The 69,959-nt window shown below is 45.1% G+C and overlaps 2 protein-coding genes across 2 annotated transcripts; one reads left to right on the forward strand and one right to left on the reverse strand.

Moving 5' to 3' along the window:
* The first annotated feature begins 15,815 nt into the window (after nt 1-15,815).
* LOC104372691 (endonuclease domain-containing 1 protein) lies at nt 15,816-18,873 on the forward strand. The gene is made up of 2 exons (XM_009978447.2): nt 15,816-16,100; nt 18,328-18,873. Exons 1-2 carry the CDS (start codon nt 15,816-15,818, stop codon nt 18,871-18,873), a joined length of 831 nt encoding a protein of 276 aa, XP_009976749.1.
* A 9,248-nt stretch (nt 18,874-28,121) lies between these two features.
* Nucleotides 28,122-46,603, reverse strand: LOC104372692 (interleukin-2 receptor subunit alpha). The gene is made up of 7 exons (XM_086610357.1): nt 46,528-46,603; nt 33,752-33,937; nt 33,408-33,530; nt 32,889-33,116; nt 30,328-30,379; nt 29,353-29,415; nt 28,122-28,317 (listed from the first exon to the last, which is right to left on the reverse strand). The coding sequence occupies exons 1-6, from the start codon at nt 46,586-46,588 to the stop codon at nt 29,373-29,375; spliced, it is 693 nt and encodes a 230-aa protein (XP_086466483.1). The 5' UTR covers nt 46,589-46,603; the 3' UTR covers nt 28,122-28,317; nt 29,353-29,372.
* Between the last annotated feature and the right edge of the window lie 23,356 nt (nt 46,604-69,959).

The following is a 69,959-nucleotide window of genomic DNA, read 5'->3' on the forward strand; positions in this document are numbered from 1 at the left end:
GCCCAGGCATGCCGTGGAGCCTACAATAGGGAAGTTTTTGTGAGTAGCTGGACAGGCAGCTGCCAGGAGTGGATTGAACCTTTCCGGAGGCTGGTGATGACCTAAAAATCTCTTTTCCATGTCCATCTGCTGTTCTGTTTGGGCCACTTACAAGGTCCCACGTTTCGAACGTTGGTCAGATCAAGGTAGGGCAGCTGCAGCGGAGGATTTAAGAGTCCCTGTCAAAGCTGCGATCGAAGCTCAGGAAATCCTGGCTCCTCTTCCTGCAGCCGGCGGGGTGTTTTTCATAACAGCAGAGACAAGTCAAAGGAGGACCAGGGCTGACATTTCTCCTAAAGAATTTCCCCTGTGTTTGCAAGTTAAGTGCACACCGTCATGTTTTGCCAGCGAAACCCAGTTGCAACTCAGCTCTTGCTGACTTGGGCAAGAAAGACCTTGGACCTTGGTTCAAAGGGAAATGGCTTTTCTGCTTTGGGGGTAAGGATCCAAGACGGCTGGATGAAGCCACGGTGCTGCGGTATCGTGACTGCCGCGCACGTGGAAGTGCCGCAGCACGCGGTATCTGAACGCTATCTGGCACACGCCGCACACAACCCCCTTTCCTGTGTCGGGGTTGATGACACTCAGCAGGGCAGCTTTGCTTCTCCTAAAAAAATTTTAAAAAATGTCCCGGTTCTGCTCTCCCTTTTGCAGAGGTGGTGGTGGCTCCCGGGCAAAGTCCCTTCCCCGGCGAGGTGTCTCAGTGCCATGCAGAGAGCGGTGCGGCGGGCAGGCTGTTTTCCTCTTCCCACGTGACGTCTTCGGAGTGCCCTGGATGGGATGAAGCAAAATGCACGTGTGAAAAATAGTTGTTTTTTTCAGAAAGTAAAATCTGGTTGCTGATGTAGATCGCCGAGAGCCTGGTAGCTTTCGGGCTGGGAAGGTGGGACTTTCACACTGGGTTTTGTTCAAACAACATGGTCAGGGAACAAAAAAGTCCAGTTTTTAATACCTTGTGTCTGTGTGTGTTTTGCACTTGAACATCACTGGGCAGAAGGTAGATAAAGAAATTCTCCATATTGGCTTTTTTTTTTTTTTTTTTTGTTTATCAGTAACGTTATCTCACTTTATTGCAATTAATTGCAATAATGAAATCCAAAAATATTGATTGCAATGTTTGTAACTTGCATTGAAATTCGTCTTCTACTAGAAAGTGAGTCCATGACTGGTAGAGACACCAATAAAGCTATGAGGTTTTACCTGCCATTAGTAAATGTTATTTACTTATCTCCGGGGACAGATTGTTCCCACAGGCCAATTTGTTTGGATGACTGAGAACAAACAACATGCAGCCTTTTAAAGGCTACCTAGATGAGCTGCCTGAATGGATCTTAAATGAAAATAATTTGGAGCACGAAGGAGTCGTTTGAGAGTAAATAACATCTTTAAGTCCGTTCCTCTATTTTCTCTTCCGAACGTTTGAGTGATTTCCAAGAGCAAAAATAAAAGTTCAATATACGGCATGACACTCAGGGAAGGAATCTCGAATGAGCAGAAGACTTCGTGTTATAAGCACCGACAAACAATACTCAAATAGCTGGAGGGCACTTGTGATCTTTAGGAGAGATCAGCTCTGTAATGGAATAATCTGCCTGAACAGTTGCCCCAGGTTACAATAAAGAGGGGTGTTACCTGTTTTAATCCTGCAGAAAAATTATGTTTTGAAAGGTTCATGTTAAAGAAATACATGGATTTTAATGGCTAGTTTGTGCCACTAACCCCGGTGTGCTTTCCAAATAAAGCATCCATCGGTGTCCACGGGGAATATCCAGGAGCAACTGTGAGAGTGATGCTAAAAGAGAGAGTCATGTTGTCAGTGTCGTGTTTCCTGTAGCACACCTCCCAGGATACCGTGTTGGGGCTGGTGGTAACAGCTCTGCATTTATCAGAAACTTTTCTTACCGCTGAAAAAACTGAAAAGTATCAGTCGATGCATTTTGTGCTGATTTCTGTGATTTAGGTCTGCGGCTGACTTAAAAACAAGAACCAGGACATAGAAACCAAACTCTAAACCTGGTATCTTCTACCTTCTTATTGCTCCAGCTTTACCCGCATTGACCTGTATTTTGGTTTTATTTTGAATAACTCTCAAGACCTTGTTCCTCATGCCCATGGTTTTATAAAGATTTGCCTTTTGACATTTGAGATTGAACTTGACTCCATGATGACTCCTTCCCCCTCACCTCTTTTGGGTGCTGAGGCACTCTCTGTAACCATAGGAAGGTGGGTTTTTTAACAGACTTCTAGGTTTTTGCAGAAATAGTAGTTCAAGGAGAAAAAAAAGAGATGTAGGTGGCAAATTTCAGGTCAGCCTCCTCATTCATTGCTCCTGCGGGGTCAGTGTCCACATACTGAGGATGAGAGACACAGATTGGCTCCTGCTGAAGCTACACTTCACAACTTTTGAAGCCCAGATAAGGACAAAAAGATCATCATGGAGAGACTGAGGCTGGAAGAGAGCTCTGGAGAGCCCAAAATTCTGCTCGCAGCAGACCTAACATCAGTGCTAGACCAGGTTGCTCAAGGTCATCTCCATCCCGAGTTTCATGGTGTTGCCAAGTGTTGACATGGGTTGAGCAAGCCCACCACTTTGCATCCAGTACCTCCACCACGAGTTTGATCTGCTTCTCATTTAGGGTTCCTCACTCCCCAGTGCCACTGGTGGCGTTTGCTCTTGCTTTGCCCAGGCATAACAATCTGTACTGAGAACTGCTGAATCTGACTTTTTCTACCAAGGCAACCTAGAGATCTGGTGAGGGCAACAAGGTATGGCCCAACCCTGAAGATTAAACGTGTATAAACACCAAAAAAACCCTCCAAATATTTGTTGCTAATGGGATCTACCTCTTATCAGCCAGCCTGGATTTCAGACGCATCTCTTTTAAAACAGTTTTGCTGGGCTGGTTTCCTCACTGGTGTCAGCAGATACTTCTGCTTTTGCTTTTCAAGAGTGAAACAGCCTCTGGTTAGACCCATATGGTGGACTGCAGGTCAGGTGCTGTTGCAGCTTGCCTAGACACATGGCTGCTGCTGCCCAATGCTTCTCTACCCACATCAGCTACCTTCTCAGCCCCAGCAAATATGCCTCGCTGAGAGATGGGTCCTGGCAGTCGGTCCTTGCTGTGAATTTCGTGTTCTAGGGAAGCGCCTTCATCTTGGGAAAGGCATCAAAGAGCCAACTGAGGTGAGGTCTGAGCTGGCTGCATGCAGGTTTCTGCATTTCCCTGCTGGGTTCATGTCTGCCTCTGTTTGAGGAAAATCTTTGTTCATCACTGAAGAATTTGCCTGTTGTTACGGCTCATTTTCTCACTCTGCTCAGGTTGGACCGGCAGACTTGTCAGCCCTCTGTGTTCCCATTCCTCTCTTTCCTACTTGGAAAGACGAGTGCTGCCCATATACAACCCTTTCAAAACCATGTCGGTGCAGAAACCCACAAAACAAAGGAAATGCTGAGTTTAGCTTGCCACAGTTCATGACTCACCGTATCTTGTTGACATACTCCTGGAAATACCCATTTCAGATTTCCCCACTTGCTTATTATGGGCACGGGTATATATTTATAGTAAACTTCTTCTCTGCATGCTATAAGCTAAAATATTTCACTCTAAGTGAAAATGAGCATTGAATTCTGCATCCGTAGAGTCAAAACTCAGGATTTTCTCACACATCCTATTGGCAATGGCCATGTTCCAAGAAGTGGTATCTCCAGCAGAAACCCAGGCCACAAAGGAGACATCATGGGTCCTCTTGGGTTGTGTTCAGCCCTCCGAGGTTATCTATTTGGGTTGAAAGGAGAGTGTTACAGGGTGAGGCTGCATCACAAGGGGAAGAGTCAGCTTAGAGAGGGCACAAGCTGACTCTTGACGTGCTCCATTGCATCCATGAGCTAGCTCTCATCTAGCAGGAGGTCTGACTCAGAGCAAGTCACCTGCGCAAACAGCTTTTGACTTCACTTCTACAGCACCCCAAATTTGCATCTAGCTCATAGCTAGTTTAGCATGAGCTCATCTTCACAATGGATGATTTTCTGGTGCTAAGAGCTATTTTGGGCTTGAGTAACATGCAGAGCACTACTCTAAACCCAGCCAACCCTGCCAAGAAGTAAGAAAAAAAAAAAATCTCTAGTCCTCATCCTCTGTTGGCTTCTCCAATCACATCAAACGACTGGATCTAAGAACATTAAGACTGAATTGCATGAAGTTCATCCTTCCCTCCTATTCCTTGCTAGACCAATTGTTTTTCTGTAGTGCTCTCAAGAGAGCATCCTGCCACAGGAGAAAGGTGCTCCGAGTGCAGCACCTCCTCTTAGAGAGTTACGAAACTCTCCTGAAATTCCTGCTGGATTGACATGCCAAGGTCATGAGAATGACTGAGGAGGGGCTGTTAGCATCAGAGGTCTGTCCTTAAGGAAGAGGCTTTGAAAAAGGACAGCTTTTGTATTTTTGTGTTATGCTTTGGCTAAGTAATATAAAATAGACATCACGCATATAGAGATGGCAACATGAAGTGGGACTCATCTTGCGTGATCTTAGAGGTGTAAATCAGAGCTTGTCACCTTGGGGTCCCTTATAGTCATCAGAGGGAAATAAGCACTTTTATGGTATAATTCACTTCATCTGCCTGGTGTGAACTGTGCCCTGGAAACGTGTATTCATCTTTTATAGACTCTAAAGGGAGTGCTGAGAACTGGCTCTTCAACAGGACAAATCCTGCTTAGCCATCAACAGATCTCCAGAAGCACAGGTAGGATTCTGAGTCATTTTGACGGGGTGAGCTAGGAGGGGGTTATTGCAATCGTTTGTCTGTGTTAGTCTGGCTTCAAGGGCCAGTTTCGTGTGAATACAGCTTAATTATGAAATGTTCCTGGCCAGGATTTTGAGTCCTGGCTGGTTTTTTCACCCACACATCATGGTGCAGCACTGGGGCTCTGTATCTGAGCACTGTCTCTCCATTCCCATGGGTCCTCAGCTTATATTCTGGGTGCAAATTTTGAGTAGCAGGTTGTAGAGAGCAGATTTTGTTGATTTTAGATTTAGTCATGATCTTTAACATATGCATCCTTGAAATGCTCTTGGAAAACATTAATTTCGTATGTCTCAGGCAATCAAAATAGGGTCTCACGCTGACCTCCCACCATATGCACTCAACTTAAGTGGTTGGCTCGGGCTCGTTGTCCATGGTAAGAAAAACCATCATCCTGCAGTTGGGAACAGCAAGCTGTTTGCTTTTGCTCTTTTAAACACAGATCCTAACTTAAACTTAGTAGAATGGACTCCTAAGATCAACCTCCTAGTGGCATTTTAGCACTTAATACCCAGTGGTTTTATCACCTTCCCAACAGCTAAGTGTCTGAATCCTTTTGTCACAAATATGTTCAGGAATCAATGAGCAAGATTTATGAATGAAGGATATGTTTACTTAGAAGTCTGGATTTTTCAGGAATGGCAATAAAGTCACAAATAGATGAAATGACAAAACACATAGTTAAGATTATACTTAACAGGAAATGAGGTCTCTCTTGGCAGCTTTAGCATCTCCAAGGGCTTTCTCTTAAATCATGACTTCTGTCTCTTAACAGAAGATGATGCTTGATTTCAGCAGGATCTGCCACCCTCCTACGACGCAGCATTGTCACATCTTTTCTGGCTACAAGCAGTGAGCACTGAAGAACTAGAGTTGACATCTTCAGAGATGAAGTGAAGATCAGGGTTGCCCGTCGTGGGCAGCTGGCCCTTCCTGCCATGCCATATCCATGGGCTTCAGAGGATGCCAAGTCCAGCAGAGAAGACCTAAAGCACAACCCCTGAGCAAAGGGGCTGCTCCTTCTAATTAGCAACAAGGCTCTTCCTCTGGAGTTTGGCCTGACATATTTCAGCTCACAATCAACAAGCTAATTTCCATATAGAGTGAGCCAGCAGCCTAACTGGAAATCTTCATGTTGACGTAACTGCTAATTACCCTGAGCTTAATTAATGTGCAGTAACACAACCTGTGTCTACTGCAGAGAGGACCAACCTGGGGCTCCCGAGCGGTCCAAGCGTGGTTCTCACAGTGGGGTGATTTTGCGTGGCTAGCAGAGGAGCTGGGTTGGTGCAGACACCATTGGGTGTCATCAGTCCCTCCTTGTAGGGGAAGATGAGCTGATGGGGTCCCATCTGGTTGGCATCTATCCCCCAGAGAAGTCTGAACCAAGGATCTGGAAACGTGCCCTCCTCTTGGCTTTCTGAGGTATGTGGTGTGTTTTCTGTGGCTTTGGGCTGTAGAAAGACTTTGATGTACAACTCTCAGGACCAGGGAATTTTGCTATGTACTGCCTCATTATGGTTTTCCAAATGATATCTGAGTGTGTCCCCACAAGGTGGAGAGGGAGAAGATGGGAGGTGCATCTGCCATAGGGTCATAGAATTGTTAGTTTGAAACATCAGCCGGAGGATTCTAATTCAACGTCCTGCTTGAAGCGGAAGCACTGTCACCTCTAGACAGGTTTAGCCGTGGTTTCACCTAGCTAAACCTTGAGTCACCTACACAATTCATCATCTGTCATTTCCCAACCTGTCACAGGGCTGTACTTCCTGCCTAGAGGCAGTTTTTATCCTGCTGTCCAACCTGCACATCCCAAGCCACAGTCTGTCTGCTGCCCTTTGTTATAGTGTCTGGCTCTACCACAAAGAGCTTGACTTCATTGTCTTTGCCTCTCTGAGGAGATGTGGGCAGCTATTGGGCTGCCCTGCAGCCTCCCCTTTGCCAGACTCAACAAGCCTGAATCCTTCAACCTATTTTCCTAAGACGTGTGCCTCAAGCCTCTGAGCATCTTGATAGCATATCTCAGAGCAACTCCAAACCAGTCGTGTCTCCACAGGATTTGGGAGTCCGCATACATGGTGGTAAAATCCTGGCCCCTTAATATACAAATGTCTTCTGAGAAGAGAAATCAAAAGAAGCTTAATAAACAGGTTGTGTTAATAAGTAAATATATTTAATCCTCTTAAAAATATATCTGTGTGAAACCACAGCATGAATTAGTTTCCATACAGACCGACCTGTTCATGAAATCAAAGCACAGTTGTGAGTGTTGCTATAGCTTATGAAGAAATGTGCTTTTATCACGGTGCGGTGGAAGGAAGGAAATCCCACACATTCAGGCTCCAGAGTTGCTTTAATATCTTCGGACACCTGAGGAACAACTGCAGGGTGTGAGATATTTTCCAGTCCAACCTACTACCCCAGGGCCCTTTGATTTTCCTTGCCGTCAACAAGACCAGCAGTCAACCAGAGCAGTGCATCGGCTCGATGCTGCTGCTCTTCTCCGGGTGAAGTTTGTGCCTTGCTGGAGGTGAGTGAGCTGCTGCCCATAAATGTGAGCAAAACCTGCAGTGGAGGCAACGGCGTGTGCTCCAAGCTTGCAAGAAAAGTGCATTTGCTCACCGAATTGCCTTGACAGGCTGTGCTGAAGGCTGGGGTTGGCTATTTCAGGTATAGCAACGAAGCTGCCGTGCTGCTGAATTGAACAAGGAAGCCCTTCAGGGGAGAAGCAAACTGGAGGGATGGAAGAAAGGGGTCTCATGAGTCCCAGAAAATGAAAAATTACAGATCCCACATCTGTCTAGACCTCCCCTTTGGTGCTAATCTTTCATGACCCAGGCCATAGGAGGAGGCATTGCTAGGAAGATCTAGTCAGAAGTCATCCATGGTTACTGACCCGAATGTGTGTGGTCCCTCCTTTCCTCTCGTGAGCATACACCTCCTCCATCCTTGAACTCCCAGCCCTGACCTCGCTGGCAGGATTTCCCCATCGATTCAACACTCGCCTGTTTTAGTGCAGCACCACGAATTCAGAAAGAAGCCATGACCCTGAGTCACGGGGTTGAGCTTCTTGCACTTGGAGCAAACAATTTTTTTTCCATAGGGGAACCCCATCTGTCTGACATAACCTCCACTGCATCTGCAACCGCTTCCAGTCCACACAAGATGTTAAGACGCAGAAGTTCTCAGCTCATTTTCATACCACAGTGCAAGAACCGAGCTTCTTCCTGGGTATGTGGGAAAGAGCTGCTTCAAAACCTGGAGACGTGACCCCAGTCGTGGTGTGACTTGGCCTGAAATGCTTTTCCAGATATACTCGGAGTCACCAAGAGAGGGAGTGGCTTTATTGCACAAGCCTTTAAGTGTCTAAAAGACATCTGTGACCAAGCTATGAGCTTAGGCTGCCTTCATACTCAACACAGAAATAAATGCTTTAATTTGAACTATTTTACCCAGTTTTACATTTTGCATTTGCTTAATTTGGGCTAATATGAACTCATCCCTGGAGACACTTTCTTCTTTCCATTGACTATAAAGGGCAGGTTTGGAAATCCATTTTTCAAATGCCTGAGTTGAGATGAATGAATCCCATATTTAGAGATCTGGGGCATGGACATCTCTCGTTATTTCTTCCTTTATAAGGTTTTTCTATAAGATTCTTTAAGATTTCCTGTGTCGTAAGATAGATACAAACGCAGCACTCTTATTTTCCTTCTACGTCAATATTACATCACTGCTTCTGCTGTCTGCATTTTACCTTTGCTCCCAGGCAAATATTTTGCTTTTCCATTGCTGCCATCCCTTCATCCATCAACACCCAGTCCACAGAAGTGCTGGCACACATCTGTGGCGAGGGGTTTCGGTTACTGCCTAACCCTCCCCGCCGGGCCCCGTGCTGCTGCCTGAGAATCAGAAAGTGAAAATAACAGTCTGATTTTTGGTCTCCAAAGCTCAACGAAATTGAAAGAGTGAAAGTAACCACAGGCAACTCGACAGCTCTCGGCTGGTGAGTGTTTGTAGCAGGGTGATGCTACGTTGGTGGCGAGGAGGAGACCCCACTGTCACCTGAGTGTTACCTGCTCTGCATGCCCAGGGAGGGTGGCACTCAGTCTGGTGGAGTTAATATAACTAAAGTTACCCAAATCACATGCCAGCTTTGTCAGCTGAACTGTAATGTACCAAAACCACTGCTTGATCCTTATGGGGAAAGGATGGATTGAACACATTCGTCTCCAAAATGCAAGGATTGCCTACGTCAGCGTTTAGCATGTTGTGTAGAATAGCTCAAGGTAAATAGTGTCAAACTAATCATATACACCTGATCTCCTTGGAGGCATTAGGCAACCTAGTAAATCTTCTACATCCTTACCTTTTGCCTGAATTTTCTCCATAAATGTGATACCTTTAACATGGCTGTGGATAAAGGTTCTATTGTTTGCATGGGAGATGGTCCATGTTCCTTAATGGAGAGCTGTATGGCAGAGCTGCTCTGAGACTACTCCTGGGACACTGTGGGGTGGGGACAGAAAAAGCAGCTGCTACCTCTGCTGGGCACCTCAAATATTTGGTCTGGGTCAGTTTTTCAAACCTCATTTGAAGCTCATGCTTGTTTGGACACCTGGCAAGGGTGAACATAGTTGGCATAGCAGTAAGATGAGATGTTTGTGTCTCAGCATCCTGGTTGTTGCAAAAGAGTGTGCTGGCCCTGGGGTGTCTACACTCCCTCTCTGCCCTCGCTCACATCAGCAGGGTACCTCCCAAAACCAGAGGTGACACACAAGTCAGTGAGGGTGTGATGTCCAGCGCCCAGACATCTTTGCGTCCTGCTTGTGGCCATAGGATTCCAGGATCTTTGCTGCCCTCTAAGGAGGACAGCCCGGAACAGCATACGTCTCATCGATTCACATGTCCAAGAGATGTTTCTCTTCCTTCCATTTCGTTTTCTGATGTCCATTTGGCTTCTGCTGCTGTGATTTACTCCTTCCTCAAGACCTGCACTGCTCAATCTATTTAGCATCTCTTTGGCTATTCATTTGTTTCTTCCATGGGGACCAAAGATTCAAGAGAAGGCTTTGGCATTACCTCCTTTTCTGCAGTAGAAATACTGTCCTCCTCTGATGCTGCTGGTTCAAAATCCTCTTTTTCCTGCACTGCAGTCACAAGAGGTATTTGCATTTCCCTGCATTTGGATGACTACATCGTAGCTTGCCCTGCTTTTTTGCTGTCATTAGCATTGGATAGAAAGAAAACTGAGGTAGATATGAGGAGGACACCCTGATGGAGAAGCCAGATCTTGACTTCGATACGCTTTCCCTCGAAAAGTGCTGCAAGTCCTGTTTCTTTTGAGCTGTGACATGGAAAATTATTGGAAGTACTTAATCTATGAATCTTTGAGCTGCCAACTGGAAGAAGACCGGAGGATCTAAAAGGATTTTTCCTTCTCTGACCTTTACAATTTGAAGAAATAGGTTTGTCTTACAGGACAGACCACACAAGAGCCAGCCTGCAGGAGAGCTCATTCAGCATCACTTGCACCACCTACCCATCCAGAAAGTGCACAGCTCTGGGCAACACGTAGACACTGCCTACACTGACATGGGAGGCAGAATAGTGCCAGTTATTAAGCACTAGAGCAAAATTTTTACAAAAATCTGTGAAATACAGAAGCATGGCCTCATAGACCTCAGGAGCAGGACAAGAGATTTACGGCTTCTTCTGTTATTTCTGGTTATAACACCAACTTATTACAATATTCCTGAACTGTTTATATTTTAGACACATTATATTTTTTGAATACACTCAGGAAAGTTTGCCCAGATCAGTTAAAACTGTGGAGAAGGGGAAAAGTTTGGTTTCATTCCCACTGCTCATTTGTTCACAGCCAAACTGGACTCATTTTCCTCCATGTCCAAAAGAAAGGTGCCCACGTAAGGATTTTAAACGTTTTCACTGGTCCACTGCAAGAGTTAACCCAGGTTAGCTTTTCTTGATGCCAATTACATGGAAAAACTTTTCACCATCCAAGGCTGGCTTGCTGCAGATTGATCTGCGTGGGATTTCACCATCAGGCCTTTTGAAATCTTAAACTATGTTTCCATTGTGGTTTTGATATCACAGCTGGGTATTGATTGTGTTACCTAAGCTGGTATCTGCTTTGGCTGCTTACTCTTTCGCTGTGGACGTTTTAAGTCCTTTTTGAAGAAAGAAGAAACTTGGTGTTGACTGCCTGTCCTCTTCCTTTCTTTGTATATAATGACTTTTTGTGAGCAGCAGCACTCCAACCACGACCTGATGCTTTACTGTGTTAAAAACGGAGGACCATCAAGCTCAGAATCTTCTTCTTCAGAAATGTCCATCAAATGAAATACTGTCTTAAACTAGAATCCCAGAATCCCATTGCTCCAATACCTCAAGAACTGCTTCCAACAGCCAAGCTCTTGCACTGACAAAATGTAGCAGGATCAGTCCCGGAGGGCAAGGACAGAGCTCAAGGAGTAAAATCCAGTGTGAAGAGCTGGTTCACATTGATGCTTTGCCTGGGCTACAGGAGGGAGCATTTGCTAGATCAGAGAAATCGAACCCTCAGGGTTGAGAGACATACAGGGTAAAACATGCAGCATGTGGCCTGGGGACTAGATGCCTGTATAGAAATGAAAAATTCAGGATAAAATAGTCGTGCTCCCTGCAGCTTTTAACCAAAATTTGTACAAACTATTGCCAGACCCCTTTAACTCTGCTCCAATGTGCAGCTCAGGACAAGGGACCCTTCTCAGAATCTCTGACTTTTGTCATACCCATTTTGGTGATTCTTGGTCATAATCATTAACAATCTGTAGTCCCATTTCCACCCCACTAATAATGTAGAAAACCAGCGTCTTTCCTCTGGCTGTCCTTAGAGAGACCGTAGGAGCCAACCCTTCTCGTTCCCTCTGCCATCCAAGGTCAAGAAAGCACAACCTACCAAACCTTGATCTCTGTATCCATACCCCTAGATCCCTTTTATCTGTCCCTAAGGGGAGAAACCTTCTCTCCACCAAGCCTCCTTTCTGGGCAGATTGGTTTTGTATTTGAACACAGGCTCAGCAGTGGCTGTAAAGCAGCAAGCAGACACCAAGGTGTGTCCCCAGGATCTGTAGGATGGCATTAATAAGTGCAGTTACAAAGCCTTTACAGTCAGGCAAGGGAAAATGGGAAAATGCGTACTCTGACCATATTAATTCTATGCTGAGAAGCTGGAGAAGAGCAGACTATGAACATCTGTGTGTACTCAGAGACAGGCTGGTTGGTCTAATGCCACCAGAGATGGTCTGCCAGGAACAGAAACGCGTATAGCTGCTGCGGCAGCTCCCCGTGGGGAATGAGGAAACGGAACGGGAAATCATCGGACAGAGTTATCTGCTTCTGGCATGTGATGCTGCAAGTCAGCAAACTTGGGAGAAATTCTTAGGAAATAGTAAACAGCAATTGTCACCCCATTTCTGGGCAGGCATGAATGACTCTACCCTAAATAACAATGATAGGAACCCTCTCTTTTCTGGGAGTTTCTGTTTTATGGAAAGGGGCAGATTTGTGACCGGATATATATTGCAGTGGGACTCTTGAGGGAACAAACGACTGTTTCTCTAGGGGGAAGAGTGAAGCGACGGTTCAGCTGCTTGTTCTGAGACTCTGCTTCAAGGTAAGTTCTTGCTCCTTTCTCGCCATTGACTGAAATATTTATTTTAAAGTGTTTCCTTAATCTTCAGAATAAATACAGCAGAGAAAGGGTGGGCTGCAGTTGTTGAGCTCTAACATTCACCCCTCCAAGGAGAAAATTAGAGTTTATGCATGCACTGTATTTTGCAGCTCTTTATATTTAATATTGAGAAGGGCAAAGACAGAAGGAATGACTTGGGAAAGCATAGAAAAGTAAAGATCTGGAGAGTATGAGAGAGCCACTTGCAGGCAGAAGAGGCTGGAAGAAGTTGGGAAGTTGCCACCACACAAGCTAATCCCTGGTCTTTGAAAAAAAAAATAAAATCAGGTGGGCTTCAGGAAAAAATTCACTTTTGGTGATGCTTGGATCAAAACCTCAAAAAAAATGAATGCTATTCCCAAAAGGAATCAACTACTCCACTACGAACTGGCATTCCCAGAAGCTGATCCCGCAGATCCCATTAGATCTGAAGCCCTCAGCAGTGCTGGCAACGTGTCACCCATCTGGAAAAGTCACCAAAAGCTGGTGGGACTCTCTGAAGTGGTGGCAGTGTTCCTGCCCCTGCTGCTCATCTGCTGCCCCAGCCAAATGTTGGACCTGGCCAAGGATGCTTCGAGGAAACAGTATGGCAAGCCCTGGGAACAGATGCACAAGGAGATGCCTGACGGCGAACTGAGATGTCTCATTGCAGGAAAACGGACTCTGTCTTATTTTTTTTTAAATTATTCGTCTCGATGATTGGAATTTCTCCTGCCTGTCTTAGACATTCTTGGAGAATGAATTATTCCCTAGGCTCCAGCAAGCTCTTGGGTAGTTAAGAGCCAGTCATCAGGTTGCATCTGAATGCCCCTGCCTGCAGCACAGGAGTCTGACAAAGGTTGTGCAAGATGCACTGAAGATGCTGGGTGCAGGGTCCCCTCCTGATCTAAGGGTGGGTAGTGCAGCCAGGCACTGCTTTGCACCTGATCTGGCAACTTCATTTGTCTTAGGAGTTACTGCCTGTCCATTCCAGCATGCAGCAAGCAGCTGGGAGTTGGGTTTGTACCCTCTTCCATGTGCAATGCTGGGACAGGGTAGGTTCAAGGGCTTATTTTGGCTCACTGACAGAGTTTGGCTCACAGCTGCAGGGAAGACTTGATGCAAGGTTATCAGAAATGCCATAAAACACTTTGCATAATGAAGTTTCAGCTGCCAAGTCACCTGGAAAATTCACATCGAGCTGTTGAATAAGAGGTGGGGGGGAGCTTGCTGGGTACCATAACTCTGGCCATGACCTTGCAAAAGACCTCTGGAAAAACACAAATCCTGGCTCCACCCCTGGGCAACCTTCCTCGAAAGCCTATTTGAGAAATCTAACAAAACAGAGTTAGGTAGGACTCTGCCTTCCCGGAGATATAAACCACCCCAATTTCAGACTGTAGCAGAGGCATTGGAAAATCTGCTGCAACTTTGGGGCTGCAAGCAGAGTCCTGTGCATAAAAATACCATTTCTGTGCCACTCTCTCACACGGTAAGTTGGTTTCTATATATCTGAAATGAAGTTAGTTAGATGTATTTTAAACTTGGAGAGGGGGCAGTGCGAAAGAAGGACCTTTCCGTAACTTTTCTGCCTGAGCTGGGGCAGGTACTGTCACGATCTGGAGAGTGCTGTAATTAAAGTCACTTCTGGTGGTTCACTCTTCTCAGCTTTCTGCTCACCACATTCCTGATCCAGCACTAGTAAGGAGATGGAGACATCTGACCCAGATGTCTTGGGTCAGAGCAAGGGCATCTCTAGCTCGACATCCTGAACCCAACGGAAGTTAATCCATGAGGGTCAGGGAAAATAATTAAGAAAAGGGCAAATGTGCAAGGTGACTTTCCAAGTCTCCAGCAGTGCTCAGCTCAGACACGTTCCCAGCTTTCTTTCCCATGAATCTTTTTAGGTCCTTGTCCTGCCTGCCTTATTTAAAATGCTGATTGTTTTAAAACCTCTCCATCGAATGCCTAGCAAGGAAAATGGAAATATCACTGCTATCCCAAAGCCTGCGGTGCATCTGAAAGGAGATAAAGCACTCGGCATTGCTGCCAGCATCACAGGGGATTTTTGAGCAGTTTTCTCCAAACAGAAAGATCTTGCTGACTGCTGAAAATCATGTCAACATCTGAGTAAGACAAAATAGGACCTGTTTCTGTTCGAGAAATCGAAATCCCTGCACCAGCACCTTTTACTGTAGAGGAAAAAAACAATCAGCAAAGCTAAAGATGTGGATCAGCAGGAATGCTGTGCAACCATGGGAAGAGCTGCCCCCTCAATATTCTGTATTGCTACAGCAGCAGCCAGGGTGCTGATGAGATAGAAACATCATCCCCATGCTCATTGCTACCATCTGCTTGGGCTCTTCTCTGTCTGTAAGTTCGTTGTCCAGGGTTGGACACCCCAAAATGCAAGCTGAGCAGGAGGACACACATTTCCCAATGTCAGCTGTCTGACAGCCAGGACCTCAAGCTGGACAACTTTGGGTTAAACATCTGACTTGACTTTAGGGGAGATTAATCTTGCTGCGAACACGGAGGAGCTATGGAAGAGCTGCATGTCTGTGTGAACTTGGATGGGGACAGAGAAATGTAGGAAGAACAGCATCACTGTTATTTCCCTTTCAAATCCCCCATAAGACCAAAGCCCAGCTCAGCATTGCAGGTGGCTGAGCAGAGTGTGTGCCCAGCTGCACGTTCTCTGCTGTGGGAAGGTCCTCAGAGCAGAAGGGGGCGAGGTGGTGTACTGAAATAGGGGCTTCTAGCCCCTGGGTTGCTCCAGGCTTTTTTCTCCAGTGGCAATCAAAAAAAAAAAAATCAAAACAAACAAAACCCAAGGCAAAACTGCTGGCATCCAGGGCTCTGCCTTCCCACTGAGCTGTTAGCTGACATAGGTAGGCTGGAAAAGGTGGCTTTGCTCTGACATTGTGCCTCAGTTCCAAGAAAACTTTGCTGTGTGAGCTGATTAGACCATGGGGTGGGTTTGGATCACTCCTCAGAGGGGCTGACTTCTCCCACTGCTGCCTCCTCTAGGCACCTCAAACCTGTTTTATATTTCACCCTTATTCCCCTGTTGATTTTTCCATACCCAGGAGGACAGAAGTTGTTCTCTCCTTGGTCTCTCATAGTCCCCTCCTCTGACAGCCGTGTCCTACAAGCATGAAAATGACTCCAGGCCATGATGAGCTTTCTCCAAGTTGAGTATCTCCCTGCATTTTCCCTCCAGGTGAGCAAGAGCCCTTCACTTGAAATCCTCCCCGCGATGCTGTTGCTGCTGCTGCTGCAGATCTCGGCGAGCTGCCTCTGGCTGGGACGCAGCGAGGTGGTGACATCCTTTGAAAGTTCATGCCCTCAGTTTTTCTTCCGGGAAACCCCCCCAAACGAAGCCCTGGAGCCGGAGAGCCCAGCCTGGATCTGCCAGCGTTACAAGAACCAGTATTACTTTGCCACCCTGTACGACAGGAACAGGCGTATTCCCGTGTACTCGGCTTACCTCTACCAGCCTGCAGCTGGCAGCAGACCTAAAACGTGGCGGGTTGAGCCCCAGGTGAGTGTCCTCTCTTGCAGAGCATCACCCTCCAGTCCTTACAAGATGAACTGCAGCATTTGACCAAATACTTTTTTTTTTCCTCCCACCTCCATACTCATGCAAATGGACTCACTGGATGGGACTTGTCTCATCTAACTTCAAACACCTTCACCACACGATTCCTCTGATGTGTTTGAGACATCAGCAGGAGGATGAGATGAGTCACAGCCTAAAAGTGCCTGTTTTTCTGCATCAACCTTACAGGAACATTAAGTCAAATTATATTACATTAATTCACATTACATTAAGTCAAATGACCCCCCCTCCCTGTCCCGTGCTGTGGTGGGAGACCAAACAATGGGGAAAAGCCATCCACCAGCAGCTACATTTGAGGAACCTACTGTGCTGGGCTCTGATCTCCACTTCACCCTGAGCTGTATTGCACTCTTAACATAGCTTATTCGCTCCAGTTAAGAGCAAATTTGGCTTTTTAAGTGGCATAAGAGAAGTGCAGAGAAACTCCAAATTAGGTGAGATGACCCAGTGAAAAAGTCTAGGCACAGGCACTCAGCAACGAGAGGGTTAGATTTACACTGGGTGGATTTATTGAGTGACGTTTCAGGCAGTGAAAAGCGAGTAGGACCAGTATCAGTCAACTCAGAAGTTCATGATCTCCATCCACCTGCAGTTGCCCCTTACCATCATTGCCCCAGGCTTGGTTCAGGAGGACCCACCCGACACACAGATCTCTACAAACTACAGAGCCCTCCCAAATGTCCTTCTGACAAACTTCAGACCTTCAGTAAAAAAGACCAAGCAAATTATGGGGCAGAAGAAGAGAAAATTCAGGTCATGGCTAAGGACACAGTAGCAGTAGGGAATTTAGGTGAAAATGAGCCACAGAAGAAAGCCATATGCCCTGTTCCAGAGGAAGGCTAAATGTGTTTCCCTAAATATGGAAAGATAGGTGTTATAGTTATGAAAAAAAGCATTTGCATTGTTACTCATAGGAGTGCAACCAACTAATTTGGTGTTGCACCACTGCAGCCTCCACATTTAGAGGGGACAAAAACTCTGTTTTCCTCCTGGAGCACGGAACCAGGCCATCTGTGAAATCTGTGGTTTCCTTAACCTTCTTCAGAGGTCTTTTTGCAGTATTTAGGTTTCCCAGGTCTCTTTGGGGACCTCCTTTAAGAGGCTGATCATTTCTAACTTATTTTCAGTGATGCTGCAGTAGGAACACATCTGTGCTCCCTGGCACGGATCAGCTCTGAGACACATTATTAGCACTGCAGTAGCAGATCCCACTTGCATTGAGGTATTTTTGCTTACCAAGAGAAAAAGCTTCATCCTTGCAACAAACTAGAGCCCTCCCAAGGAAACCTCACCTCTAGGATTGGTTTCCAAACACATCTCCCTGTGTATGGGGTTGGAGGAGGCAAACACTGGTGTTTCAGGAGGGTGATACACCTGCAGCAAACACACATACTTCTTCCTGAGTGAGGGACAAAGCAGGAGAAGAGCAGAAGGGACTGAGTCCTCTTTACCTCCTCCTGGTAGCCCTCTGGCTCTTCTGCTCATCCTCTTCCCATCCTGGTCTCTTTCAAGGACTCCTTAAGACACCCAACCTTCAAAGAGGATATCTGTGCACTCGTTTTCCCTAAGCTTGTGAAGCACCAGGGTGTTGACAGGTTGGATTAAAAAAAGCATGAAAACCTTTCACAGAGACTGAGAGAGCTTTTGTGGAAATGGGGCTGAAAGGAGCACAGGCCAGGGCTGATGATAGCGTGATTAGATGCAGGTGATGAAGGCTGGATGTGATTAATGAGGGTGGGAGGAACTGGGGAGAGCTCTGGGCAGATGTGGGATGTGGAGACGGGAGGAAAGGGAACCAGATGTGACAGGGCAGATGTCTCACCGAAGTCACCTTTCAAACCTGGGAGTGGAAAATGCTCATTGTCTCATGCGTCCTCCTACACTCTCACCCCAGGCTGCAGGCTGGATTTCAAAGGTCACAAGTCAAATCGAGAGCAGTCAGCTTCTGAGCTTTTTTGCTTTTTTTAAAAAAAAAATCTGTGCTTGTCAAGCAGGGGCAGCTTTATCATTTCTCTCTGGTTCATGCATTTTCATACACTGAGATGACAAAAACGGGTGCTCAGAACTCAGAAACTTCTTCTCCAGGGAAACCCGACCCATTACTCTCATCTCTAATATTAACACCTTTTCCTCTTCTTCACCTGTCAAGCTGATGGGTCCAACTTATCCCAAAACTATGGAAAGAGAGTGGACCCTCTTAAATTATTTCAACGTCAGCTTAGAGCAACTCAGCAAGAGCCAGGCTATCCTCCAAGACTACAAGAACCTGACGGGTTTGAACCGTGGCCATTTAAACCCCAGCGGCCATCACCCCGACTCCAGCAGCAGGACAGCTACCTTCACCCTCACCAACATAGTGCCCCAGGATGAGAAACTCAACGGCGGCGCCTGGAAGAACTACGAGCAGCAAACGATGATCACGAGGACCCAGGGCTGCAACACCACCTACGTCGTTGTGGGCACCGTGCCTGGGAACAACTATATCGCCAAGGGGAGAGTTAATAAACCCAGCTACATCTGGTCGAGTGCCTGCTGTGAGGTGGACACCAACCACAGGAAGGCTTGGGCGGTCATTGCCGAGAACGACAAGAATGAGGTCCAACTCCTCACGCTGGGGGAGCTGGAGGACGTGTTGACCCAGCTCTACGGGAGGGACCAGGTTTCTCTGTTTGACAGTGACTGTCCCCGGGAATAAGCCCCACTTCACATCCCAGGTGTAAAAGGCTCAGGAGCTTTCACCATGTGTCCTGTGCAGCATCCATCCTGCTTCCTTCTCTAGTGGTTCTCTAGCTCTGTCTCCCAGAGCACTTCCTCCTCTGATAAAAGGGAGAAAGAAGTCAGCAGACCCTCCACCTGATTTCCTTTGCTGCCCACCCTTGGAAGGAACTCTTAGGAAGGAGTCCTTGCCTTGGCCACTCTGGAGGGGCAGGCTGGATAACAGCCCATGAGCAAGGAAATCAGCTTCTCATTGAGACTAGAAGGGCTTTGCCTTTTTTTCCCTTTTTCTCCATGTCCATATACAGATCATAATTCCTTCCTCTCCTCATTAAATATCACTGATAGTGTGCTGCTGACTTGTCCCTCAGCTCCTTATGAAGAGTGTAAGACTAAGGTGGCTCAGCTTGCCCAGAGAGGTTGTGGAGTCTCCATTGCTGGAGACTCAACACCCAACTGGACATGGTCCTGGACAACCTACTCTAGCTGACCCTGCTTGAGCAAGAGTCTGGACTAGAGGATCTTGAGAGGTCCCTACAACCTCAATGATTCAGTGATTCTGCGATTCATCCTGGGACAAGGAAAGCAAAGAGCCCAAGGAGTGCTGAAAGCTTGTAAGTATTACCCTGCAAATACATTCTGACCAACGGAGCCAATGACTACAGCAAAGGATAAAGGGAGAGAAGGTGGAAAGAAGAAATACAACTAAGCATAGGAGGAACATCCCAGCTCTCTTGAGGTCTGTACATAAACAAAACAAGGAGCAGGAACATCTAACCACTGGGCTGCCTAACCCTGAGCTTACATGGAGACTGTGTTTATCTAGATTTTCTAGCAGGCTTTTGTTTGCTTGTTTTTGGAACCTGCACCTTGAGAGCAGGAGCTGAGGGATTAGACAACCAGGCTCAGGGGTCAAACATACAGCAAGCTGTGACTAGTCAAAGATAAATTTCCGTGATACACTGGGTGGGTAATGTCATTCTCTGCCTCTGAACCTTTTCTGCAGATTTATGTATAACTGATTTTGTGAAATATATTCAATGGATGTAAAAGATCAATGCATGCCGTATCGTTTAGTTTCTGAGTAGTTTACAATATTAATTATTTGCTCATGTGCTGGATTGTAGGGTCACCTTACCTATAAATCAGTTTGTTTCCCACTGAAATTTCCACTGCTAGTAATGTCCTTGTACCTACAGTATCCTTGCAGAAGGTAGACTGTCCAAATCCAATCTGAAGATGCCATAACACCTGCAATAGTGTCACCGTCAGACTCCAGTTACTTTTCCTATGAATGTGCATGAACAAAGTGGATCACAGTGCAGACAGCTCATACAAACTGTCTCACTTATACCAGCTTGAGCTACCAGCTCAAGAGATACCAGCTTGAGCCTGAACTTCTCAGCTCAGGAGCTGTTCATCAGTCTACTGGATCTCATCACTTACCCAGGGCAAACCTCTTTGGAGGCTGCACAGACACGTGGGGTGGGGTTCAGGTGCAGAGTCAGACACCTACATGCAGGCGTCTCCATGTGTGCTGGGTGTCTGAGCTCTGATTGCAGCCATCAGAGATCCAGGCATGGCTCAACTTCTTAAATGGAGGCATTCTGGGCCACCTGAGATGCCTTGGTGTGTGTGAGACGTCCCAATGGGCTGGGTGATCTGCTACAGGATCCTTGGGGACACCATACGGGTCAGCAGCCAGAGGCCAAGCAAATTCCCCAAGGGCATCTCCAGTGGCTCTGGACACCTGAGCGTAGGCAACCAGGTCCCACTGCAGACCACTGGGCAGTGCCCAGTATCATCATGGACTTCTGCTCCTGCTGTCTCCAGCTGCCATGGTGAGAGCAGCAACAGCAGTCACTTGTGCCAGCTGTGTGGCTCATGAGGTAGGAGAATATTTTGCTTTTTAGGAGGACAAGGTAGGAATATCACTCACATCTCTCTTTTCTGGATAGCCCTTGCAGTCTCAGGTCTGACAGATTTTTGCTTCTCGGTTCAAATACTGACACAGGCCACTGATGGGGTGAAACCATCAATGCTATTTCAAGTTGAGGGACCTCTGCAGACACCTCTGGGATTGCTCATAGGGCTCAGGCACCTTCTTATGCCCACTCATTTTCACCACTGCCCATCCCATGCCCCATCACCTCCAGTTTCCAGGCTCTGCTGGAATTCCCCACCCCTGTGAGTCAACTCTCCATCAGTTCCCTGGACTCTCCCCTAGACCTTTTCTCCTGGCAGTACCCAGAAATGCTCTCCTCTCCACAGCAAGTGTGTAAAATACCTAGGAAGTCAAAAAAAGAAATTAATCACCTTGGAGACTGCCTTCCAGCAGATATCTCACACAGCATCCTGGCTTGGAGCTGAGCAGAGGGCTACCCCAGCCCCATGGTCCTCAGATCCAGGAGCATCCTTCCAGGCAGCTTTCATTCATGGTTTACTCTGGTTTCTGTTGCCCCTGGCTATGAACAGGGAATAGGGATACAGCCCTTTGGTGAGCCCGGAGCCACTCCATGCATCACGTGTGTGCCCCCGGTGAGGTGGGAAGCTCCTGTGCCCACTGGGAAGATACAGCTGCACTGAGACGAGAAGGTAATTTCGCAGTTTGGTCTCTGTCTGTCTTTGGGGGGAGAGCTCTGGGCACTAGCGGGTTGCTGGGATTTTAGACACAAAAGAAAAATTATTTTGCCCAGGAGCTGTGAGGGGATGCTGGGAGATAACCCCATTAGCCCTATTGGTCTTTGCGTCGCCCGCTGGGCGTGTTCGAATGGGGATGCAGCTCGCAGAGGGCCCTGCAAGCATCTAAGCTCACTTGGCTGCAGAGGATTGGACCGTGCAGTTTGCTCAGCCCTTTTCCAAAACCACCAATGGTTCAAACTCCTTGAACTGAAAAACGTTTTGTCACATCCTGTCCCCCAAAAAAAGAAGGAAACAGGAAAATCAAGAGGGTGGCATCATCTGGCTTCTGCTAAAGGAAGCAGCTGAGCAAAACTCCTTTGATGCATCCAGATTTTGAGCAGCTATAACATTTTGCAAAAGTAAATACAATATGCTTATTTGTAAAGCTCTCCAGGAGCATCTCTGGCTGCCACATGGGGAAGGCAGGCTGGGAGCATCTTACTGGGACTTTGCCATCTCCTGGGCAAAGGAGATGCCATCTCCATCTGCTGGGTTGGACATTGAAGCTACTGGATTTGCCTATCATCTCTTTCATGTAGGCAGCAAATGTGTGTGGTTCTCCATGAAACACCTGCTCTTTGTGGCACTATCACACTGGTTGTCCAGGGGGAGGGCACGTCTCTTAATCTCACCCTGCAGGGACAGGCTTTTTCCTGGGAAATGAGTTTTAAAGCCATGAGAGTCCTTCCTGAGTCTCACAGGAGGTCCCACTGGGAATTTCCCATCTTCCTTTAAATGTGGATCTATAAAAAGGAAAACAAAATATCATTCCACTAATCTAACTGCTTTATCTTGCCCGGAGCTATTAGAAGAGAGGAATGTTCACTTTATTGAGAAACAAACAACATCTCCATTTTCACATGTTAGTATCGTTGCTGCAAGGTCACCAAATAATCTGGAAAGCCTGCAGACTTGAAAAACAATTCTCCCTATTGATTCTTCATCCAAATATGTGAAATATTATTGTTGGCCAGTTAAATGGAGGAACAATGAATCATGGATCTTTGTATGTCTACAGCATCTTCTGTCCAATCTTTAGTGCCTTGCCTTGAATCAAAGGGCTAAAAATCATGGTCAGCAACTCCCACAGCAAAAACCAGCGTGGGATAAACAGAACAGCCCTGAGTATATGAAGTAAAGGTTTGCGACAGCAGAAGGCTGAAAGAGTTGGGGCTGTTCAGCCTGGAGAAGAGGAGGCTCCGGGGTGACCTTATAGCGGTCTTCCAGTACCTCAAGGGGGCCTACAAGAAAGATGGGGAGAGGCTGTTCAGGAGGGCCTGTTGTGATAGGACAAGGGGTAATGGTTTTAAAATAGAGGGAGGTAGATTCAGGTTGGATATTAGGAAAAAATTTTTTACCATGAGAGTTGTAGAACACTGGAACAGGTTGCCCAGAGAGGTGGTGGATGCTCCATCCCTGGAGACGTTCAAGGCCAGGTTGGACGAGGCCCTGAGCAACCTGATCTAGTTGGAGATATCCCTGTTCCTTGCAGGGGGGTTGGACTAGATGACCTTTGAAGGTCCCTTCCAGCCCTAACCATTCTATGATTGTATGATTCTATGATTCTAAGGGTCTGTGGAGAGCTTATAAAAGGGGAATGGCACCATCAAAACCACTAGGTCATTGAGTGTGTTTGCATAGAGGTGGCAAATGAGTAGATGGGGAAGAGGAAAATCTTCTGCCAGATCAGCTGTAGACTGGGCTTGGAGGAAACCTTCAGCAGGAAGGGAAATGGAGATCATGAAAACCTTCAGTTTTGTTATTTTCTTCTATCTGCCTTAAATCAGAACTTTACCGAGGGCTGAAGGAGTTTGAGCAGCATGAAAACACTACAAATTGGAGGAGAGAGAAACCTTTGGTTTCGAGTAGAGCGAGCTGGAAAACAGGGCTACTCGTGCACAGGAAATTCTGTCATTTCAAAATGTGGTTTCAGTCTGAATCAGAACAAAACCCTAAGAGTTTCCAAATTCCCCTTCAAACGGAAATTCTGAGAATTTCGGTCTGGAAACGCTGAAGCAGAGTGTTTCTGATACCCACCTCCCGTCCCAGACCTGCCGAGCGTCATCAACTTTCTCGTCAGCTCGCATCGGTGCCGCCACCGGCTTCCCTGAGGAGGTGGCAGGTTTCCTGGGGACACCTACGGTGACATCTCCTCGGGAGCCTCTCCGAGGATCAGCGGGCTCTGAGCATTTCTCTGACAGCCCTCGGCGCTGCTGGACTTCTTGGGTGTTGCACAGCTGGGTCCTGGTACCCAGCCTGGGCGTGCAGCTGGTGCATCAGGTGGTGGAAGGGGCTGTGTTAGGAAGAGATGGGGGAAGGTGGAGGCTGTTGACAGAGTAGAAGACCCGCTTGCATTTCTTGCAAAAGGCCCAAACCATTTATGCAGCAGCATTGCCAGAGCCCAAGCCCTGGAGAAGCGCCGCTCTGCCCCACAGCTTTAAAAATTAAATCTAGTTGGGGAAGATCTTCCCTTAATTTCTTCTGCAGAAACATTGGAGGAGAAAGCAGGGAATTAGAGAGCTGGAAATGACTGGTGGAACTGATGCTTGCTGGAGTCTTGAAGTCTTTGCTCACGTGCCTCTACGTTCCCCAGGTGAGCACATATTTGCCCTGCCACGCTGTTATTCCTATAGAAAAAGTAAAAATTAATCTAGAAAATGTGTAGGCAGCTGCAGCGTTAAGGCTGTCACCAGGAGGCACATCTGTACGTGTCGCTGCTCCTCACGCTCTCTCTCAGCCTTGCCTTGTATCTACTGTCTAAATTGTCTAAGGCACGGGCCAGTTTTGGCCACTGAACAGTCCCTGGGCATAAGCTCCCGACCTATTACTGTTTTTCATTTGTCATTGCAACAAAAAAACATGTTTGAATTTAAACTTCAGATTTTTTTTTTTTTCCTTAGGGTGGCAGGAAATGTTTTTATCAGGTGCCGTGGTTTAGCCGGGCCGGCAACTAAACACCACACAGCTGCTCGTTCACCCTCCCCCACCCCTGGGGAATGGGGAAGAGAATTAAAGGGGAAAAGGGAAGGAGACTCATGGGTTGAAATAAGAACAATTTAATAATAATAATATAAAAGTTAAAGTAATAATGATAATAATATATGAATATATGTGAGTGTAATGACAATAATACATACAAACAAGTGATGCACAGTATAATTGCTCACCACCATCCCATCCCAGCAAACCATCCCAAAACAGTTAAGTCCCGACACCATAATCCCAAATGAGTGAGAGGCACGAAAAGAAAGCAAGAGAGAGATAGAACTCCGAGATTCCAAGAGTGAGAGCCCCTGGAAGAGCAAGAGCTCTTCCTGGTCAACTCTCATCTATATTCTGGGCATGACGTTGCATGATATGGAATACTCCATTGGCCAGTTTGGCTCTCAATCCTAAGTCTAAGTTTAAATCATAAGGGGAGTTGTGGACCCTTTGTCGCAGCCATGCTCCCTCCCCAGCCTGTTGTGATCCTGCACACTGGAAAAAAACATGGGAAGCTGGAAAGTCCTTGATGTCTCAGCACCAACTACAAACATCAATGCACCATCGACATTCTTCTTATAGTGAATCCCAGACTAAAACCAAAACACAGAGCTCTTCTAGCTGCTAAAAAGAAAAAAAAACATAACTCTGTCCCAGTCAAAACCAGGACATACGGTTTCTTCAGCGATGCATTTACAGAGGTGAGTGGTAGATTCTGCAGGTCTTGATGACTTCTGGGGCAGGGATCCGCCTTGCTTTTTGGGGCATCTTACAGTAGATGTTTACACGTGAGGTTAGTTCTGCAGGCTGGGCATAAACAAATCATGCTACTTGGCTTCCAGTTATCAGTGCAGAGGAGGACAGACTTCCCATAGGTCCTGTGTTGTAGCTTCCAGCCGTATGTAGATGCCTCTGATGCCGTTGGATGTCTCAGATCATTCCAGATATCTATCTTTAGGCAACCAGATCAATCTGTAGGTGTTTCCATGTGAGCTGCTGTCTGAGTTCCCAGTAGAGTCAATGGAGATCTAGTTGATGCTGTCCATGGAGTCTGGAAAAATATTCCACCTGGGTAGACACCTGCATTTGATAGCCAAGTCTTTCTAGACTCCTCTTATTGCCACAGTGATGGGACCAGCTCACATGGAGACATCCATACAAAGGCACATACAATGATGCATTGCAACGTGCAAACTGACTCTTATGCTGCAGACTTCTGGAAAAACACATTTTCTCACACTTGAGTTCCTGGCTATGGTACAGCAGTATGTGTATTTCTACTTCTTGGGGAGGGTTAGGGCTAAGGGAGCTCCACTGACCTTAGACCGTACAAATCTGTTGATCACTCCAATTATCTGTTTTGGAGACATTGTGGACAGAGATCTCTTTGCCAAAATATTTTTAGTCTTCTCCTGCATTTTAAAAATTAGATGTGATAGTGCACGTGTGAAATGACCTTTAGCACAGGTCTCTAAAATAAACCTTCCTGTGACACATTGCCATTTGTCATACCTTTTGTTAAAACAAGAGGGAAACAGAAAATAAATCTTGTGTTTTTCAAAGTTTAGATCAACAGCAAGAAGTACAAGTTGCCTTTCAAACATCCAGAACAATTTATTGATATAGTTTATTAGTTGGTCCATGCTGAGAAAATCAAAGTCTACAAAACAAAATTATCAACCACCACATCTCATGTAAAACAAGTGAGAGCAGCCATGGAGAAAGCACAACAGGGACGGTGTCCCTTTGGCCACAGCCTCTTCCAGTGGTGGTGTTTTGTTCCCAGGATGAGTCCTGCTGGTCTCCATGTGCTCTCTGCGTGTTGTGTTGAAGGATCAAGCCTCAGGTGCAAACATTTCCCCAGAGGGCCAACAAGCCCTACCAACAGGTAAGGTACAGCTTAACTGAGAGTTACAGCTTCCTGATAAAGTACATACAGATGCTGGAGGTGACCTGGGTTCAGAATCTCTGGTAGACATTAATCCCATAATAGTGGTCCAGTCTGTAACTGATTATTGCTTACAGGTTCCTTACCAGCAGTCTGTCTCCCTTAATTTCCAAGAAACAAAGACAAAATGTGGAGAGAGAGCCCCTCAGCCAAGCCAGCTGGGGAAAAGAGGAAGAACCACCGGAGCAGTTGGAGACATATGATTCTGGTTATGTTATCTGCATAAAAATGTACATGCTAGGAGCAGATGAAATATTATCATTCTCCAGTGAAATGCTCTGAGCAGGACAAGCCATGCCAGCCTAACTGCAGCGCTTAACAGGTATGGTCAGCAACAAGGACCACAGGAAGCTGACCAGCTTAGTACCACCACTTGCTGCCTTCCGAGCAGCTGACAGGTGTGAAAACCTATCATCTGTTGCATAAATACAGATTGTTGTTTGCTCCCGTATGAAATAACAGCATGTAACAGGCCATTACATATCCATCTTTATAAAGATACGTAGTACAAGTCAGTCCTATTCCAACAGGAATAAAAGAGCCGTGGAAAATATAAATATCAAGGCTATGGAGTGAGAATAACTCAACAGGAATACAAAACGGTAAATCAATGACACATACACTCTATCATAAAATGGGAGACTACACTAGCATCTCGTGCTTCCTGAATTATAAGAAAGGGATTAATCCCATTTTGCTTTTGACATATGCCACGTAAGCATCTACAGCCCATCTGGTCCATCTGGACATCATTTAGAGTCAATGCAGAGAAACAGGTGTCTTTAGACCCTGAGTCATTTGGCCTGTGTGTGTATATTCATGTGTGTTATAAAAAAATAAATAAATATGCACATATAGACATATATGTAGGCAATAGGGTGAGATGAAATGCTCTCTAAAGGGACGTGTTCCTCTCCATTCTCTGACATAGATGCTTGCATTTTGTCCAGGTTGAACATGGCTAAAAAGTCGCAGAAGGCTGTTCAAACTTCACCAGTTCCCAATAACATGAGGACATGTCAAGTGTTGTGTATGCTTGGGTCTGTCCTCAGATGCCTTCCTGCTAGGTTCTTTGGTGCTCTGAAGCTACGAAATGAGCTTTCAAGTGAATCAGCTGCCACATTCTGCAGCATCCTTCTCTGAGCTGGAGGAATAACGTAGTAACTCTTGTGGAAGGGGCTAGTCCAAAATAATTGGGAAGAGGAGAACGATAATGAGTGCATGTGTATGCTGAACCATTAAGGGAATCCAGTATGATTTTCGGCTTATGTGCAGAGAGTAAATAGATTTAATTTCCTTTTCCAAGCAGAGCAGTGTGAGGAGGAGAAAAGTGTGACTGTGTTTGGCCAGTCTGGGTAGGCAAGGGACAGGGGGACATCAGGTGTCCAGCGTCTCTCTTTGCAGGGAAGGTGGTGTGTGGGCTGCAGTGATGGTGCCATCATCTAACATGCTTGGGCAAGCGGTCCGTACGTACGCCTGGTTGCTTGGGAGAGGCTGCAGTTACATTAGCAATACATCTGCTATATGGTAGGAGGAGAAGTGTTTCTGGAAGCAGGCAGGGCTCTTTCCCCGTCTGTCAATGATGGGATGCACTCCCTCCCCCAGTACTCTGTAGGTGTAAAGTCACTCTGTCTCCATAAGAATTAAGCCGTAATATTTTCTGCCACCTTCACATGTTGGATTTGAGTGTCCAGGTTTCCTTCTCATTTGCCATTGCTGGTCGAGTTGCTGGTGCAATCTGGTTTCTTCTGTGGCAAGGCACTGATTTAATGAGTTCGGATCTGAACACCGCAATTCCCTGAGAAGTCTTCTCTACAGCAGGAAAAAGACTTTACTATAGCTGGGAAGAGGCAGGTTTTCTGTGGCTTCTGCTGTATTTACTATAAGAAACCACGCAGTCCTTTTTGCTGAAGACACCAGTTAGGTTCTCAGTTGCTATTTAATCTCGTATCAGCTATTTAATCACTTATTCCACCAAAGGGCCTGTGAAATGTAGAATATTTTTGACGTTTTTTACCTATTATATTCTCAGAAATCCCACAATGGCCCAGGCAACCTGCACTTCAGTCGACCATCTTCACTAAAACATGTTTCAAAGCATTGTCTGCGCTTTCTACGGCTTTAGCCTGTCAACTGGCAAAAAAAAAGCACTGCTGATGTGGTTTCACAAGGTCCTCGTCCTTTTCTGCCCGTTCAGCAGAGAACTAGAGCCCATCAGTAGTTAGTAAGGAACACGAAGATGAGGATTAGCAAAGAGAGAGGAGAAAAGGAGAACTCCCAAGTGTCAAATAGGGACATCTTAGATTAACTAGGCTGGGGAGCCTGTGAGGAGGAACAGCCTTTGTGCATCTCGGTGTCCTAACAGAAACAGCGAGAAGGCTAGACTAAAATAAGTCTGAAGTACAAAGTTGTCGTGACACGATTGAGAAATCAGGGGGATGAAGGAAGAAGAGTTGCGTGGTCGTGGTGGCAGATGCTCCACCAGACTTCCCACAGGTTGGCCGGAGAGAAAAAGACTGACTGCGTAATCTATCTGAAACCAACATATTTGCATAATTGACCTTAATTTCCCCCTTTTCCACCCGTTATTTGAACTGCCATTCTCAGTTCCACAATGGCTGGGGCAAAGCGTGCTTTTTGATTTCAAAAGCTCTGATTCCTCCTTTTCTTGCACCAGTATTTAACAGCTGAACCAGACAACCCCAAATCCAGGGTCATTCATTGAATACCACAGAAGGCATTCAGAAATCTAAGCAGTGCAATAGTGAGATGGCTGATCCAGTTGATAGCTCCTCCATTTATTTTTTTTTTTTAGATTTCACATTTTCCTGGTTCCTTCCCACTTACCGTATTCTCTGCTTGGTGAGTCACACAAAGACAGCAGGAATTACAAGCAGAACAAAAAGATAGCTGTTAAAACAGAAAATCATCATGGTTAGCACCTGGTTTTAGCTGTAATTATTGCAATTACTCCAACTGGGAGAAACAGGCAAGACCTGGGACAGGGGCTTATCTTGCCCCTATGCCCAGAGGCACTAGTTCTTCCCTGCTGCCCCACTGCTTTGCTCCCCAGGGCAAACAAGACCCAGCCAGAAAGGACCTGAGCAACTAGAGAGCAACCACAGTCCAATAACCAGGGACTACTGATGCTGTGGTCTCTGGCATAGTTTGCAACACTCCTCCTTCCCTTTCTTTATCTCACTCCATTATTCCTCCTTATTATAATGTGCGCTACAGTCAGCAGACTGCAGCTGGAATCAAGAGTCCTTGTACAAAGTCTTGAGCACATGCACAGTAAGACACAATTTCTATTTTAGCAGCTAATGATTGAATGGAAGATGGGGAGGAGGGGGAAGAAAATCCCTTCAGACTGATCTAAAGGCATCAGTTTAGCTGTGAGGAAATATTTTATTTGCCCATCCTTTTTTCACTCCCTTGAAAGTGTGAAACACACATCATTTAACTATTTACATTTTTCCTGTTTTATTCCAGTTGAAATTATTCACTGAATTCACAGAAAGTCTCAGAGAAAGAATCTGAAAATTGCTTCATTTAAAATTTACACTTTTGGTCGACCTATTTTCTTTTACATCCCTTATGAGTCTTTGGAAATCTCTTTATAAAAAGCTTAAGTGCTTCAACAGTCTCTGTTTACCTTTTATTTACTGACTTCTCACCCGATACACGGACACAGATGTGTCTCACAGTATATTTATTAGCTCTTACGACAGAGATGGATCTCTTTGGCAGAACAGCAAATTGAAAGGTGGAGTAACTGCTCTGGAGGATGGGGCGAAGTCTGAGTCCAATTAACAAAATGGCATACCTGTCACTGGCAGTATCACAGATGAGGAAAAGGATGGATGACTCGAACCTACAAAAGGAGAGAAATTCTTGGGTTTGTATTGATTTGCTCTTCTGGTGAAGAGCATCAAAGCAGTGAGGAGGACAGAGTCAGGCTAGATCTGACAGCTCTCCCTCTTTACAGAAGACTGAATAATTGCCATGTTTGTCTCTTGGCCATCAATAGATGTTTCCAGCCTGGATATCAACATATGTGCTGATCTGATATCTGCCAATGATGGGCATGAAGTGAACTGTATCTTCCAGGGAATGTGATCCAGCTAAGATCTTTATTTCATTTGAGATTGGGAAAGATGACTTTCAAGATGCCAAGCTAGGATTTGGATACATGGCTTCAAACAGAAATTCTTTTTCCCTAGAAATGTAACCCAAAACTTTCGTGGTGCAAGAAATTCATTGAATATCTCCCATATCCTGAAGAGGAAGCTCTGAGCTTGAGCCAGTATGAGGTTTTTAACAAGAGGTCTTGTAAGAGTGGTCTCTTGATAAATCTCTTTGTGCTGAACGCTGAGGGAAGAACTGAGAGAGTGGAGGATATTCCTTATCTAGCCCCATTAAAGACATGACATCATAACAAAGAGGAAGGCAACACTTTGGAGGAAGAAGTATTTGGTGCACCAGTCAGTGTAATTTGTAATTTAATTGGTGTAATTTCTAATTACAAAGACCTGACCTTGCTCGGGTTTGAGTGTACTTTTGCAGGAAACTGGAATTATTGTTCTGTTGAATTAAAGGCCAAGATGGCCTATTTCATCACCCAGTCTCATGCTTTTCATAATCCTAATTTTAAAATTTCAAATATTTGTAATCTCTGGCTATTCAATAGGTTATATCAGTTTCTAGGACTGGTATGTCGATGGGTTACTTCCATCAGAGTAGGAAGTTCCTTCATCCCAATAGTACCAAATGGAATTATCAATGTTAAAAAAAAAGATTGTCCAGGGGGATGAGGAAAGACCAAACAACAAATTGTAACTGCTGTACCTGCAACACTCTGAACCAGGCACCACAGGGAAACAGGCAAATCTTTGAAGAAGGGGAGAAAGTCCTGGGTTAATGCTGAAATAGTGTGACCAGTGAGAAAGGCGATTCATTCCTATAGTCAGAGCAGCAATGAGAGGCAACGATGGCCAAGTGTCTCCTGAGAGGTTGCTCTGCAGGCAAAGGGGCCTGCCCAAACCATCCTGCTCTACCATATGGCCTGGTACAGGTCACAAGGGCTGGCATTCATCTTACCTACCGTTACGTAGATGTGGCATCTGACAAAGTCATCTGGGCTTTGCTATAGTCACTGGGGAGAAACAAGCCTTTAAAGGTGCAATTCATCTCACGCTAAAATAGACGTGAAATGGGGCAGCTAACACAGCACCATCAACACCTGTTCCCCTCTGTCAGTTATAAAGACAGTCCAGCTCAGATGTGGGCATCTCTGCAGTAGACACCTACAGTTTTGCAAGACTGATTTCCCCTTAGAGGGCCAAGTCCTGGTGAAAACTGTTTTTTTCTGCTCTCTGTTGATAGGAAAAGTCCTCTCGTGTCGACCTTGCATTGGCTCCCACCTCTTTAAAATTCAGCCCACCGCACTCCCCTGCCTCGGAGGAGGTTGGGAGGGTAATGAAAACCTAAGGACTGCAGAAGTAGTGGACAGCTGGATCCTTCCATCTTCAATAGCTCTGCCTGGCAACCAGAGAGAGCCCCAGACCCTCAGTGCTATCACAGACGCTTGGGGAAGGGACTCTGTTTTGTCTCTTCATACTAAACTCATGCACTGTAGAGTTAGGAGAGATGCCATCAGAAAAGATTGGCAATTTGGGTGCAGTAGAGGCCATGAAAATCTTTTGATTTTTTGTATTAGCATATCTAAAGGTAAACAAGCAAGAGGCAGGGGTTCTGCAGCCTCACTTAAGAGCCCTGCTGGCTCCCTGAGCAGTGAAACTCAAGATGCCAGACCACAATAGTGCATGTCCGGCTCAATCTGGGTCCATAAAGACTGAAGTGAAATATTGGTGAGCTTCTTGCTGTCTCTTTGTTCAAAACAGCAGAACTGAGCCACATTACTCAGGTTTAGCTATGGATTAGCTAAACTCTGGATCCTAAAACCCTGAGCAATCATGAGGGATGCTTAGATATACCTTTTGGAGTACCTTACTATGAAGTGACAAGAGATGATCTATAGCTGTCAGGAGGAAGAAGAAAGAGAAAAGCTCATTCTACTATTTTCTTCCCAGTATATAACAGTGTGGATCTATCTGCTCTCAAATTCCTGCAATTTTGCAGTTAGTATGAAAGGACACCTAAGACAAAGTAAGATGCAACTATGTCCTCCCCAGAGATGTCATCTCCATCAGTGAGAGATGACGTCTCCTTCAGTGTCGGAGCCCTGAGGTCCCTGATCCCTCCATCCCGAATCCCAAGCAAGTTGTTCCCTAGGACTGATGTGTTGATGTGCTGAGCTGGGGGGTCTGGACCTTGCATGAACAGGTCATGACACCAATGTGATGCCAAATCAACCATCTTACCTGGCTCAACAGTCTGTGGCAGCCACTCATCACTGCCATTGGTGCATCGCATGTCAAGGGAGGTCCAAATGATTTTGCCATTCACCTTCTTGCACACGCGGGTGCCAGAGGTGGGGAGTCGCTTATCGTAACCGCTCTGGCACTTGAAATGTAATACTTGTCCCACGTAATACTGTTTGTTCGGGCTTAAAGAGGCATGTGGAATAATCTTGGGAGGACCACAAAAATCTGTGGGATCACAAGGCAGCACACGGTTAAAGCAGAAGATTTTACCTACTGCTTTTGTTCTTGAAACAGCACGATTTCTATTCTTACAAAATATAGACAAGCAGGATATACCAAGCCTTCCTAATTCTCCTAATACTCCTTCACTTACACCATATCACCTGTTCAGCCAAGACATTATAGCAATTGTTTCTTTCTCTCTGTCAAAATAATTAAAAATTACCCATCATTCTTTTCTGCTTCCATGGAAATCAGTGGGAGAAGTGTTACAGTAATGAATGGGCTCTTACTTACCTTTATGGTCAAACTCTGAAAGATTTTCTCTTTTCTGGGGTGCAGGACTCTGTGTTTTTCTTTCTGGCTTCTGTGTAAAAACTAAGTCCATCTTGGGAGCCATTGACAACAAAATTTTCTCATCTGTGGGAGAAGTTGTATTTGCTGAATTACAGCAGGCTGAAGAGCATTGCAAAGCCAGAGCACCCAAGCTTTTAGAGGCAGGATAGAATTGCTGCAAGTTCTAATTTGCAAAGATAAGCACAAAAGATCACTTGTTAGAGCAATGCCCAGATGTGTCTTATACTGACTAACTCACTGGAAAAACACTCTACGAGTGTAGAAAAAGGACAATAGTCACTTACCGATGCATTCAAATTCCTTGTAGATCCAAGAAGCAACCTGGTGTTTACTCTGACACCGAATTCCTGAGTACTGGCCACTTCTTCTCATGTAGCCGTCGTCACATTCGTAAGACAATCTGGTCCCCAGTGGATACATTTCAGCAGTAACATCAGCAAATTCAGTCTTTGGAAGAGTCGGGCATATTTCTGCAAGCAGAAAGCCTGAGAATCAGGACAGCCTGTGCATCCACCTTATTCACCCAGGACTTCCCACATCTTTCTGTCTTCTCGATACCAGATCATGCCCAGAACATCACGAGGTAAGCCTAGTTCTGTTCCCAGCCACAGTGCCAAAATCAGAGGTGAGAGATGAAACTGGATGTCATGAAGGGAACGTGAGTGTAGCAAAGTTTTTTTCCTTTGATTGTCTCTAAGCCAAGGAGAGGCTCTGAGCATCCGGCAAAACAAGTTATTTTATGTGAACATTTTTTATTTTAATTTTAGAACAATCCTGCCTTCCAAAGCCTTCTTCACATTGGAGTTAACTGTTGTTATTGATTTTATAAGTATAGATTTGTTCAGGATGCAGAAAAATCCCGCGGGAGCATCTCCACCAAGTGACATGAAGCCTGTATTTGTCTACACTTTTGTAGTTAGGAGAGGCTGGTTCAACTCCCTGAAGTTTCTTCTAGAGGAGAAAGAACATTGGAAAAAAGGATGTTCGGCAGCAGCTGGGCATGGTGGTAGGAGGCACCAGGTCTATCTCTCTGCTCCTGCCCCCCCTGCCTGAAGCAGGCTGTTGAGTCCTTTCTTCCTGTGCCCCGCAGATGGGCAACATGAAACACTACCAACATTTTCATAATGAAGCTGTACACAATCGTATTGTGTGTGTAGACCATGCAGCCCTGAATCTATGGAGTGAGGCATAATGAGCAAAACGAAGCCATTAGGAGTTGCAATCATCTCTAAGCAAACATTGGAAAGGGGAGTAGGCTCTCAGTTCTGTCTGAGCACACCAAAGTGCAGCTTACTGTGAAATAAGTTTGCAAACCTAAATATAACTTGTCCCAAAACAAGGACGTGAAGTGCTGTGTAATCAGCAAATCACATCTAAATATACTTCTCAATCAGTTGGAATGAATTAAGTTAGATCATTTCAGCGCACTTGAAAAGCCCACTGAAGCTGAGCTGGAGACCCAGAAGTTGATAAAGGCACTACTTGATGATTATTTAAGGCCTAAAGGCTGGGAAATTCAAAGATAAAACAGGTTGGCTGCTTCAGAGCTGGCATTCAGGATCTTTGGGTGCATGATCTGTGGCCCTTTATGTTTATGCATGATAGTAACAGTTATTAGGAGTAAAATTTCTTAGTCATCACATCTTCACGTTGTCTGCAGCCGTAACTAATGCAGCCTTAGCAACCAGCAACAATGACTGTGAAAGGGCCTTGAATCCCTGACAGTTGTTCATCTGCCCTTGACTCCCAAAGTGCCTTCTCCTTGAAACAAAGCCATGCCTTGCCAACAGCAACTCAACCAGCAACTCCCAAACCCAGTCCTGCAGTGCCTTTTTCTTTCAGGGCCACCCATCATCTTCTCGCTTTGATGTTTTCTGCCCTTTCTCCTTTCCATGGTCTTGCCACTTTGAAAAAGTCACAAAGTTTGAAGAAGGCATCAATGAAGCGCATTGCGAATGGCTGCGTAAGGGATGTTTTAATCCCCTTCTATCTTTGTGTTATCAAAGGATTCGCCTTGTAAACTACATCAGACTGTGGCTTCAAGAGAAGTGACTGTACCCGAAATAGTTAACCACATGGTTTACCACAGACTGTCAGGGTGATTGAAATTAAAGAGTTATCAGATTAGCAGTGAGTTGAGATTGTGTACTCTCACTTTCCCTGAAAGCTAAAAGCACGTTTCCCTCAAGACTTCAAAAGCCTCTTTGAAGCAGACTGCAGATCTGAGTATCAGCACGAGGCCCTCAAACCTACAACTCTTTAGTCTCTTCTTAAGAAAACCCACAGCATTTAGTCTACTCATCACAACAGGCAACTGTTGGTTTAATCAATGATCAAATGAAGTTGGGGTTCTTCTGAACTTGCACGCGTCAAACAAGAGTTGTGCAGGAATGGTGCACACGAGTGATGGTGAGCAAAACCCATCAGGCAGGTGCTCTTGGATGAACTCATCTGCGTTGCCGCTGGATCTCACACAACACTCCTAGAATCCAGCCTTTTTGTTTCATCCTCTTCACGCGAATTCTTGTCTTCTCACTGTCGTGGTTTTAGGCTGATCCAGCAACTAAAACTCAAACAGTCTCTCCTTCTCCAGTAAAGTAGAGAGGAGAGGGAAAAAAAAAAAAGGGACTGAGGGTTGAGACAAGAACAGAGGGAGCACCCACCAACCATGGTCCTGGGCAAAACAGACAGGGTTTTCTCAAAGCAAAACAGTTTATTAATGATTACTTAGAAGGACAAAGGGAAACAAAACTGATTACTCGAGAGGACATAAAGAAACAAAACCAGATCTTAAAACCAACACCTTCCCGCCCCCTTTCCTTTTCCTCCCGGCTCTACCTCCTCCCCCCAGCAGCACAGGGGGCAGGGACTGGGGGAGTGCAGGTCAGTTCATTCCGTGCTGTTACTGCTGCTTCTTTCTTAAAGGAGAAGGAGTCCTTACACCCTTTTCCCCTGCTCCAATGGATCCCCTACCCACGAGGAAAAATCCACAAACTTCTCCAGCGTTGAGTCCAGCCCACTGGAAACAATCCTTCCCCACAGATTGCTCCGGTGTGGGCTTTACCACAGTCTCGGGTACTTAGGGAGCTGTAGCCACTCGCTCCAGTGTGGGTCGTCACGCAGACTCCAAATGCCTCTCTGCCTTGTCGTGCATCCCAACACGACCATCCTCAGGCTCAGGCATCTTCTCCCCATGGGCTGCGAGTGGGTCTCTGCTCCACCGAGGCCGTCCTGGTTGCAGGGGGGCCGCCTGCCATCTCACCACCAGCCGCAGGGGAAAGTCGGCTCCGGCACACCTCCTCCTGCTCCATCCTCACTGACCTGCTGTCGATGCAGCTGTTTCTCTCAGATCTCAGTCCTCTCCAGGTGAACTCAGCCCAGTGGGCACCCTGGGAGTGGGGTGCCCCCGAGTTCCCCAGCTGGCTCCGCCGCCGCCATTCTCCGTGGGCGGCGCCGGCCCGACGCAGGCAGCTGCCCGGCCGGGAGCCAGGGAGCGGGGGCAGTGCCCTCCTCCCTTCTCTCCTCGATCCTGGGCAAAGCACCTTTTCCGGTTCCTTTGTCCCGACTTAAATAGGGCAATTCGCAGAGGCGCCCTATTGGCTCAACCCCGAGGGGGATGGCAGTCTGATCTGGTGGCCAGAACTAAGCCTAACTCGGTTCCAAAACCGGAGAGGACGCAGGGAGCAAAACCCCTCTCCTGCAACCAGAACCCCCACCCCCTCCACATCAAACCATGACACTCACATCTAAACCACTGCAGTGTCTACTTCTTTGGCCTTTACAACCACATTCCTGTCTCTGATCCAGAAAGCACTTGAAAAAATTAATTTCCTAGGTCTCATTGGGACCTTCTGTTTGCTTCCCTCTGTTGACTTCTAACTGCTTCACTATCACATCAAATATTTTGCTCCCTCACATCAAATATTTTCAAGAACTTTCTCCTTATCAACCATCACATCCTTTCAAAACATTGGCTTCTCTTCCCATGATAGACCTCCTCACCAACATGTTTGTTATCAAAGTCATCAGCTTTTGGGTTTATTGCTGTGCCAGTCCTTGCACTGGTAGAAGCCATGCATGAATATGGATATTTCAAGATATCCATTGCCATTATTCCTCTTCACTGACTTCAAGTATCTTAGATATCTTCAGAGGTGCTTTTTTTTAGGTGGTCTTTTAACCGTCTTTCAAGAACAAGCAGGCACCCAGCATGCTGATTAGTATTACTTCTGTGCGAGTGGGGAGTAGGACGTATCTTCTTTAAATTGCCAGAAATCCCAGGACAGTTTCTCAGTTTCTCCACAGCTGAGATGTTCTTGGATAGTTTTCTGGGACAGTTTCTCGGATAGAATATCTGGCAGTTTCTCCACAGCCGAGATGCAGGTCTGTAGGGAGAGGGAGGTACTCTCTTCATATTCCCAGAGTCAGGTAGCAATTTCACCCACGAGTGGTGTGTCTTCTCCTAAATCCATTACTGCCAGTGAGGTAGAATATGATGGTGGTGCACTCCACAAAACCTTCCACCACATGGGTCATGAGCACCGGACTTCATCCGTATCTTTGGGAAACTGCATATTTTTTAAGTCATAATAAATCACCTCCTACATGGCTAGTTCCCTCAGGGACTAGGTATCTCTCTCTCTGTTGCTCCACACTGTGAGCCAAAAAGGACTGTCATGGTTTAACCCCAGCCAGCAACTAAACAGCACACAGCCGCTCGCTCACCCTTCCTCACCTCCATGGGGATGCGGAAGACAATCAAAGAGGTAAAGGGAAGGAGACTCATGGGTTGAGATAAGAACAATTTAATAATTGAAAAAAAAAAAAGTAAAATTAAAAGTTCAAAAACTTTTCAACGTTCAAAAAGTTCAAAAAGTCAAAACCAGAACACGCTGAGTGAAGTCTATCTGACAACGGAAGCTATAGTTTGGCCCATTAGAGCTCCCAGTGCTTTGACATTTAGCAGCATCAGAGGTTCAAGCTAATTCCTATATTCAGACTCCCATCAAGGAAGAATAAGTAACCTCCAAAGCTCCAGGGGCCATAGGTGGTGGTATATAGGTGTGCAGGGGTGTTTCATGGCACTGGACCCCCTGGCATAGTGTGGGAAGACTGTGCAGAGAAGAAGCAGACCTGGTGAGGTCTGGATCAAATTGCCTACACAGAATGACCTCTAGAGTGAATCATCCCTGGAAGTTCATGAAGTCTTTGTGCCCAAGTGTCCTGCGTCCAGCTGGCATAGAGTTAATTTTATTCCCAGTAGCTGGTATAGTGCTATGTTTTCGGATTTAGTATGGGAACAATACTGATACTACACTGATGTTTTTAGTTGTTGCTAAGCAGTGAAGGACTTTCAGCTTCCCATGCTCTACCAGGTGCATGAGAAGATGGGAGGGTGCATAGCCAGGACAGCTGACCCAAACTGACCAACGGGATATTCCATACCACATAACGTCATGCTCAGTGTATAAACTGGGGCAGCTGGCCAGGGGCTGCTCAGGAACGAGCTGGGCATCAGTCAGCAGTTGGTGAGCAATTGTATTGTGCATCACTTGTTTTGTATATTCTATTATTATTATTCCTCTGTCCTATTAAACTATCCTCAACCTGTAGGGTTTTTTTTTCTGATTCTTCTCCCCATCCCACTGTGTGTGTAAGGGAGTGAGTGAGTGGCTGCACGGTGCCTAAATTTGGCTGGGGTTAAGCCACAGCACACAGGACACTGCATGGTTTGCCCCTAAAAAATCAACAGCCTTGCCGTGTGGGTGATAAAAGAGCCAAGGGTTGGGAAGAAAACAGGAAACTAGGGAATGGCAATGTAGATTTACCCCTTGACTAGATTTCTGACTTTTTACATTTTTAAGGGGGGATTAACTTTGCTTTTTTGGCTGTTTTGCACCTGGCTGGGAATTAGTCTGTCAATTCGTTTGAGTTGGTGTGATATGAAAATGTAAATCTCATAGAAGTCCAGCACGCCCAGGCATAACCCGCCTCGTAGCATCTGGTGGTCCAGTTTTGCACAGCCCAGCTTCCCTCTGGATTCTGCATCCACCCACAGCTGCTCCAGGGCTATGTTCCTGCTAGTATTGGTTTAAAAGACTGCCCTCACATCTCCTTCAAATCTCTTGAGCTTTTGTTTGCCTCCTCATTTTCCCTCCCCACATCCTCCAATTCTCCATCCCCACGACAAGGTGCTGTGTGTCCCTATTTCCTTCTCTTTCGACTTCCATGTCCTCTGTCCTCCCTCTCCTTCCTTCACAAGCTTCATCAGCCCCTACCTACCATTCTCATCTCCTACATCCCAAAAGTTCCCTGTGACTCCTTTTCTTTGCACTGAGAAGTATTAACATGATGTATTGAAATGGGCCAAACATAGAGGTTGGTGTAACTGTGTTCATGGGATTTAGTACTGCTATCACTTGGAGAGTTGCTAGAACACATAGCTCTCCTAAGGCAGGTGGGAATCTGCATTTCTCCCCATATTAGTGGATTTTTGGTGCCTGCAGCATTTCTGGAAATTTCGGAACTGGTTTCAAATATTATTGTATAGTGGATGGAGACATGCCCTTGGAATTAGAAGGAGACTAGTGAATTCAGATGATAGGCATCTGTGAAATATAAAATTAAAAAGTAGTTATTCCATCTTCTGGTGTGCTCCCAAAATTAAGTTCGACAAGTTTTCCGAGACCTGCAAGCTGCTTCTTGTCATCTGAGCCATAAGATAGGTGGGATTCCTGCTATTCCTGCTTAAGCAACGGTGTCTGATGCCACTTGAGGTTTTTTAGGGCATTTGGGACCTTCACATAAGTTGTCAGATACCACATAGGAGTGACATTGGAGGCTGGTTCCAGGCAGAATACCCTGCCATGCCCTGTCTTTGAGAGTTCAGTGCCATGTGCTAAATAAATCTTAACTGCCTTTGGTTGCCCGCAGCATCTAGCATCATTATTTAGGCTCAGAGTAAAGAAACCCACTAGCTAAATCATCATCAGTTCTTCCAGAGCTTGGGTTTCTTCCCTGAGATTTCCCATTCAAATACATTACAAAACTGCTCATAGTAGATGTGCTGGCACTATTAGGATTGATGAAGTTCTCCTGCCTATTTCTCTTTCATGTCTGAGTTTTTAAAGCAGTGTTAGATAAGGCATCAGAACAACAGGTTTTGTCCAGAAGAAGTGAATGGGGAAATTTTCTAACAGATATTTTTAGTATTAGGTGAACACAGACAATGAGTCATGTCATCATAACCCAGGCTCAGAATTTCCTCTGTCACGTGGCTGTGTGTCACCAGCATTGACATTATTCTGATATCGAGTTTAAAAGGCAAGGTGCAAAAATAGAACAATTTTCCCCGAAATACAAAGGTGGTAAAATGGGATTAGAAGGAAACTGGCTGTTCTGAAGATCTGGGTAGAAGCAGTGGAAGAAACCAGGCACTTCACACACCTGCCCAGTTCAAAGATGAAGAGAACCTTTCCCCAGAGATACCAAAAAATCAAACCGTGCCAAAAGGAAGACATTTCCCCAGGTGTGCCTGAAAAGCTAATTCAGCCCCAGGGATTCATATGCTGTTTGAAACTACGTGCTCTCTAAATACAGCATGTTCTTGAAGATGAAACTGATATGGGTGAAGAGATGGGATTGATCCCAGCAACTGGACTGAAATGGTAACAAACTTTTTCTAACTTCAAAACTTATTCCTAAAGGGGCTGTTAACAAGCTAGCTACAGCTCTGTCTGCTTCTTTCCCCTCTGATTAATGTCATTTATTGTCTACGTGGATTTGCAAGCTGACAATAGATTCCAGCTCCGGGGCTGGGGTGCAGACCTGAAGTTTATGGTAATTTGCTGTGAGATTCTGGTTGGCTATACTGTAGATTACACAGAGATGATTTTACGAAGTCATCTGAGTAGTAATGAGCCTGCAATTTAAGTGACAGAAACACAATGCAGACGAAATCACCAGGTGCAGGATTTAATGCAAGCAGCGATGGAGGGGAGATTAGCCTGATGGGGCAGGAGATGGGTTTTAATATTCCTAGCAGTGGCAGAGAGGTATGTCCTATTGTAAGGACTAGGCAGCTCAATGCCTGCTGAGTTTGCTGTACTAGGGTACGTCTCCATCAGAAAGAGTGTAAAATAAACTGGGATATGAACGAGCAGGAGCTGTCCATTAATTCTTTGTAGGACTATAGAAAATTGGGTTTGGGAGAGATGCACTTCTCTTATCTCTTGGCTTAACCCTGTTAACCAGCTGGTGCCATTGACCTAGGCAGTGGAATCTAATGCAAAAAAAAATTTCCGTATACACTAAGGCTAAAGTTGATTTCACAGTGGACTAATCTTTCTCGTGCTAAGCATCAGAGAAGTTGTGGCTGCCCCATCCCTGGCAGTGTTCAAGGCCAGGTTGGATGAGGCTTTGGGCAACCTGGTGTAGTGGAGGGTTTCCCTGCCCATGGCAGGGGGGTTGGAACTGGATGATCTTTGAGGCCCCGTCCAACCCAAACCATTCTATGATTCTATGATTCTATGATCATTTAGCCTCAGGAACCTGCCTTCTTAGCTCCTTCTGTAAGGAGTGGAGCTGGGCAGACCTCCCTAGAGGACAGCAGACTCCTAACTTGAGCTCCCCAAAGCAATGCTTACAAGTGCTTTTCTCTTTTTATTGGCTGTGGTGATGGAAGGGCGCTCTTACGTGCTCGTGTAGATAATTAGCGTGGTTTAGCTAATGCACTGGTTTCATCTTAAAGCTCACTTTGCTGAGTTCACAGCAAAGCAGCCTGCAGACATTGTTGTGTCCTCTGCTGACCCAGATGTTTCTTGACTGAACATCTGTCTCCCCTCTTCTTAAACACAACTATCCCCCTTCATCATCAGCTCACTCCTCTTTTAAGGCATGGACTGAGTGCCACCCAGCCGACAAAAAACACACTTTTCAGTTCCCTGTGTAGTCACTAGAAGGAGACTCACAGGACATGACTCTTTGCACCCTTATCTGCAATCTGGTAGGTGAACTGTGCCCTGAAAGAGCTACTTTCTCTCCCCTGGCTATGACGGAGGTCTACATGAGAAGGTGGTGCAGATGGCTAAAGTTAAGCAAGATGAATCTCATGCCTGCCCTGGCAGGGAGGTTGGGCTGGGGACTTGGACTGCAAATGTGGAATGGGAAGAAGGAGACTTAGGAAAGAGGGAGAGTGTTTCCTAAGGCAGGGAGAGAGGGGAAAGCCAGCATAAGTGCAATGCACTCTGTAGAAAATGCATGAAGTGGAGAATGGGGAACATTTATTTTTCTTATTCTTTTGTTTCTGGATGTTTATAACCTTCTTGTTTCTGTGGTGAAGCCGCAGAGCTCTAACTCTTTAAAGGCAACCACTGCACATGGTATGGTAGCAGAACAGTGTCTGGTTTTGAGAATATCATATGTCAAAGCCGTGTTTTGGTGTGTGACATTTGGGTTGTGAATAGGTTTGGCTACATTTGTGCTTAAATCTGTGACTTCAGTAACACCCGCCTCTCCGGTATTTTCGTCTGAAGGGAAAAACACGTTACCGAGAAAGAAAATGGGCTTTTTAAGCAGCAGCAGCAATTCAGATCCTTTTCTTTGACTGGAACTTTCCCAGCCCAGCCTTGCCTTTTGTTGGGTTGGAAGGGTAGCAGAGAATATGTTCTCTGAAATTAATTGAACTGGCTGACAAGCATGTGTCCCAGTCTTGGGTAACAGTGAAAAAGGGTCTGGAGGGACTCTTTTGGTTTCAGATGTAGCTTTAGGACTCGTCTCTTTTGACTTGTGGCCTTAGCATGGTCATTGAGCTTTTCGCTGGAGCTCTCAAGAGTGGGATGGAAATTATTTGTTAGTGTTGATGATTTTTCTGACCTTGTAACGCATGAGACATTTTTTCAAATAGAGGGCAGTATATTCTTTATCTGAGGGCTCGTGCTTTACGAATGGAGAACATAAAGAAAAAGCAGCAGAAGACAGAGTGCTGCTACCCTGGCAGGGCTGATGAACAGGGAGTCAAGTGAAGAAGGTCATGGAAAGACTTTGGAAATGTGAGTTTTGGAGAAGCATTGGAGGAGATGGAGCAAAGACTCAGTAAGCCACATTGTTCCCAGATACAGGATCAGGGTCAAGAGATGGAAACCATGGGTAGAAAACATCCAAAAGCTGGGATGTGAAGATATAATTAATGCAACAGGAAAACCAGGAGTTGAACATCGAGGAAGAAAGCAGGGAGACCAAAACTGCAGCACTCTGAAGGCAATAGCGAGCAAAGTCAAAGGTGGCGGCTTTCTAGCAGTAGCTAAAGAGTCAATTTTTTGCTGCGTTAAAAGGGAAGGACATAACATCTCATCTCTGATGAGATGGGGAGGAGATTTCTCCATCTGAAGGCAGAAGCAGATACCACAGGCCCTCTGTCCGTAACATCTGCTTTTCCTCAGCAGGATCACAGTTTTTCAACAACTTTCTTAACATATTTTTTTCTAATTATAGCTGTATATTTGGGCACTTTGCTGCTGAGGGCCACTGTAGCTGGAAGGTTTATGAAGGTGTTTGCTCTCTGTTTGACCTTACAAGAAACACTTGTACGTGTTTGACAACTTTAATTTATTCTGCATTGCATTTCAAATCCATGGGAGCCAGCACTAATATGCAAGTATAATGGGAAAGAAATTCCTCTCATTTAAATAACTGAGATCTGGTACCCATCTTGCGTGAATGAAATTCAGTTGAATGAAATTCTTTCTTTTGTGAGTTTTAATCCTCTCCAGGTTTAACTTGCAAATCTATGCAGTGTATCCGTGTAAGATGAATAGCAAGATGGAAAGGTCACAGGAGCACAGACCAGCTTTTATCTTGGATTTGACCCTCACCTAGCATACTTCAAGCCTCATCCACGCCTGCAGCTTCTATGCACTGCTGCTGTGCAGAGGAAATGAGATAAATGTGATGCACTTCATGAGAAAATCAGCATTTCTCTTATTTTCTTTAGCATTAAGGTGTAGTCTAATTTTTACTAAATGAATCATCATCCCATACCTTAGTTTCCCCTGATATGTAACAGAGGACTTTGCCCTCTCAAAGCACTTTGAGGTCTATCAGTGAAACTGTTCTGTAAAACAAAGGCTTTTTATTTTCTTTTCTCCCTAATTATATTTATTCCTGACAGTGCATTTTGACAGAAACCCTCTTGCAAACAACATCTATGGCAGAATCTATTCACAAAACTGAACTCGCAGTGCTGGGACGAGTTGAAAAGACTAAGGCAAAATAATATGAATAGCATCGTATGAATTGAGACATAGTTGATTTTTGACCAGTTTGATTTAGCCTCTTTCCCTTTTCTTTGCTTATGTCTGTTCCCAGGTCTCCCTGTTGATCCCTCTAAGGAATTCAAAATGATAGGTCTTACAGCCACAATACTTCAGGCATCTCTACAATAAAAACCCCTAATTTGGTAAAAGATGGTGTTTCTACCTTAGCATATTATTTGCAGGGAGAAATTAAATAAATAAATATATATAGATATATATAAAAAATATTTAAACATTGGGAGAGACATTGAATCAGGCTGCCCAGGGAGGTGGTTGAGTCCCCATCCCTGGATGTGTTTAAGAATAGGGTGGATGATCTACTTAGCGATATGGTTTAATGGGGATTAGGGACGGTTGGACTCGATGATCTCTAAGGTCTTTTCCAACCTAGAAATCTATGAATCTATCTATGAATCTATGAAAATAAATACAGGAAGCTGAGGAGCGAAGAGCTTAGCGATGAAGAATGCAATGCTGTGCATTTATTCATTCATCAGAAAATTAAATCACATCAAATAGCATAAAATGCAACTGCTCTAACACCCCTCAATTTTTTCAAAAAAACCAGAAAGATTTCTGATAAACGAGCCTTGCCAGCAAGAAATCTCACAACGTGTCTCGGGCCCAGTAATTCAGAAAGCGTGATACAGGGGACCTGACTCATCCCAGAACCGATCCTATTTACATATCTCTGGCTGAACGCCTCCCTGCGATCCCTCGCACGCGGCACCGAAACGCTTGCCGTGGGCACTGGCACTTCATTTGGCAATGAAAATGCCCCGTGAAGGAAAAGGTACAGCGTTTACTGGCAAAACACTTTAACGAGAATAAAATCACCTGGGGGTTAAAGATTTGTGAAGCTCCTTCCTGCATTAATGAGTTCGGTCATAAGCAGCACAGTTTTCCCTTGAGATTCCCTGCCCCCAGTAAAACTCGCAGCCGAGCTGGAGATGGTCCATTAGCATCACAGTACCATCGTATCTGAGAACCTGCCCTGGGCTGTATCTGCTTGTACCTCTCAACCTGGACATCACCAGCAGATCCAGAAGGAAATAGCGCATTTATGGAGCACTGAGAATGTAAGAGATTTCTTTTCTCCCTCTGAACGAAGCAGTTGAAGTTCAAATACGCTAATATATCACCAGACCATTCCTCAATGCATGCACTTGCCACAGTAAATAAGCCAAATATAAGCAGTATCACACTTTATAAATGTGTAAAATGGTGCTGAATGAATCAGCTGCCTCTGTTCACGGTTTATAGGCATTATTGGTTGGGAGGCGTGGCTGAAAGAATACTTGGTATCTATAGTACCCATAGAAAACTTGGATGGCACCTTTTAGCTAATAGCCTTGCTATCAGTTTTACCTACAGAGGTACTGACATTTCAGTGTCTATTTTTATATATCCTAAGGTTACTTGCAAAATGGAAAAAAAAAAAAAAAAAATTCAAAGAGCTACCTAAGGTGCGCAAGGCTGCTTTGATCTGCCCACTGTGCCAGCGATGGGTTGGAGGATACATACATTACTCAGACAAAAAAATACCCCGTAGTGCTCTGGATTGTCTGCAGTTGATGGTTTGTGGGCACAAACCCCATTTCTCTCATTTCCTGAGACAGTAAATTCCTTAAGCTCTTAACATCTTTCCTTACCTGAAAGGAGTCAGGATGTTGCGAACATCCTCCAGCAGCCACCACAAAAAAGAAAATCGTATTTTCCCTCCCCAAAAGGCAGAAATAGTCTTTTACCTGGCTTATTCCCCTTGACAGATCCAAACAAGAGCCACATCAAAAGGCACTTGAGCTCCATGGGACTTGTTCACATCTTTTCTCTGCAACACTGCGGATGGCGAAGTTTCTCAGAAGTGATGGGCTGGTGCCGACCAAGCCGATGAGCTGTCTGCTGCCGGGTCAGACCGGTGGGGAACGTCATCCCGTGTGCGTGGCAGGACTTTGCTCCTTGGTCAGCAAATCATCGTTTCGCTGGCTGGCTCTGCAAGAGAGAAAAAAGGCTGCTCTCTGTTCAGGTATTAGTAGCTTTTATCCAGGAAATCAAACTTAATGCTCGGTGTGGCGGAGCGTGCCGTCGTGTAGGAAGTGGTTTGACACATCAGAGCTACTGACTCTGGAGCTGTTCCACTACAGCTGAGGTCAGTAGAAGGGGGCAAGGTTTCAATGGGTTTGTGCAGCCGCTCGACCCCAAACCTGTGGCTGGGCAGGCATTTGAGAGGGACCATCACTTTGGGATAGTTGTCTGGTGTATGACAATGGACCTCAGACATCATCTGTGGACTCTGCCTACAAAGAAAAGGTCCCATGGGGTATCATTTTGGCTTTTTGGAGGTCTTCAGGTGATGATAAAGCCACGCTCCATTTGGTTTTTTTGATGTACGCATGCTTGCAGTTTCTCTGAGGGACAGCTGAGCTTCTGGAGGATGGACAGTTTGATAAAAAAAAAAAAAAATCTGTGAGGATGAGGCTGGTGGGTTTGGAAAGGATTTCTCTCGCTCCTAAGTTGCCTGAGTTTGCCACGCTTCAGTGAAATTGGTTCTTCCAGATGTCAGTGTAAAAATGGAAACGATCAAGTATCATACGTTATGTAGTTTTTCTATAGCCATTTCCACAAAAATTATCTGTTAGTATCTAGAGAATTAGTTGGGATAGACCATGGAAAAACAGAATGAAACTGTCTGTGGTATTCTATCATGAATATTACATGCTGGACACTTACTTCTCCTTTATAGATCCTTAATGGATGAAATCTTCCTGACAGGCATGCTGAGAAATAGCTGTGATATATTTTTAAATGCCACCATGGCTGCAGCCATCAGTCGTAGCCACAGACCCAGAGGATGCTGTGTTAGTATCCTGCTCCTCACTGTCAGAGCCTCTCCTGTCCCGACATCCGTAACGGTGACGATGGTCCTGTGAAAGGCAGCTGACACAAGAGAGCTTCTTTTGAGTGAGACCCGAAATAGACCACCTTGGGGCAGTGAATGAAGATGCCATATCTATGAGAGGTTGCACAAATGTGCATCTTCTCCCTCAGCATGTGGAAAGGTGCAAACAAGACTTTAGACAGTGTTCATGAGAGCAGCAGGCAGAAGAGATGCTAAAGCCCCTGCTCTCTTTCTCCTGATAAAACCCCCTTTGCCCTCTTCATGAAAGCTTTTGTGCAGCTTCAGTCATGTAGATAACAAGTCTTCTCGGAGGGTCTGTTGGCAACAAGGCTTTGGCCAGAAGATTACTGCTCAAACCGAAATGCTACGGGGCATAGGGGCCAAGTAAGACTTCTGGAGCAACTGCTGTGGGTAAAAGGTTTGCTCTACCAGGAGCTGGTGCTCCATGCTCCACAGATATTTACTGCTTTTGCTTAGTACCAAATCATCTTCCGTGTTTAATAGGGTAATATGAAACACTCACGCCAAAGCCCATTGAAGGACTTGAAGAGATTTGCTCTTGAAACATGTGTCTGAAAGCCATAGACCCTAATTCTCCTGCTTTTTCCAAAATACCTGGAGATATGCAACTGCATGTGCAGAACCGCAACCACCTGTGTCAGTAAAACGTGTTTGTTGTATCACACAGAAAGAAATCCCAGACTGTTTATCACAATTTGTCCTTCCCCTCAACAGGGGAGATTTACTCCTCAACATCTCCTTCTATTTCTTGTCTGGTCAAACTATTTAATTTCAAATCTATTTGCATGATGGAGGCAAAGATGGGAGACCCTTTCTGCAGTCCATCAGCTCGATCTGCCTCTCTCGCCTATTCAGAATCCTGCCAGTCAGTTAATGGTTGCAAACTCTGAGCAGAGGGCAGCAGTTTGGACTGCAGACGCAGATTCTCAACAAGTTAAATTTTTCCTTTTGCTGAAAAAACTTCTTCTTTCAGCGGGTGAGCTGAGACGTGCTCCCCCTTTCACACAGCTATCTGCTTTCAAGCAGAAAATCTCAGCGTAGGTGGATAATAGCCACTAAGATTTATTAGAAATGGTGAGTTTTCATCCTAGCAAGAACATGCAACGTGCAGCCAGTCGCTGTACTGGAAGGAACGCTGACCCCAGGTGGCTAATTGCTACAAGCACAGTTTGCATGAGAAACACCCGTAACTCGGCATTTAGATATTTTGAAAGTCAGGAAAAAACAATTACCACTTGTGAGAGCAATTAATTAGGTCAGCTTCTGTCATGGCCAGGGATGAGGTCAGCACAAAGAACAAAACCACTCAACTGAAGAAGCAAGCTATCCTCACTTGCATTGAAAGCAATAAAATATACAATAGTAAGCAAAAGGATTAAGCGAGAATAAGACCGGACAAGGTAATGCGCCTAAACACTGTTCCATATGGTTAATTATACTGGTTAAGCACGATACATCACCAATTGCCCTGATACTTTACCATCATCCAGATCCACAGGCGCTGGGGAGCCCCAGTTGCAGAGAGAATTTGGAAAGCCTTTCCCGGCAGCTGGGAGGCCCTACGCAGTGCGTCCACTCGTGGGTGAGATCTCCGAAGTTGTGGCAAGAGGGTCCAGCTTTTATACAGTGGAATAAACAGCTTTCAAAACTTCAAGTGCAGAAATATCTGGAACCCTCCCTGCTGGGTTCCAGTCAGAGCCTGGCCAAGGCTCAAGGAGGGACCCAAGTTCCTCTGTCTATTTTGATCTTGATCACCTATTTCTCAACAAGACTAGATGCCTGGTTTCATGGCTTTGCGACATACTGCTACCCAACAATGCCTCTAAATACAGATCTTTCTGCTGGGTAGTGCTACACCATAAGGGCTGCAGCAAAGTTGCATATTAGATATATTGTTGAGTTGTGAGGTCCATCTAGAGGTCAGCTTTGGTCCAGGACCTATTGTTCAGGCTTCAGTACTTCAGCTTTGTGAAACAGGTCAGCTTGCTGGACGATTCCAGGAAAAAAAAAAGTGCTGCTTCTGCAAGCAACTGACCCAAAGCAGAGGAAGGCAGAGAAGAGGAGGGTGAGAACACAAGGACTCGGCAAGGAGGAAAGTCATCTAGGCACAAGAAAACCAGGGGTTTATGAGGGGGGAAAAAAAAAACAACCAAACCACAATTAGCATTATAATTTGGATGGTTAACATTAGGTGTTAGCAACACAGGTGTGTGGCAATAAAGGAGGGGAGGTGCTGTGAAAATTCAGTGGAAACCTGGAAATTGATGGAGGGAAACAGGAGCATCTTGAGCATCTAAGAGGGTACAGGGTAGAAAGAAGGTGCTGGTGTCTCTGTTGGTTGTTGACTCTCTCCTAGTGACCACCAGAGTTTTGGTGCTCAGAGAAGTCCTCTCTTTCAGCAGAGAGCTGGGAGGAAGAGTCCATCACACGGCCCAGGTCACCACAGAGAAGATTATGAGGATTATCTTTATACAGTGACGCAAGGAAGATGCAGAAATGGAGCTGGCACAGAGTAAAACACAGACGCAGCTCCAGCCTTCCTTCTAGGTGTAACAAGGGCCTTTCAAAATCCCACAAGTGCTTTTAAAACACTTAGTGCACGTACTCCTTGAGTCTGGAGGTCTGAGTAACGGAGGCTGTAAGCAGATTTTACAGTGTATCTGGCGTAGTTTTATCTGATGGAAAAACGCAGAATCCTGCTTATTTAGTCACTGAGAACAGTCTTCTCTGTCAAACATCCTGGACGTGGTTCGTTATATTCCTGTAACTATTGCTTTCACTGATGCCGAGTTCTGTGACAAATACATAAGGGCCATAAAACTGAAAGGGACCTCAAGGGTCCAGTAATCAGTGCTGGGCTAAATCCATCAAACAAATCATTTTATGTCTTTTATCAGCTGATGATACCCCATCTCAAAAGTTGGAGGACATCATAGAATCATAGAATGGTTTGTGTTGGAAGGGATCTCAAATATCATCTAGTTCCAACCCCCCTGCCATGGGCAGGGAAACCCTCCACTACACCAGGTTGCCCAAAGCCTCATCCAACCTGGCCTTGAACACTTCCAGGGATGGGGCATCCACAGCTTCTCTGGGCAACCTGTTGCACTGCCTCACCACCCTCTGAGTGAAAAATTTCTTCCTTATATCCAATCTAAATCTACCCTCTACCAGTCCAAAGCCATTGCCCCTTGTCTTATCACTACACACCCTTGTAAAAAGTCCCTCTCCAGCTTTCTTCTAGGTCCTCTTCAGGTACTGGAAGGCTGTAATAAGATCACTCCGGAGCCTTCTCTTCTCCAGGCTGAACAGCCCCAACTCTCTCAGCCTGTCTTCATAAGAGAGGTGCTCCAGCCCTTGGATCATCTTTGTGGCCTCCTCTGGACCCGCTCCAGCAGTTCCATGTCCTTCTTGTGTTGGGGAAATCCTTGGGATGTGTGCATTGAAAGGTACCTGGCATGTTCCTACCCCTCAGCAGGTACCAGAAGGGTTTCATCTTCCAGTCCAGAATGGAGAGCAAGAATCTACAGCTCTCCTTCCTCTGTGCTGATCATACTTCTCACCATAGCTTTCTCCATGAATATTTGTTGTGCTATGGCTCACTGCTATCAAATTAAGAATATGGGCCTTTAGTTCACAACCACAGAGACAAAGGAAATTCCCTGTTTTTCTGAAACACAAAATGCATTAAATCAAACTCGCTGCTGGACAAACACCTCTGAGCTATATATGCAAGAACTGACCAGACTGAAGAACCTAGAGCAATGCAGGGTCCCTAAAGATCTTTCTGCATGAAAGAAAAAAACACAAAACCAGTCACCCTCACAGTCTAGTGAGAGCAAGCTCCTAAATCTAAAAATTTATGCAAATTAGTACGAGAGATATGGGAACAGCCTTGGTGGATCAGGCCAATAGCACCTCTAGCCAAGCCTTTTGCATCCAGCAATGGCAGCAGGAGATGCTAGCCCAGGATGGCACTTCAGCCAGGCTACTTCAAATCCCCCTCGTCTCCCCCAGCATCCATAGCTTTTGCATTAAAGGCTGCCTCTCTGCCCATGCCTTTTGGATTTATTTATGGACCTCTTGTCCATCAACGGTGTCATCCCTGTTTGAACCTGCTGCTATCATTGGCCTCCACGACCTCCTCTGGCAGCAAGCACTACCCATTGTACAAACAAGGGCCTCCTTTTATCTGTTGTAAACTGATCTCCTACTAAATACCTCCTAGTTCTGTTATTTCTGGATTTGGTGGCTAATGATCTGCCTTCACCATATCCCTCACCTCCAAGATACAGTTAACCTACCTCATCAACCCCCACATCATCCTCCTCCTCTCTCTGTTGAACAGTCCTAGACCTTTGCTATCTCTCTCCTTGTAAGGCAACTGCTCCATCCTCATGATTATTTCAGCTGTCCTTCTCTGGACCTTCTCCGATTCCATGATGTCCAGAGATGCAGAGACCACAATGGCACCAGCTACCCGACATTTAGGCCCACCAAGGTTTTATGTGACAGCAAAATTATCTTCTCTGTCTCATTCCCAGTGACGACACCCAACATTTGTGTTGGCTGTTGGTGCTGTTCTCCAAAATCATCAGGTTAGTATGCAGCAACAGCCAAAACATCCCCTGGTATTTCCCTGTGGAAATCAAACACCAAGTACATTATTATTACAATAAAACAGTGTCTAATGAGCAGATCTGGAGGACACTTAATTTCTAAACTTATTCTCCTCAAACTTAGTGTCTGGCTGAGCTTCTGGCTTATGTGAAAAACTCTTGATGTATTTAGTTTCCATGTAGTGAGCACTGCCACAACTTCTTTAACACAGTGATGCTACATTGGGTTCTTTAATGCTTCCCCACGCAAATACAGCGGCATAGTACAGGTAACTTTCTTCTGCAGAGATTCTTATTTGCAATCATGATTCCTCTGGCCCGAGCAGGAAAATTACAGGACCTTAGAATAAACTGATAAATGAAGTATATGATTGTGTGATCATATTTGCTCCTTCCCTTCTCCTTTTTATTACCATCAAGTTGCAGTTAATCGAGTATTCTTAATCCTGCAAAGTGCACAAGTCTTAAGACAGCCTCTGTAGTGAGCTCCTTACCCAAGACACTTTGTCTCTGCTCCACTTCAGTAAGAATTTTTACATTATCTGTCAAGTTAGGGAAATCGAACCTAATCGAATTACAAAGTGAATACAAAATTGATTGGAAAAACCCTGAAAAGAAAGTGCTTTTCAAATGGTTCTAAATTGTGTCAAATGGAAGAGCATATTGAGTGGCTTCGATGCGCCGTCGGAAGAGAAGGATGTACTGAAAGGTGTTCCCCAAGTTATAACATGGGTCTCAGGCTATTCAGTATTTTCAACAGTTATCTGCATGATGAACACAGACAATCTTTACTACATTTGCAGAAAATGCTAAGCCAGGACAGACCATGCATATATCAGAGGGCGAGAATCATAGAATCATAGAATCATAGAATGGTTAGGGCTGGAAGGGACCTTCAAAGGTCATCTAGTCCAACCCCCCTGCAAGGAACAGGGATATCTCCAACTAGATCAGGTTGCTCAGGGCCTCATCCAACCTGGCCTTGAACGTCTCCAGGGATGGAGCATCCACCACCCCTCTGGGCAACCTGTTCCAGTGTTCTACAACTCTCATGGTAAAAAACTTTTTCCTAATATCCAACCTGAATCTACCTCCCTCTATTTTAAAACCATTACCCCTTGTCCTATCACAACTGGCCCTCCTGAACAGCCTCTCCCCATCTTTCTTGTAGGCCCCCTTGAGGTACTGGAAGACCGCTATAAGGTCACCCCGGAGCCTCCTCTTCTCCAGGCTGAACAGCCCCAACTCTTTCAGCCTGTCCTCATAGGAAAGGTGCTCCAGCCCTCTTATCATCTTCGTGGCCCTCCTCTGGACCCTCTCCAACTGGTCCATGTCCTTCTTATGTTGGGGGCTCCAGAACTGGACGCAGTACTCCAGGTGAGGTCTCACGAGGGCAGAGTAGACGGGGAGAATCACCTCCTTCGACCTGCTGGCCACGCTCCTCTTGATGCAGCCCAGGACGCGGTTGGCCTTCTGGGCCGCAAGAGCACATTGCCGGCTCATATTGAGCTTCTCGTCCACCAGTACTCCCAAGTCCTTCTCCTCAGGGCTGCTCTCGATCCATTCACCACCCAGTCTGTATTCCAGAAGGAAATTCAAAGTGACCTGAATACACTGGATGAAAAAATTAGGATGCAATTTAAAGAATAAGTGCAAGTATCATACGTGGGCAGAATAAAGCAGCCCGTGAAATGGAGTAGTGGCATCACTGATTAGATAGCTGTTCTTCCGAAAATGAACCAGGGCTTACGTGCAGAAGATCAATTGGTAATGTCACGTATAAAATATGTAAATCTAATTCTGAAATGCGTAACACATGCAAAACAATCCCTTGTTTTATGCTGTGACAACAAAGCCACAGACAGGATGCTCTGCCCACTTGTAGGCACTACACATGGAGAAAAACGTGGACGAGCAGAAGACAGTGCAAGGAAAGCAATAAGGATGACAAGGGGGTCTAGAAAACATTTCCTTAAAGGAAAGATTGAATAAGTCGAAATTGTCTGAGGAATGATGATGGAGAAGGGGACAAGATAACAGTCTTTAGCAGTGATAGAGGTGGAGCTGATTGTGCCTAGGCATGGACTAGATGACCCCTCAAGTTTTCTTCCAGCACTAGAGTCTAGGGTCTGGTAAGGATTGTACTCTTTCTCCTCACTTTCTGGACTCACAGCCCAGCAAGCTACAACCAGTGGTCTAACCCTATGACTTATAGTCAGAGAAAGTCCTTCTGCATTATCCTGAGCTCTTATTTGCCATCTAACCCATCTCCAGGAGTCTCAGAATCTGACTGATTTTTGTGCCAATTATAACTTCTTTATCCCAGAAAAGAGCTGGACCTTCAGTTTTAAAGGGCTCTGTGAGTGGGGCATAAGACTAAATGAAGAAAAGCACATTTTGCATAACATAACAGCATTGTTGCCATAAAAGTCAGACAGAAATTCAACATAATATCTATCTTCGACAACGGACACGTAATATTTGCCTTTGCCTAACTAGGAAGAAGGCTTTTTTCCCTATCCAATAACTAGACACCAAAGGTGGGAGTTGTAACACCTTTAGAGATTCACACGGGAGACAAACACCTGAGCTGGCTGTCTAGAGTCCTTTTAGCGCCCGTGAAGACAAATGGACTCAATTAGGGCAGGGCTGTATCTTTAAAAAGATGTTTTAAATAGGTCAGATGGAACATACCCTGTAAGGATTTGGTTTTCCCTGTTGAAAATAAGGAGGATCTAAACAATAAACTCACAAATAGATATCTTTTATTATAGACATCTAAAATCAGAGGAGACAAACCTGACCTCCAGCAAGTTTTAAAGTACAGACGTACTATATTATTCCCATCCTACCTTTAGCCCTTACATTACCAAGTCAACTTCCCATGGTGGAAGACCACCATTACAAATCTTTCTGCTGTTGGTCATAAGGCAGCTTTCTACATCTTTAATTTTATGAGTGGGGTAGACGCTTCTGTTTAGGAAGGCACTGAACTGTGCCTTTAGTTCAGCAGAGGCATGGTTAATCTCACCTATACGAATTTTGTTGAGTCAGCTCCAAATTTACCACCTCAGAAGAAGCTGTTGTAGATGTTCCAAGAACTGGGGCTAAATACGACACCACGGAAATAAATGTAAACATTTGCATTATAGTTCTCAGATGATCTCAATCTAGAGCGTTTTCCTTAGGAATGAAAAAAACCTTTTGAACTGTACAGATTTTGAGGATTCCTTACAGAAATGCAAAAAGAAAAAACTTCTATGCAATTACTAGTGGTAGGAAATATTTAGGAAAGTTTTTCAGCTAGAGTAACCTGGAGGTTTCTAAATCTAACCACTAACCAAGAAATGTTAGTGTATGAGTGAGAAAATTGGTGTAGTTCTCAGGAAGGAAGTAGAGTGAGAAAATGAAAAGCTGAATGTGAAAGATCAGGATACATTTTACATCAGCCAGGCTAAAGAAACAGAAAATAACAGGAGTTTTTCCTCCTTGAGCATAAATTATTAAAGCTGACCCTTTATTCACTGCAGAATAAGGGTTCATGCCTTGTTTCTCCTCCTAATGAGGCTCAGGACTTTTTTACAACATCTTTTTGATAAGTCTCCAAGCCTCTTCTTACAGTATCAAGAGCAATCCTTCAAATTATTGCCAGAGTAACTCAGGCTGAGCTCTAGGATTTTCTCTGTAGGGTGTTTTTCTAATGTACATTCACCTGTTCTCAAATGACACCAGCATTCAAGGGGTTGTAGGTGAAGGCAACCTAAAATGGGGCAATTAAGCACTGCTCTGGCTAATGAAGGAGCACTGATGCTAGTGAATAGATATGTACATCTGAAGAGAGAAACTTACAGATGAAATGTTGAATAAATAGCTAACTGGCAGGTATCCTCTCCATCAGGTTAAATTTCCGTGACCTATTTTGTTTTTGTTACCCTAATACCATTTCCATGAATGGAGCACTATTTCTGCAGTGGAGAAGGGGTTGGGATGGAGACCTTGGGGTTAGCAAATGACCATGGGATGATGGATGTTTGAGGTGCTAAGCTCTGAGTAACCCAACGGGCCTGTTGGGGGTTTCAGAGCACTCCCTGTCTTTCTCTAGAGGCAAGCTTGACTGCCAGACACCTTGGGATCAACAGGGTGGTTTTCATCTTTTCTCACTTAATATTAGATATTGGTGCAGATGCAGACTTCTGGGCTAGTCCCCTGTCTGCTGTTGCAGTCAATGGAGAGGAGTAGGCACAGCTCAGATGACCTATGTTAGATGTCTGCATTTGGGTGAGACGAACTCCACCAAAGAAGTGTCTGCTTCTCCATGCTGGCTACAAACAAGCCAAACACCCAAACACTGCAGATGTCACATTTGATCTGACGATATCCACCAAACATTCCCACCTGGCTTTCAACTGTCGTAAAAAACCTCCATCTGCTGCAATTAGCAGTGAAAATTGCCCTGCACTGCCTCAGTGTCTATGACTGTCTCCCAGTGCTTAGGGATCTTGGCAAAAATAATCTCCCTACCATCAGATTTATCTCCTCCACACAGATAAGCCAGTATGATTGTGAAAAGTCCTGGATCCAGACCCTATCCCCAACCCCACCATCTCTCTGTCTCTTGCAGTGTTGTACACAGGTTATAAATACTGGAGCACAGCAGGTTTTGGGGCTGAGCTCTGGGAAACTTTGCTCTTGAAGGTGAATGCAATTAAAGGTGAAAGCAATGAATTGCTGCTGGCAAATCCGTAGTATGGAAAGGTCCAAGATGTCCACACCAGTCCTAACACTTGTGCTGTTCAGCAGCTCTGATGGTCAGTGCCTCTCCAGGGCTTGGGAGGAGAAAGAAGGAGAAAGGTGATCTAGACAGGATCAAGCTGAGTGTAAAACATGCTAAATAGGTGCAGGAATTATTCACATAAAGCAGTTGATATTCTGTGCCCTGTAGCTGTTCCTCAAAAAATCCAGCAGCTATTTATCAGGCTATTCAACAGAAGTCTGCTAATGCCGAGGAAGTTCTCCTCTGACCCCCATAACATGAACTGTCCACACTTTATAGCCAGACCCTATTTCAGTACCTGCATCCATCCGACCAAGGCAACTGCCCTGTGGTTGGCTTTGTAGAGGACTCACTCGTGTGGGGCAATTGGCCTCAAACTTTCTCCTTGAGGCCAGAGCAAAGCTCATTGTAACTAGCGACCATTCAGCGCTAAACAAGGGTCTTCACCCTGAGACTCCAAGCTCAGACAGCAAGTGCAATGAGCTTAGACTCTGATTGCCTTTCCCAATGGCACAAGAAATGTGCAAGGTTTGCTGGAGACCACTTTCATCCAGCTGAATCCCATCATGCGAGGGACAGTCTCATGCTTCTAAAGGGTACAGTGACACTGCAGGCAAGAAATCAGATGGAAAAGCAACACGTAGGATCTTTTATATTTCTTCTGGACATACACACACTCTCTTCTCCACTGATACCTCTGATTAGCACGGTTCAGCCCTTCTGAAGTCCTGTCTCTTTTGATCACTGCATGTCGATAAGCAGACAGCCCTATAGGAGAATAGGGTCATAGAATCATAGAATCACGGAATGGTTTGGGTTGGAAGGGACCTCAAAGATCATCTAGTTCCAACCCTCCCGCCATGGGCAGGGACACCCTCCACTACACCAGGTTGCCCAAAGCCTCATCCAACCTGGCCTTGAACACTTCCAGGGATGGGGCAGCCACAACTTCTCTGGGCAACCTGGTCCGGTGCCTCACCACCCTCATAGGGAAGAATTTCTTCCATAGATCTAATCTAAATCTCCCCTCTTTCAGTTTAAATCCATTGCCCCTTGTCCTTTCAGTACATGCCCTTGTAAAAAGTCCCTCTCCAGCTTTCCTGTAGCCCCCTTTAAGTACTGGAAGGCTGCGACACAATCACCCTGGAGCCTTCTCTTCTCCAGGCTGAACAGCCCCAACTCTCTCAGCCTGTCTTCATAGCAGAGGTGTTCCAGCCCTTGGATCATCTTTGTGGCCCTTCTCTGGACCTGCTCCAGCAGCTCCATGTCCTTCTTGTGTTGGGGACTCCAGAGCTGAACGCAGTATTCCAGGTGGGGTCTCATGAGAGCAGAGTAGAGGGGCAGAATCACCTCCCTCGACCTGCTGGCCATGCAGCTTTGGAGGCAGCCCAGGATACAGTTGGCTTTCTGGGCTGCCAGCGCACATTGCCAGCTCATGTTGAGCTTCTCATCCATCATCACTCCCAAGTCCTTCTCCTCAGGGCTGCTCTCAATCCATTCCTGTGGTCCTATGAAGAAAGTGTTAAACAATCTTATAATTACAGGCTCTGTCCAAAGGTGCATGCTCCAAGCTCCTAAGTTTCTTTATTTCTGATTCCCAGAGATCAACATTTCCTCATCTGGAGAGTTTGATTTGCAACTGTAACTTCCTTTTAATATAGGAAATTATTCAATTTTTTTTCTTTTTTAATAGAAGAAAGAAGTCTCTGCAAGTGAGGATTTGGGAGTGAAGGAGGTTCACATGGCCTCATACTGCATAGAGGCTGATGTCACTTGTGTTGAAGCAGTGAAGAGAGGACAAGATTTCCCTGGGCTGACTTACTTCGTGTCAGTCAGACTCTAACTGCCCCTCATGACCATCTTCATTGCATCTTCTACCTGTATGATGCAAAGAGTAGCACTCAACAAAAAATAACCTCGTTAGCCGTTTTCATGGTGAGCAAGTGGAAAACTCAAAATATTAGATGTGACTAGTAAAAGCCAGACACTGAGCCTCCTCAATTTGGAGTGTTTTGTCAGCTCATTTGAAGTTGGAAGAGGAAAGTACTCCAGATGCCATGCCAGATATGTGCAGCTCAGCTACTCTAGAAAGAACAGATAAAGGAGAATATGAAAATATAAAGTATATTAGAAGGATAGTATCCACCTGCTTGATCGTTTAGTGTTAAAACCACCAAGATGATCATATCTGTATCATCTCTCAAGTAGAATTAAGAAGATTGAGAAATTAAAGATTTGCATGAAGACATTAAAATGAATGGTTTCTTCCCCAGTTCCTGGCCCAGACACTGTAATGTATAGCTTCCTCCTTTTTTCACTTTATCAAGTTTTGCCGTGTGACAGAGTCCAGACTTGGAGTCTTTCTGCTGTGTCTTCAATGGGCTCTGCCCTAGAGCTTTGCTAAATGAAACATACAGGGAGGGGAGACAAGAAAACATGGAGAAATTGGACAAGTACCAAGGACATAGCTTGCTTCAGCTCCACACAAAGCCAGCACCCTCTTCTCACTGCGGCTCAGCGTGGCCAGCAGTGCCAGTCAGCATTAACACACGGTATGATTTTTAGCAGGAGAAACTCAGAAGAAAAAATTCTCCTTTGGTTTTCGGGAGGGAGGAGGTAACAGCATCTGTTGTGATGCAATTGGGTTTGCACTCTGGTTGCCATGGCATCCCAAATGGCCGTGCACAGCCAAACCTCAGCTTCTTACACTCCCCAAACAGTGACATCGTCACAGCAGAGCTGCTGGTACTGACTCATCACCACGAGCATTGCCACGAGCTCCCCATGACGGGACAGCCTGGTTCAGCCCGTGGAAGGCTCCATCCAAGCAACATCCAGCTCTCAAATGGGGCTTGAAAATGAGAAATCGTAACCAAAAAATGTCACTGAGAAACCAGATGAGCTAAGAAAGGGAGCGATTCATGAGAAGGACCTGCTGCTGAAGGCTACAAGCATCAGAAGGATGAGCCCAAAAGAGACAGTAAAGAGCTTCTCATCCTCATTTTGTCTCCTCCGCTAACTCCAAATGTGGCCTGGGAAAGTCACTTCCCTGCCTTCCCCCCTGCTCAATACCTGTAAGCTATCGATAACAATAGATTGTTGATGACAATCTTGATCTTGCAGAGATGTCTCCATGTTCTCCTGCTTAATGTCATGCAGTCTTTGAGCAAAGACAGCACTTTATAAGTCTTCATTTGCAGCATCACGTCCTAATTCTGAATAGCTAGAAAACAACTGAGCAGAAGCTTAGTCGAAAAGTTTTCTGCCATATATTTAAAAAGAAAGAGAGAAGAGCTTCATTTGTTTTTGCTTCAGGAAGCTCCCCACACCAACAGAGAAGAAAGTCCCTTTCTAAAATAACAAGAAAGTCATTAGCACTTCTTGTATTTTTTTAAGGTCACCATTATAGATATTTTTGATAACACATCCTTTTACGTGCATGTGGTCTGCTCTGACGGTGGAGATAATGCTGTTTACAAGGCTGTTACCTGAAGAGTGGGTAATTTTTTTTTCTGATGTCTTCCTTGTTTTTCAGGAACAGAAGGATGGACAATGTTCATACCTGGCCGTTGCTCAATTATGGTTAAGGTTTTGGTCTTACATAAATTGTGAAGAGCGTAGAAGGGAAAACAAGAGACACGGTGAACACTTTCACATTTAAAAAGATGAAATCTTAGCGTTCAATTTTCTTCATTCGCCCTCCGTGATGCCAAGGGGCCAGGTCATTATGGACTTTGGGGTACCCTATCTCTGGCTACAGTGCTTTTTCTTAAGAAATGCAGGAATTGCTAGGCTGGGCTAGATTCCCCATCAATGTAGTTCAGTATCAGGCCCTCTTTCAATAATCAGGATAAGAAGAGGCAAGAAATCCCACCTAGAACAATGCAGAATAATCTGCCCTTGTCCTTAATCTTGTTTTAATTTCCAGTCATTGTGTTGTTTTATAACACAGAAGATGAAAGTTTTTCTCTCTTGCATAAGATGGCATACTTTGAAGAAACACATAGCTCTTTGTTTCTTACTACAGCAATATGTTGTGAATTGCAGAGTTACCAAAAACCCCAAGGCACACAAAGTTCTTTACAAAACGAAAACTATGAACAAAAACAACCCCTGGCACATAAGATGGAATATGGAAACTGTCCCAGTAAATTAAGAAAGTGCTGTTCCACAGACTGTCTTCGAGAGATGATTCACCACCTGGCCACAGCCCATGCTTGAAAATTTACTGGGCATCTCAGTTTTAGATAGCTAAAATTGGATGAGATTAATTATATTATAATTTTGTAAGACATCTTACCTGATCACATATGTCCATATATCCAACATACACACTCCTACTCTGCGATGGGAAGTATCACTGTTAAACAGCTGGTAAATGCTGCCTGGGGCTTGCTGAAGGTCTGAATCCTAAAGCAGAGTCATCTCATTCAGACTAGACTGGTCCATTCCCAACGTCAAGGATGAGGATGTTCCGATATATCTGTCCCCGTTTGCATTGAGCACGTCTGTGGCAGGGATGATCTTGAGGTGTTGATGTGTAAGTAAGTTTTTAGGACTACTCTAATCCGGCAGTCCTTCATTCAACAGATTCTGAAGATCACAGCTCCATCTGACCTTCAAAAATTCACCTAGAATATCAATGTTATTGGACATATATTAGGGCCAAGGATACTGCACATTACCCACACAGGAAAAAAGCCATAGGAAAACCAGACAAAAACATGTCCCAGCACAAAAGGCTGTGAACATGGAAGAGAAGTTGAACTTCTATTTAAAAACCAGCAATCCCTTGCACAGTCTAGGTGAGATTTTGTGAAAAGCATCACAAATTATCAGCATTACTGATATCTACAAATACCTGGACAGAGGGTGCAAAGAGGACGGAGCTAGGCTCTGTTCAGTGGTGCCCACTGACAGGACCAGAGGCAATGGGCACAAACTGAACCACAGGAGGTTCCCTCTGAATATCAGGAAACACTTTTTTATTGTAAGGGTGGCTGAGCACTGGAACAGGTTGCCCAGGGGGATTGTGGGGTCTCCAACCTTGCAAATATTCAACAGCTATCTAGATGCAGTCCTGGGCAACCTGGCCCTGCTTGAGCAGCTGGTTGGATGAGATGACCTCCAGAGGTCCCTTTCAACCTCGATCATTCTGTGATACTTTGAAATCGTAACAGTTGGGCTTGCACGAGGGTGTTGGATTGTGTAAGATCAGTATTACTGTGTGGAATGTAGACTGAAGATCAGAAATGGGGGGACTGTTTAGGTGGCCTACACCTTTTAGATGTCTGGGTAAGATAATCTGACATATTTCGGAATTTTTCAGGATAGCCATCTTAAGCGTTCAGGCTCTCCATGCGGTCACTAGCAAGAATGCAGGGTGTGCCTAGAGTGATTCAAAGGGTTCAAGTGAAATATCCAGGTCTCTCCATTGACCTAACAGGTCTTATTCAAACATCTGACATGGTGCTTCTCTGTGGAGAACAAGGTGTCACCTGGAATCAGGCAACAGGAGATTCGCTGAGGTGAGGCTGAGCGGGTGGTGGATTCAGGGAACACAGCACATGCCATTATCCAATTGCATTTTACAGTACTCATGACATTTCTGAGCTAAACAACTGACGGAGGAGGAGAAGAACTCCTTTTGCCTGTTTTCCCAGTGATGAGAGCACTTGGTCAGTAATCCAGAGTAAGCCTGGATGCTAAGTCCTCTCCTTCGTCCCACCTCTCTGGAGAAGCATAGCAAGTAACAAAGCCATAGAAATAATCACAAACTCATAGAATAATTCAGATTGGAAAGGAGTGGTCCAACCTGCTGCGTAATATAAGGTTGGTTATGAGATCCCACCTGGCTTTATTCAGTTGTGTCTTGAAAATCTGCAAGGATGGAGACTGCACAACCTCTCTGGGCAATCTTTTACTATCTATGAACATCTTAGTGCCCATCAATGTGTCATTAACACCAAACAATTCTAGTTATGCCAAGAATGCCGTGATGGCCATCATGACAGGAGCTCAGAGTGTTCTCTTTGAACCTTAAGTTCTTGGATTCAGCTGTTTTGGACAGAAAACGGTTGTTCACGGAATTTGATATAAATCTGCAGTAAGCGGAAGGGTAAACTTATCTATCTCTAAATCATCAGTACAGATGCATTTCCAGAGCGATGTCGTATCATGCGGTAACAACCCACAGTTCTTAGAATTGACTCTCAAATCCAGAATTGTATTTCAGTTCAAAAAACGTACCTGGAAATTTGGAGGGAGCTTTCACTCAGATGTTTCTACTGGTGGTGACAATTGCAATCTGAGACTCCTTCTCTTTTTGAGCACTCAACTTGAGATATTTCCATTTGCAGGGAATAGATGCCCGGAAGCCTCCAAATGGTCTCAAGCTGGGCTTTCAAAACCAGAGGAAACGCATTAGTGTCACTATTAAACATCCAATAGATTGAAGCAATATTTTAGGATGGAAAATCAAAGGGGCTAAATGATTCTAAAAGGGAATCAACCCTTTTATACGGTAAAAGGTTCGGTGAATTTAACCAATGGTCTTTCCTGGCATAAAATCTTCAAACCTGGAGACAAGTCTAATAGCGAAGGAGCTCCACAGTAGCACTTAACATCACTTGATCTTTGAAAAGGAGTGGAAGCTGTTGACATTTTTGAAAAAAATAATAGTTCAACCAAGGTTTGGCTCTGATATAAGAGAAAACTAAAAGAAAGATGGTAACACTTTCGCCGCAGGCACGCACAGTAACGGTTGGGAAGGCAGGCAAGCCAGCTTGTAAAGCTGATTTTCTCCTTCTCTTCCAAATCCTCCCTCACTGTTTGCCTTGGCTTCCAAGATCTTTCTCAAAGCTATTAGTTTTAAAGCTGATGACCAATGCAACGGAGGTTTAACTCTTTTTTTTCTTCCCCCCTCTCGATTTTTGTAAAATCATAGAATCCTAAAATGTCTCAAGTTGGAAGGGATCTACAAGGATCATCAAGTCCAACTCCCAGCGAACACAAAACTGCTGAAATCTCTCCAATTTTACTGATGCCCCAGACAGCAGGATTTTAAGCATGTAAGAAACCTGCATTTTTGGCACGGAGAGCCTCTTCATGGCTAATGTGGGGGGATCTGACCAACTTCCTATCCAAACCTTTCCTCTAGCAGAGCAGCACAACCATTTTTTTTCTATCAGTGATGGCAGACGTCCCATCTGTACCGAGTCTAGTCATGTGTAATATTTTCACTGTTACATTTTCAACATGTTTTCTCGGTTCTTCAAACAAGCTTGAGACAGCGACAGTAGGACAAAATGGCCATTCCCTCATTTATAGCATTTTTTTTTCCCCATCACTGGCCAGACAAAAACACTCCACTGTGCAGAGTCAATAGCAACGGAGCCTTCTTCAGTTGTGATCAAAAATATTGAAATATTTGTGTCGGAAACTTCATCTGTGATGAAATACTTCTGTTCTGAGACACTTCTTACTCATTCTCGTCGTGCAACTCAGCCAAAATATGAAACCAGGTAAAAACGTGAAGTAAGTAAAAACTAGGTGAAAAAAAGCCACAATTTTCTGGGGTTTTGGGTCATTCTATATATGGCAAAAATATGGTGTTTTCTTCATTGCTTTCATGGAGGCATTTTCAGCTGTTCCCTTAGCAGAAGAAAGAATATTTCAAATGCCCTTCTAACTATTTTCGATTCTTTCAGGTTGCTACTCCTTCAAGTTTTGGGGTTTTTTTTTGAGCCAGCAAACCTAAGCCAATCTTCCCAAGCCAGGATAAATTTTCTTCTAGCACCTTCCTCTTCATATTGCCACATGGGCCATGCTGAAGGTCATTGGGAAGATGGCAGTGATAATCAAGCAGGTATTTTTGGGGAAAAAAAAAAAAAGAAAAAAAAAAGTCCAGAAAGGTTTGAAGGTGCTGCCAGGGCCACCATGAAAAATGTGGTGTGCAGTGGGGCCGGTTCTCCACACAGGACCTCCACCGTTGGCTGGACACCAGCACCATCTGATGGGATTTAACCTCTTTTTTAAACCCATCGACACTTCTCTGAGCAACCCTAATGTTTTGCTTTTGTGCCACGTTGCGGTCCCCACCACTTCTCATCTGCGTGGGTGGGAACCGCTCTGCTCTCCTGATGCCCGGCGGTTTTGGGGGGGGGGGGGTTTCCTGCAACCACGATTGCCACCCCAGAGACCTCCAGTTAGGTTGCGACACACTGCCCTCTAATGCCATTTTGGCATATTGGCAACCCACATCTTCGGGGGAGATCTGAAATATATGACACAAATAACCCAAATCCAGCAAAAACTGCTATCAAAGCTGAAGGGAAATTGCATTAAATGAGGCATTTAAAGGCTGCTTTTCTTTTTTTTTTTTCTCCAGCATTGTTTCATTTTACACCAGAGATCAGCATCAGAGAGAAAAATGAGAACTCTCTTTTCTATACCAGTTTGGATGCTTGATGGTTTCAGGGTCCCCTTCCTCTGTCTCTTTTTAGCCAACACATCGGATTTCCTAAAGTTTTTGTATTGCACTGCTGCTGCCTGGAGATGATGGGATGCCCAGGAGCGCAGACGGCCACTCAAAGTTGCATGTAAATGTTGGATTTATATTGAATATGTGACAGGATTTATATTGAATATGTATTCTGCTTTTTTAAACATTTTTTTTAATGCTTCCTAGCTGCCTGTTTGCTGTCTTGCCTCCTTCAGAGCACTGAGTAGGCATTTCTAGAAAATTATCCACGATGAATGCAGCATCTCTTTCCTTAATGGAAGCAGCTGATTGAGAGCCTGCTGCTGTGTTTAGTCAGTGCTATTTTCTCCGGCGTGCATTGCTTTGCATTCATTACCACTGGGTCCCATCTGCCACCCCCTCACCCAGCCAGCGTCACGCCACCCTGCTGCAACCAACTTTTTGCTTTCAGGTTTTGGCTGATTACTCTGGATAATTTGGGATCTGAAGCAAATATTGTCACCTTGGCTGTTCTCCTTTCCCAAAGCTGCTTGTTGGTATAATGAGGGGTCCCCACCAAGGCTGGTGGCACTTGTCACAGTGTGAAAATTTAGAGTTTTTTTGGTGCTGCCTCTAACCCCATCTCCATAATCCCTCTCCTCTCCTCTCCCAGGAGTTCAGGAGACCCGGCTGCATCAAATTCAACTCAAACTGCTGAGAAAAATTGCTAAGTTGGGAAAAAGAGCTGCAAGAAGAGGTATAGAGCAGAGCCAGGTGAGATAAGAAAGGCAGATATAGAGATAGGACTGTTGAGGTGGTGATCGTTAGTGGAATTCATAGATTTCATAGATTTCTAGGTTGGAAAAGACCTTAGAGATCATCCAGTCCAACCGTCCCTAATCCCCCATTAAACCATATCCCTAAGTAGTTCATCCACCCTTTTCTTAAACACATCCAGGGATGGGGACTCAACCACCTCCCTGGGCAACCTATTCCAGTGGCTGACAACCCTTTCAGAGAAGAAATACTTCCTAACATCCAACCTGAATCTCCCCTGACTAAGCTTATACCCATTTCCTCTTGTTCTATCGCCCATCATTAATGTAAAGAGCCCTTCCTCCACCTCCCCACCATTCCTTCTCAAGTAGGGAAAACACCAACATGGAAAGATTTAAAATCCTAAAGGCAAAAAATAAAGATAGCTGTAAGATCAGACTTCAACATAATTGAGGGGTCTGTTGGAGAGCACAAAGCTGGCCAGTGCTTCCCTACCTTTGCAGATAGAGCGAAAAAAGAGATACCAGCCACAGTTACTACCTACCTCCAAGATGTGTAGTGCTGGGGATGACCCTGCAAATGTCTTCTGCATTTCCAGTCTGTCTGGGACCTCTAGACTTGGCCGCTGGGTGAGATTTCTCTACCTGCCTGCAGCCTTTCTGAAGGTAATGAGATGGATTTTGTTGGCTTCTTTGCTCCTCTATGGGCGTGCACAAGTACATTGTGGTTATTATTACAAAGTGATGGATGAATTTTGATCCACGCCTAATGCACTTTCCAGGCTTAACCAAGAGCTGCTTCTCTTCTTGTGAATTATCTGATTCATTGCTTTAATAGGTAGTTATTTATGGGGCTAATAATTTAGCCTTTGCCCTTCCTGTTGCGACTTGTTCCTAGAAGGAACTGAAATCTCCCATTATTATCGCGTGTTCCACCTTTGCAGAGTCTAATTTCTTTTTAGTTTTCCCAAGGACCGTCATGCTGTGATATTTCCCTATGACACTTCAATCCACAGTGACTTCTCTCAGTACCTTTTGATGCAATTCACAGTTTGATTCCTTCCTTTAATACAGGACACCAGTTCTTTTCTCAATGGGATTCTGTCACTGTAAAATTAGTATTCGAGTGTCCTGCTGATTTTCTTTTTTCCACAAAGTTACAGATACGTGAATTATATCAATCCTTCCTTTAAAAATCTAGGCATTGCTAGAAATCAAAGGAAGATACTTGGGAGATCCTCTATAAATAAAATGAAGACAATTTCTTCTCATATTTAAGAAGCTTTCACTGTTGTTATGAAAACAGACCCATCTGTAAATGCCCTGCCTAGAAAGATTGCCTTAGTAGAAAGCAGCATAACTAGGAAAGGAAGAGTCTAATACAGACCAGAACTTGAAATTAGATCTTTTTTAAGTAGCAGCTCTACTTACCAGCACCATTTTTTTTTCAGCAAACCATGGGGAAATAAACTGCATAGCAGCACAGTCAGAAGCAGAGCCGTAGATAAGGGCTTTCTGATTAACATAGAGATGGTGCTCGTGGTATTTTGAGGATGGAGTGACAATGCTGTCTGCTTTGGCGTGGTGCTTTGCTTTGCAGACTGAGTTGCAAGTTTATTTGCACCACTTTCTCACGTGGCGCTGGTGGTCATAATTTTTAGAAATCTCAGCTCATCCGATTTGGTATGGTTGATATGAGCTGCAGATACATCTGCCCATTATAAGCAAAAATGAAAATCCATTCTTACAGCTGTCAAAAAGAAGACTCCAAATAATGAGTGTGAGACTTTGGGGTGAGCTACCTGGAAAAGATGGGAAATTGTCGTGGTTGGACAGATAAAGAATTTTAGAGAATAAAATTATTTCTGCAGCTAGATGATCAGAAAAATCAACCGATCCAGCCCATTTTAGGCCCAAATGACATAACACAACAAATATTTCTAATAGCTAAATACTTTGCGATAACACGATTACCCGGTGACCTCAGTATTCGTGGGAATGATGGCACTGTGAAACGGTAACAAACGTGCCTGAATAATAGATGGAGATATTTGAACTACACTTGATGTGAAATGACTAAAAGTTTTCTTTCTTTCTAACTTTTTCACTGTGACTGCATTGTCAAACTCCAAAGAGTCTCACATTATTGTCTCCATTTTTTCCCTCCCAAATTAAGGTGTGCTTGGTAATTGGAAATGCTGAATGCCCAAGGAGACAAGCTGCCAGATTCCTCATTCAATAAACTACCACAGATTTCTTAAGGAGTTAGAAGTACAGTGTAGAGAATTGTGATGTAACACACAGAGAAAATACAGCGCTGGGCATAGATACAGTCCTGCTCTCTGCCGATCAAATTCCTAACTCTGCTTTAAACTCCAGTATATCTCCAACTAACTAAGGATCAGTGGCAGCACATCATATTGCAGGGACATATCATAGAATCACAGAATGGTTTGGGTTGGAAGGGACCTCAAAGATCATCTAGTTCCAACCCCCCTGCCATGGGCAGGGACACCGTCCACTACACCAGGTTGCTCAAAGCCTCATCCAACCTATGGATGTCATATGTCATATGTCCATGCTGGATTCCATTTCCCAAAAACCTCACAATTCAGTTATAATGATTATTTCTTCTCTCCTCTGCAGCGACACGACCTCTTAAACCTGCAAAACCCAGACAGCTTTAACGACCGTTTAGATTCTGAGTGCAGAACTAACGTTTCGTATGGCTGATGCCCCCGGGATTTGAAGTGGCTGTCTTTATGTGAGCTATATGGAGCATCCAACAGCATTTGCTCTTTGGTGTTAAACCGTCCTGCCAAAATAAACTTTACTTTGCGTGTGCTGTTGTCTGTCACTATTTCTATGTCCTCATGCACCTTCTTTAAAAGGGTTATCGCAGGGATTGGTGTAGAGACCTGCTGAACATCACACGCAGACTGTGAGAGGAATGACTCCCATCTCATTCAGCTCAACTGGAAACACCTCCACAGTGGGTCTGCGAGCCACCAGCACTGCATCAGACTCAAAACTGCGGTCATCCGGATTGTGGGGGATCCCAGCCCTCGCCAGCATCATGGTCTCATCCTGCTGCAGGATCCCCAGGGCACATCAGGGACTGGATTCCCGGTGTGAAGAGGAAAACAAAGCTCAGGGCATAAATTACACTAAATGTGCACTGTGGAAACCAAAAGGAATTTGGGTTTCTTTGGGACTGAGAAAGCCAGGAGCCCAAACTTCACACCCATGATGAAAAATCGGGTGTGCAATTAGCTGTCATCTTTCTGCCCTTGCAGAATTCACCCCCATACCCCACTTTGCTGCGTCATTCCCTGTCCTGCCTGCCAAAACAATGTGCTATGGAGCCTGAGGTGCGGGAAGCCTGAGCTGTGGGAAGCCTGAGGAGTGGGAAGCCTGAGGTGTCGGAAGCCTGATGTGTGGGAAGACTGAGTTGCGGGAAGCCTGAGGAGTGGGAAGCCTGAGGAGTGGGAAGCCCGAGATGTTGGAAGCCTGAGGTGCGGGAAGCCTGAGGTGGAGAAAGCTTGAGGTGTGGAAAGTCTGAGGTGCGGGAAGCCTGAGGAGTGGGAAGCCTGAGATGCGGGAAGCCCGAGGCGCGGACAGGCCAGGCCC

This window comes from Tauraco erythrolophus, chromosome 4 (assembly GCF_009769465.1).
Source record: "Tauraco erythrolophus isolate bTauEry1 chromosome 4, bTauEry1.pri, whole genome shotgun sequence".
NCBI classification, from domain to species: domain Eukaryota; kingdom Metazoa; phylum Chordata; class Aves; order Musophagiformes; family Musophagidae; genus Tauraco; species Tauraco erythrolophus.

Bases quoted from the DNA above. Each gene is read 5' to 3' on its own strand.
- LOC104372691 (XM_009978447.2), top strand. From the start codon at position 15,816: ATGCTGTTGCTGCTGCTGCTGCAGATCTCGGCGAGCTGCCTCTGGCTG. The intron at 16,101-18,327 runs GTGAGTGTCCTC...TCACCTGTCAAG, and splicing joins CGTGGCGGGTTGAGCCCCAG to CTGATGGGTCCAACTTATCC.
- LOC104372692 (XM_086610357.1), bottom strand. From the start codon at position 46,588: ATGGAGCTCAAGTGCCTTTTGATGTGGCTCTTGTTTGGATCTGTCAAG. The intron at 33,117-33,407 runs GTAAGTAAGAGC...GTGATCCCACAG, and splicing joins TTCAGAGTTTGACCATAAAG to ATTTTTGTGGTCCTCCCAAG. The intron at 30,380-32,888 runs GTAAGATGGTTG...CTCCTTTTGTAG, and splicing joins GCCACAGACTGTTGAGCCAG to GTTCGAGTCATCCATCCTTT.